General features: G+C 38.9%; 4 protein-coding genes, 1 long non-coding RNA gene and 1 other non-coding gene across 15 annotated transcripts in view; 2 read left to right on the top strand and 4 right to left on the bottom strand.

The window, feature by feature from the left end:
- Positions 1–121, bottom strand: part of LOC141617951 (trehalose-phosphate phosphatase A-like) — a 5,901-nt gene extending 5,780 nt beyond the window's left edge. Inside the window, exon 1 of the mRNA XM_074435078.1 lies at positions 1–121. This exon is cut by the window's left edge and continues 271 nt beyond it. The gene's annotated coding sequence lies outside the window, so the exon portion shown is untranslated.
- Positions 122–3,538: 3,417 nt separating this feature from the next.
- Positions 3,539–5,471, top strand: LOC141622015 (uncharacterized). 2 transcript variants are annotated; one of them, XR_012532832.1, is made up of 3 exons: positions 3,539–3,836; positions 4,530–4,707; positions 5,422–5,471. It is a non-coding gene; the product is annotated as an uncharacterized LOC141622015 (long non-coding RNA). The 2 variants fall into 2 exon arrangements; XR_012532831.1 differs by lacking the exon at positions 5,422–5,471 and adding an exon at positions 5,313–5,359 and having other exon boundaries at positions 3,540–3,836.
- A 29,491-nt stretch (positions 5,472–34,962) lies between these two features.
- LOC141617948 (uncharacterized) lies at positions 34,963–37,299 on the bottom strand. 8 transcript variants are annotated; one of them, XR_012531254.1, is made up of 5 exons: positions 36,878–37,291; positions 36,466–36,574; positions 36,258–36,382; positions 35,472–35,524; positions 34,963–35,319 (listed from the first exon to the last, which is right to left on the bottom strand). XR_012531254.1 is itself a non-coding variant. In XM_074435076.1 (3 exons), the coding sequence occupies exons 1-3, from the start codon at positions 37,059–37,061 to the stop codon at positions 35,213–35,215; spliced, it is 303 nt and encodes a 100-aa protein (XP_074291177.1). In that variant the 5' UTR covers positions 37,062–37,275; the 3' UTR covers positions 34,963–35,212. The 8 variants fall into 8 exon arrangements, 2 of the variants coding, with proteins under 2 accessions (XP_074291177.1, XP_074291176.1); XR_012531252.1 differs by having other exon boundaries at positions 36,484–36,646; positions 36,878–37,276; XR_012531253.1 differs by having other exon boundaries at positions 36,484–36,635; positions 36,878–37,273.
- Positions 37,300–41,052: 3,753 nt separating this feature from the next.
- On the top strand, positions 41,053–41,123 carry TRNAG-GCC (transfer RNA glycine (anticodon GCC)). The gene has a single exon. It is a non-coding gene; the product is annotated as a tRNA-Gly (tRNA).
- A 419-nt stretch (positions 41,124–41,542) lies between these two features.
- On the bottom strand, positions 41,543–44,443 carry LOC141617956 (uncharacterized). Its single transcript, XM_074435087.1, is given in 4 exon segments — positions 41,543–41,988; positions 42,298–42,524; positions 42,527–42,578; positions 43,662–44,443. Coding segments are annotated over 4 exon segments (1,194 nt in total). The 5' UTR covers positions 44,355–44,443; the 3' UTR covers positions 41,543–41,766.
- Positions 44,444–56,667: 12,224 nt separating this feature from the next.
- LOC141617947 (uncharacterized) lies at positions 56,668–68,730 on the bottom strand. 2 transcript variants are annotated; one of them, XM_074435073.1, is made up of 19 exons: positions 68,351–68,730; positions 67,617–67,727; positions 66,758–66,814; positions 66,590–66,660; positions 65,722–65,821; positions 64,003–64,073; positions 63,756–63,856; positions 63,562–63,665; positions 63,414–63,467; positions 63,221–63,276; positions 63,074–63,112; positions 62,834–62,978; positions 61,392–61,573; positions 61,229–61,296; positions 61,021–61,093; positions 60,443–60,504; positions 59,435–60,365; positions 58,655–58,945; positions 56,668–57,249 (listed from the first exon to the last, which is right to left on the bottom strand). In XM_074435073.1, exons 2-19 carry the CDS (start codon positions 67,722–67,724, stop codon positions 56,973–56,975), a joined length of 2,790 nt encoding a protein of 929 aa, XP_074291174.1. In that variant the 5' UTR covers positions 67,725–67,727; positions 68,351–68,730; the 3' UTR covers positions 56,668–56,972. The 2 variants fall into 2 exon arrangements, with proteins under 2 accessions (XP_074291174.1, XP_074291175.1); XM_074435074.1 differs by having other exon boundaries at positions 56,862–57,249; positions 68,342–68,683.
- Between the last annotated feature and the right edge of the window lie 3,359 nt (positions 68,731–72,089).

The following is a 72,089-nucleotide window of genomic DNA, read 5'->3' as shown; positions in this document are numbered from 1 at the left end:
TTATTTTTACATTATTTTATTAGTTAATGAGGAAGAAGAAGCCGTGAGCACCAAGTCAATAGGTTGGAAGTCTTCTTTGTGTTGTAGTACTAGCTGCAAATACGGTATTAAATTTGTTGGTTGACGACTTGAAAACGAGTACGTATTATTTTATTAAGCTTGAACCTACCTAATTAAACAGGACCCTTTAATATCAATTAGTCTTTCTGAAGATGGGTCGGAGCAAGTGACGGATAATGACACTCATAAAACGGATAGGGGGATAAGGTGGGGGCACCCCATGTGCTTCCCTCTCTCCTCTATTTGGGTTATTTATGAGAGGAAATTGTATCCGTCACTACAAAGTGACGAATACGTGTCATTTTCAATGAGATTTTGTGCCTTAATACAATACGGAGTATGAAGCACAAGCTAATGCAAAAAGTCGTAACTTGCATTTTATGAATGTATTTTATGGCTTACCCGTCATCGGACGCGTAAGCTAAATTTTTTCGAAATTGTTGTATTTGAACCATCTAAACTTCAATTAGTCTTGCTGAAGACGGGTCAGAGCAAGTGACGGATAATGACACTCACAAAACGAATAGGGGGGACAAGGTGGAGGCACCCTCATGTGTTTCCCTCTCTCCTCTATTTGAGTCATTTGTAAGGGAAAATGGTATCCGTCACTCCAAAGTGACGGATACGTGCTATCCCAAATGAGATTTTGTATCTAAACTTTCAAAGAAATATAACTATACCCAATTATCTAGTTATATTTTACGAGACTTTAAAAGATATTGAGGTATATGTATGCTATCACAATCTTTTACACGAGGTCACTTCGGGCTAATAAAATTATTACGGGGGTGTTTGTTTGACGGAAATGAATGATTCATACCAATACCTCAAAGTCTCAAACCCATGAGATATGAGTTTCTGAGGTGGATATGAAATTGACACCCATGTATCAAATTAGAAATGGTAGAAAGTGATAAAAATTATGTCATATTGTAGAAAAATCTTTTTATATATTTATTTGATTAAATTTTATCTTCAAAATTATTATTAAAAAAATATTGTATTTTGAACATTTCTTTAGCTTTGATTGATTTTCTAACTCCATACCACCCAAAATTGAAACAAACATAAGGTATGAGGTATCAAGTTCCAACTCGATACCACTCAGGTATGATTCCTGATGAAACAAACACCCCCGTCATGCATAACTTCGTATTTAATCATGGAGTATATTAATAGGTTGTTAAGTGTTGACCAGATTTGGCAAACGGTTAACCAGATCGAGTAGAGGTTAAGTTAGTTTGGATCGTGTTATTTCTGATTTGTTAGGTTTCGGGCTAACTCAAGTTTGGATTATTTTTGGTTATTTTATTGTCAAGTATTTTACTTATTAATATCGGTAAATTGTGCAACAATAAAATTCCGGTTCGGACACATTAGGTTTGACGGTTTGTCACCAAATTATGGATTAAGTTGAGGTTCTGGAGTCGAGTTAATTGTGTTTAACGTCAACCAACATACTCCCTCCATTCAACTCCACAAGACCCTTTTCTTTTTACACGTTTACCAATGCATGTTTTACGCGGTAAATATCGTTAGTTACGTATTTGCAAAAATTATAAAAGTTAGATATTTTTGATGTACTCGTAAAGACGAATCAAACAAGATCTCACATGAATATATTTTCACTTACGTCTTGAGAGAAAATTAATAGTGAATGCTCACTTGTAAATAGTGTGTAAAATAGAAAAATGCTTTATGGAGTTGAATGGATGGAATATAATACGAAGAATTTGTGTTGTGTTGTTTTTATACACGAACCAATAACAACGGTTAGCGCGGACCCGGACCGGGACCCATATATAAAAATAAAGCGCAAATAGCACACGTGGGACCACGTCAATATGACATGGCAGTGTCCTAAGCAGGGTCCCAGCGTCGCTTTCGCTGACAGCTGTTTCTTGTAAGTCATCGTCGGTGACATGTCAGCAGAATCCAACGAACGACTAAGATGCGTCCACGTAAGCAACGTCAAAATAAAACGTGAGTAATTGTGTGGGGGCCTGCACTCCTAGCTGGCGACACGCCTTCTTTTTTACATAGTCAAACTTTCTATGCTTGAAATATGACATTTTTGACCGTGACCAAATTGTACTCTACTCAATTTAATTTACACAAGCAAATTTCTTCATCAATCCTCCGTTTAAAAGTAATATATGCAAATTATGAATTTTTGATTTGAAAACTATAATGTTGGTAAATTTTCTTGGGATAACTGAATATCCAAACCTTTATTGAAATAATTTAAGAGCTTAAGTCAAAGGGTGAAAATGTGAGATTATACATTGTGCCAATTATAACATGTTTTATAATCTTTGTAAGAGAGTTCGTTAACTTGACTTGTCGATCACTCCGAAGTATGCTTGTATATCTCTTTGTACGAATTGAAAATAGTGCAAAGTGAATGGAAGTGTATTTTAGCATATGAGTAAGTGTAACACCCCTCATACCAAGGTACCTTATCAAGGACTACCCTAGTATGAAAGGTTGTTACCATCTCGGTTGCCCGAGGTTGGTATATCAAAAGCAACAATCCAAAACAACTTTATTAAAGTATAAAGAGTTTAACGATTACATTATCTCAGACCAACTCAAAATAAAAGGGTAAGGACCTCAATACAATCAAAATCAAAGACAAAATAAACTCGTAACGTGGAAACTAGACTCGAAGTGATGACTCCCCATGACTGTCCCATAGCTAAACATTTGTATTACCTGTCATAATCTGCTTACCATCCCCGAATGGATCACCGCAGGTTTTACAAAACAACAACACGGGGTCAGTTACTGCATAATTAAAATAAGACAAGTGCATAAAGCAACCAGCTGATCATCCTTCATCCCCGGTCTCCCAATCTCACACAGTAACCGACTACACACCGAAGTGTGTTGCCCTGCCAGATTACCCATCGCAATAAGTAATCCTCGCCGCCAGTGAGGGACCGCGGCCAATCCCCATCTAAATCCCGCTCATCAACGAGCGATATCCCTGTCCCTTAATGTGCACATCCTCTCCCGTGACGGGTTCCACGGAGGGCGAACTATGGTGTGAAGCCACTCCCGCAAGTGACTCCACCACAATCATCACAACACCGCAACATCCACAATCGTCACAACACCAAAACATCACAATCGTCACAACACCACAACATCACAACCACCACCACAACACCACCACTCCGATGATCAGCAGATAACAACATTTACAATACAAACACATCTTAAATCAACCAACAGAGACTGAGTAGGGAAACCCTACCTTTTCGCAATCCGCTACGCTGTAATCAATCATACAATTGCATAACAAATACCACATCGTCACCTACAACAACTATAATCGACAATCAACACACATATAATGACCAAACCCTAAACCCCCAAATTAACCCACACTACTACAAAAATCATCAAAGGAACCAATGATAAGAAACTTGTTAGATTTTAGAACCGGTTTCTTAACAAAAGAAACCATTGATTTGCTGAAACCGGTTTCTTAAAAAAGATAACAAATGTGTTGAACTTAAAACCGGTTTCTTATCTTTTCCCATTTTTAACCATAAAGGTCAAAGGATGCCATTTCTTCTTTTAATCATTTTTAATTAAACTAAGGTCCCTACTGCCCTTACTAACACATCAAACCTTGCGATTGTTCCCCTTGGTCTTGCCCAGTTCGTCCACCGCGGGACCTTGCCATTCACCAAGCCGCACGCCGATCATTGTCGTCTCGTGTCGTGTGCTCCTCCATTCATCCGATTCCACCATAATACTCTTAATAGGTACTCATCTTTTTTCACTTGATTTCAATTTAATTAGTTAGGGTTTTATCGGTAATTTGATTTGTTCTTATTTAGTTGCATTACAATGTTAATATAACGTAAGTGTTGTTGTGATTGAAGCATTTGGCTTCAATTCATCAGTTTATGCAATCTTATTTTTAGTTTCATCGATCGGTATCATAATTCATAAGTTACACCTAGATTTTAGTGAATTTACAAAATGCTCTTCTTCATCTTGCTAACATTACGGAGGAATCTCTTTCATACTCATTCTAGCTGTTATGTTAAAATAGTTGTCGTATTTCTAGAATCATATCGATATGACGGAGGTCTTCTTTGATTTTCTTTTGATAATTGAGGCGGTTCCATACCCTGACTCGTACATGAACAAGGAATGTACTATCCTGTCATTTTTATATACTTGGTAAATTTTTTTAACCTTTTTATTTGGAGTGCGATCTAATGTTGTTGTCCATCTGTTAGTTATAAGTAATCATAGTAGCACTACAACTATGCGACACCTGATGTTCATTGCTCATTACTCATTAGTATGAGTATAACTTTAAGCATCTAACAAGCTAGGTAGAATACCGAGTATTTTTGGATAAATATTTAGTTTCCTGGGTTCACTGGAGAACCTTATTCAAGCTCAGATTCTATTTTTCACTTTTTTGTTTAAATGTTGGCGTGTAGATATGAATCAGAGAAAGAGTGAGTGTAAGAGCATATCCGTACTTTGTTCCGAGCTCTGATGATAAAGTCATTAGGACTGACCACCGAGCCGAGATCAATTTTCAGAATCCTAATTCGCATCCTTCGCAGGTTATTCATCTGGATTATATACGACACTTATATGCATGGGTTGCCTAAGGTATGAAAACGAACTATAAGTTTTTCTAATATTACTTTGAAAAGTATGATCTTAAACAATAGTATGTTAAGCTATCTGCACGGGTTTGCTTTATTTTGTTCACTAGGAAGTTACGCTAATTTTGGTTTGAATTAAGCTTTGAAACTAATGGATGCTAAATAGCTTTAGCAAGAATTGTTGGCAGTTCAACGAAATTGATTCAATGTTAGTGACCTTAACACCATTGTTAAAAAGTGGAATGAAGACCAAAAATCAAGCTCTACCTTTGCAAATTAATGTTCACTAGTAATGTCAGTGGTTTCATCTTTCGTTTCATACTAGTAATGTCAAGCATAATGACTCACCAAACTTTTTTCTTTTCTTTTTATTGTCAAATATCTAGTATAAATTATTCGTTGCATTTCTTTGCCTAATTTTCATCATGAATCACTCGAAAACAATATTTGTAATACACGGGCTAGGCACTCAAATAATGTCGATTGTTGTGTTTCTAGACTCTTTCGTGTCGAACAACTATAGCATTCACATTCTCCTTTTAGTTCTTTCAGATATCACGAAAGATGATTGCATTTCAAACATTTCGTTTTTTTTCGTCCGAGAGACAGAATGAGGCAAGAATGGGATTTGGCACTAATAAATGTTCTAAGCGTCATTTTCGAACTCACTGGTTGTTTGGTCCCTTGCTCCTTGTTGCTCATTTGCAAATACCTCCAGATTCAATTTGCATAAGCTCCCAAACAATATCTTTGAAGCAAGCTATCGTCACAAAGCGATTTGATGTTCGTTAAAGAATTCATTCATTTGTCTGCAAAGATGTACAACTCGGTATGGTGGGATTCATAGGAGGGGCTGTTCAATCTGCCTTGGCGAATCTTTGTGCCAGAAATAAGCAAGTAAGGTTAGTTTGGGTACGTTTTTAATAGGCGTAAGGCTTTGAAAAATTCTTGTGATTCTAGTGCTATTTTGTATGGATCTTGAAATTTTAGATTGAATGAACATGCTTTACTGCGCAAAATACCGCCTATAAACACGAATGCCCTTGGTTATGGAGCTTTCCTCGACCTTTACACAAACTAGTGATACTAGATGGTATACGGGATGGACAAAGTTTTTAGTAACATTTTGATGTGATCCGTGTGAACTGTTTTTTTCACTGCCGCTTTCGGTGTGTTTCAAAGATCTTGTGGACTAGAAATTTATGTTCTGGACTTGAAATTTATTCAATGTCAGTAGTCTCATCTTCTGTTTTATACTTAAAGCTAATTCACAGGTAGCAAGAATTTTTCATGTTATACTAATTTTCGTTTGAATGAAAGGTTAAGCAAATTGCACGTGCAATAATGTTAACTAATTATGGTCTCATCTCGTGAAGTTACTCTTTGAACATCGAGAGTACTAGAAACTCCTACCAGTCACTAAACTTTAAGATGAAGTACAGTATCATTTCATTTAATTAAGTTTTTTCATTTTGAAAATTAGCTCTACATGTTTAATATCATGTTGTAATAGGTATCTACAAGAATTTTGTTTTTGCTGCTTGTTTTTTTTCCCCTTCGTGCAGGAGCGAGGCTAGCGTGAGGCTAGTGTGATGACTTCGAGTTTGGGTGCAGTTAGGCGATTTCGACGACAAAGTTGACTTGATAGTTATTATTTTGCTAGATTTATTACTTTTATAATTGGGGATTAGTTTATACAAATCTAATTATAAATATTGTAAGATTGGTTGCTTTGGGAAGTTGATGGTGATTATGTAATCTAATAATTGTAACATTTTATTTAATAGTTATAATTTTTCATTAATATTTCGTACGTCTTGACTTTTTACAATTCTATTTTTTTTTTTTTTTGTTTTTAGATAAAATATAAGAGACTGGTTTTAGCCCAAAACTGGTTTCGAAGATAATATCAAAGAGACCGGTTTTAATCTAAAACTGGTTTCTAAGATAATATCAAAGAAACCGGTTTTCACCAATAACTGGTGTCCCACCCACTAATCAAAGAAACCAGTTTTTAGTGCCAACCGGTTTCTTTGGTATAACCAAAGAAACCAGTTCAAATAACCGGTCTCTTAGGCTAAGACACCTGTGAGATATAGACCGGTTATAAACCGGTTTCTTATGCCGTTTGTAACCGGTCTCTTATGCATTTTTTGTAGTAGTGCCAAAACAATAATTAGGGCAAAACCCTAAAAGACAACTTAATGAGACTCGTGAAATCAGAGACTTACCGACATAATCGACGCAAGGCAAGATTCGTTAGACTCACGAACAATCCACGCAAATGCGAGGGAGATTTGGAGAGGATTAGAGTTACGTTGTGTAGTTTAGGTTTTGTAAAATGATTAGAAACTGTAAAACGCGTCTTAATATAACTCTAATCCTTTCTAAATCAACCGCGGAAAATATTACCCGTCAAACCGGATACTCGTTCGAGTATAGAGTATACTCGGCCGAGTATCCTCTACTCGGTCGAGTATTACCCATACTCGGCCGAGTATTCCTGGGCAGTAGCCATTAGCCAAACAGAATACCCAACACACTTTACTCGACCGAGTAGGCCATACTCAGACGAGTACCAGCCTATAACATCCGTAGTATTACAGTCTTCCCCCCTTAAAAATAATTTCGTCCCCGAAGTTCCAACCCAACCTATAAAACATGGACACATAGCACTAACTCCACCAACCACGCCTCCTTCCACAACATGACTCACGATATCGTCTCAACTACAGCATAGTCTCCCAATACTAACTCCATAATACTATCGGATACCTACAACATAAGTGTTGCCCACTCTGTCTTACTTCATAACGCTCACTAGCATCCCCAATTACCAAGACAATCCACCGGACAAGATCAACCATCAAGACGGAATGTTGCATTCTACCACCCTTAAAACGAACTTTGTCCTCGAAGTTTACTCACACACATAAACATCCTCACACAATCCGTTAACACTATCGAGGCTTACTCACACTCCTAAACATCATACTACTACGAGCACCGCCATTACCTGTAATAAAATCAACCACAACACGAATCCATTCTTTACTCTACACCAACACTCAAACTTCCGATTGTACCATAACATGTACAACCATCAAACTCTCTTTGTCGCATCCTACTCCTCTTAAGATAAATGTTACGTCCTCGTAACTCACTAATACTAAGTCCATTGCCATACCTCCCATAATCCTTATTACCACTGCGTGTCAACGATTACCCACTATAACCTCAACACTTACAACCATTCCTATATCCCAGACTTTCTTTCTCTAACAGTTCTCGTGCCTCCAATTGTTTTGTACTAACATAACATATATCATTAAATCCTTGATGTAACCACTACTCCATCTCTTCCACATTACTGCAAAACGACACACTTCTATATACATATACACTCATCTCCATGATCTTAGCTCACAAACCACAATTGTTACACATACTCAAATTGGCATCTCAAGTTCATCTCTTTTATTACCACAAAACTCACTCTTGATTTGACATGATACTAAGTCCCAAAACTCCGTACTCACTGTCCCAACAAAAGGTGCTAAACCACATGTAATTCCAGATCAATACCACACATGCTCCACAATCTCTTGCCACAACTATGTCCACCAACGTCTCATCTAAAACAAGATCAAAAGTACTCCACAACCTCTCACAACCGTGTCCCATTAACAGCTTATTACTATACCATGACAACAACAGAACCATACCCAACTCTCTTTTATATCATACTCTATAAAAACCAACATAACCGTACCCATACCAACACTGGTAAGAAACATCGGGAAACAAAACAGCGATCTATATGCCATAACCGACACTGACAAGAAATAGCAGTAAACAAACAAAAATCTATGACACCACGAAAATACTCGTATCACCACACGAATTACCGTGCCCAGATCGCCACTCGAGACACAACAACCATATCGATAGCCATCACAACTTTTACAATCTCATAACACTGACTGATCACAACTTCCTTGACCACATGACTCTCTTAAAACTGCTCTACTAGATCACGACGCAGCATAGTACTCGGAAGCACAGACACCAACCTTATGAATATTATCCATGCCATGACTCGTGAGGTCATAACCTCACATAAACATCTACACATATCAAGGACCCATAATCAAATGTAACTATCCAATCCTGATTACGTAAGTTATCACTTGATAAAGAATATCTCTTATCCGGACTTAACTCAGGTGCCCTTCATAACATATCTTCTCTTACCCACAATTATCACCACCCGACGAACGTAGCCATATCATCAGTACCCAACTACCAGCGAATACCTCATATATCCACATTTTATACTCCCTCAAATCCACACATACCAATCAAGCCTCCACAAAAACAACCTTTTTAGAACGAATAACTTCCCTATATAACCTCATCCTTAACCACTAGACAACATTATGACACCACCATCTCCCATGCAACTACTCTCTTACTATCACTTCTTAATATAACAATCTGTTTCCTCTCTTTGGTTATCATCCCAAATAACGAACATCAAATCCATCAACAAAATTTTACCTCAACATTATTTCCAACTCTACCTTTTATTGTGTCGTCACCTAACTTTCCACCAAAATCTCATATCGTGTAAACACTCTGCCAGCTTCTTACTCCCTTAATACCTCGAAATCGACGGCTGACACGTCGTCCTGAACTCCTATGTAACTATTAACTCACATCCTCTCATAGTGCTATCGTGCATTTCCATGATTCCTTACTTTCATGTCGCATAACTTTGGTCAACGTTCTCTCACTTACTTCCGTTCAATAATACCGATTAATAATTCATCTCTTTCCTTCTTCTACCTAACCCTTTAGTAATCCGATTACCTTCGTGTTACTCCACTACTCAAATTCCATTAATTCATATCAATATCTTCTCATTCTTTCTTATCTCTTATCCCCTCCCATCTCGCTTCTCACACATCCTTGTCACCATCAAGTCCACACACTAACGGTTACTCTTCAATTAGTCGTATCTCCCTTTCGTATCTCTAGAAACCAAAATTCACCTTATACCGTTAATTTTCCAAAGAATTACACACTAGGCTCACCTCTAGATATTCCGAATTCCCAAACTTGACCACTATCTACCCATCGCAGTATAACTCGATCTCATTATGCACCATTCGTTTTCATCCCTCTATAACGACCTTTCATCACATATACCCCTAACCAACAAAATCCTAACCGTCTCCCTCCATAAATCATTACACATCCCAATATGCCACTATTCGTATCCGTCATCTCAATATTTAATTCTCATGTTTCTTTATACTTACATTACCCTGCCCATATACCCTTACTTTTATATTACTTAACACACGACTATAACACTCATCATATTTCACAAAACATGTTCCTATCCTCATTTAGCTCATCAATCTACTCTTTTCTTGTTCCACTATCCCTGACAACCACATATAACTCATGTCCTTCATATCCAACACATATCCCTCATAAGCCGGCATTCTCCCTATCATAGTATTTGGTAACTTACATATCAAGACCGTCACATATATAAAAGAGTGCTTTAAGACCCAAAACATACATGTGTACCAACCCTATGACTCAAAACAAATGTAAGAACATAGTCATCGACTCAAAGTGACCGCCCAAAGAGGTACTCGATCGATTACATGGCGCACTCGGTCGAGTATAGGATGCTCGGTCGAGTAATGAGATTATTCGGCCGAGTCACGACTCCAGAAGCTAAACAGACTTATAACAGAGATATTACTCGGCCGAATATGGAATACTCGGTCGAGTATGAAAGATACTCGGCCGAGTAGGGCCTACTCGATCGAGTATCGACACAGTTCTCAGCACCGTCCAGTTTTTGTAAAACAGTCATATCTCACTCGTTACTTGGTCAATCTGGGCGTATGACCTCTCGTTAGAATCGTAAGAAGACAAGCTATCACCTATAATTGGAATTACAGCAATATCATTTCTAGAACTCGACTTATGACAGTTTTAAGACAGCCCTTCCATAATCGGTCTTCATACAAATCAAATTTTCTAAACCAAAACAATTTGAACATGCATAAGGCAACAACAACAACTCAATACTTCAAGAAACCAGTACATAATTGAACACTTATCATACCCACATGAAAATTTAAACACAACATTCATATATATATATAGACGCATGCCCTTAATCACATGCTACTACCAACAAACCAAACATTAACATCATCATGCTCATTTATACATGTACCACTATCATTCATTATGCTCAATATCGTATTAAATAGGTAACATGCTCAACGTACTTCATGTTCAAGATCTATCATATGCGAATTCACAATCCACCTTTCATATACTACCATGTTCCAACACTTTCACCATTTCATCCGACCACTTCACAAAGCTCAAGTTACAAGTATTACCCACACATGACTCGACATACAACAGTTTTCAAGACTCCCCCCATGTGACCGATTAAAGATCGTAAGGACCTCAATGCGGCTTTGGGACGTCTCCCAAGTCTTTGCGGTAGCTCCAAACAACTCTCCATGGGTTCATTTTATTTAGACTCCCTAAGTTCATTGGGTTCATTAGTTTTAGGTGCCAGAAACGTCGGCTCTGATACCACTTTGTAACACCCCCTCATACCAAGGTACCTTATCAAGGACTACCCTAGCATGAAAGGCTGTTACCATCTCGGTTGCCCGAGGTTGGTATATCAAAAGCAACAATCCAAAACAACTTTATTAAAGTATAAAGAGTTTAACGATTACATTATCTCAGACCAACTCAAAATAAAAGGGTAAGGACCTCAATACAACTGAAATCAAAGACAGCTAAACTCGTAACAGCGGAAGCTAGACTCGAAGCGATGACTCTCCATGACTGTCCTATAGCTAAACATCTGCATTATCTGTCATAATCTGCTCACCATCCCCAAATGGATCACCGCAGGTTTTACAAAACAACAACACGGGGTCAGTTACTGCATAATTAAAATAAGACAAGTGCATAAAGCAACCAGCTGATCATCCTCCATCCCCGGTCTCCCAATCTCACACAGTAACTGACTACACACCGAAGTGTGTTATCCTGCCAGATTACCCATCGCAATAAGTAATCCTCGCCGCCAGTGGGGGACCGCGGCCAATCCCCACCTAAATCCTGCTCATCAACGAGCGATATCCCTGTCCCTTAATGTGAACATCCTCTCCCGTAATGTGAACATCCTCTCCCGTGACGGGTTCCACGGAGGGCGAATTAGGGTGTGAAGCCACTCTCGCAAGTGACTCCACCACAATCATCACAACACCACAACATCCGCAATCGTCACAACACCACAACATCACAATCGTCACAACACCACAACATCACAACCACCACCACAATACCACCACTCCGATGATCAGCAGATAACAACAATTACAATACAAACACATCTTAAATCAACCAACAAAGACTGAGTAGGGAAACCCTACCTTTTCGCAATCCGCTACGCTGTAATCAATCATACAATTGCATAATAAATACCACATCGTCACCTACAACTATTATAATCGACATTCGACACACATATAATGACCAAACCCTAAACCCCCAAATTAACCCAAAACAATAATTAGGGCAAAACCCTAAAAGACAACTTAATGAGACTCATGAAATCAGAGACTTACCGACATAATCGACGCAAGGCAAGATTCACTAGACTCACGAACAATCCACGCAAATGAGAGGGAGATTTGGAGAGGATTAGAGTTACGTTGTGTAGTTTAGATTTTGTAAAATGATTAGAAACTTTAAAACACGTCTTAATATAACTCTAATCCTTTCTAAATCAACCGCGTAAAATATTACCCGTCAGACCGGATACTCGGTCGAGTATAGAGTATACTCGGCCGAGTATCCTCTACTCGGTCGAGTATAGAGTATACTCGGCCGAGTATCCTCTACTCGGTCGAGTATTATCCATACTCGGCCGAGTATTCCTAGGCAGTAACCAAACAGAATACCCAACACACTTTACTCGACCGAGTAGGCCATACTCGGTCGAGTACCAGCCTATAACATCCGTAGTATTATAGTAAGACTTTAATAGTCTGTTTTAAGTTCAATGTCTACAACTCACGACATCCTTTTTGGAAAGTCATTATCAAACTAAAATCCATTGCTTTGGCTTGAATTGGGAAATTTTCAAGATCGATTGATGCTTCACTGCTTCAGTTGCCTACAAACCATTGTCGTAGAGACATTCTCATACTTTATTTACTTCACCCTTCTTAATTGTGCTTCTTAATCGAGTGATTACTTGTCTTTTTTCTGGTGTAATATTTGCGGTTTCCCTGGTGTATATATTGTTTATGGCTTTATGCTACTACTCTGCATTATAATAATCTTGATAGCAAAATAAAATAAAAGTTATTGGTTTGTTAGACAAAAGAATATATAAACTATTAGATGCAAAATACATGTTGAGTGAAGATTGAGGAGTCTATTGATCGAATACGAAAAAGGGGGGTTGGGGGGGGGGGGGTTGAATTGAGTATTAAAAACGATGCCCACTTTTTCGAAATATATGATGTAAAATTAATTATTTGATTTTATTGATTAAAATCAACTAATTAATTATACTAATTAGCGCAAAATTGAAATAACAAAAATAAAGAAAGAGAGAAAGAGAGACACACGGGATTTTTGAAGTGGTTCAGTTTCACAAGTCGAAACCTACGTCCACTATTCTCGATTAATAATTTTTAGTACCTTTCTACGGATTACAAAAATTATCAATCCACTCGTATAATCAACTATATGATTATAACTCAGATTGAGTATCGCTAAATACTCTAGATTGCTTTTACGTTAATAAGAAAAGTACAACGATAAATACTAATTTCACGTTATGCGAGTGAGTATAATATCTTTGTGTACTTAGTATCCTATAACGATTTCTCTTTGAGTGATTGACAAATAAGAATGGATTTTTATCGTGAGAAAAGGAATTAAAAAGATAAGGCTAAATTTGGAAATTTGGATGGGCTAGGGCGAGATGTTCACGGGTAGTGGGGGCTCGGTGGTCGTGACCTAGGACAGGTCCGAAATTCCAAGTCCTCAAGTCGTGCGTGACAATGGTCTAGGAGTGCAGCTTGAGCAGTCAATCGAGTGTCGAAATTACCAATCCTCAAAGTCATAGCTTTAACTGCTTCATATATCGTATGCATCTCAGACCTCATCTCCTTTCCAGATTGTAATAGCTCATCACCAAACTTAACCAAACTATCCAAACCTTCCCTCATAAGAGTAGACTCGGAGTGTGTTCGCACGGCGGCCTTAAGAGCATTGTCGACTTTCATGTCAAACCGTGACAACACGGTGTTTAGACGAGCCGGGCTAATACTACTTGGTCCACTAGTATCAACTCTCTTTTCCTTTGTAATAAGATCAAACAACTCACATAATTTCTTGTCTTGCTCATTAATCCTTCCAAGAATAGAAGTAAAATTTGATTCTATCTTAGAATCCAACATCTCAAGACTCACATTGCTTTTTCCTCCTTTTTCTCCTTTTGTTTCAAAACACAATTCCGGGTTATTAATAACGAGCTTCATATAAGATAAGTAAAGATCGCTCATCTCGTCATTTGTTATAACTCCATAACTATGCATCCCAATAACTCCTTTCTTCTCTAAAATTCGAGAGATCCAATTTCCATAAGGCAAACTTAATGTAGAAGCTAAATCATCCATCTTAGCCGTTACACTAGCTTGTATAATTTTATTTGTTCCGGGTGTAATTCCGGAGCAGGATTGTGACCACTTGAGCTTATAGAATGATGTCGTTGCTCGTCTCTTCCTTTCACTCTTTCCTGTAAAGATGAACAAACTAAGGGCTCGGCTTGGTACCGAGCGTACTCACTCCGACGCTCAAGTCAGTAAACTTAGAGAGATAAGTTGTGTGTTGAACTTGGCAAAGTATATTGTAGAGAGATAAGGGAGTTTATACCAGATATTCCAGTTAGTTTCTCAATGAGAGATGATGAGTATTTATAGACTTTCACCTTTTGTCACGTAGTGGCCAAGTGGCATAGCAGGTGGAAAGACTGTCTTACCCTCGGCCGAGGGACCCATGACAGGCCGGCAAGCCTGGTTGACTCCATGCCGAGGGGACTGGATGTGAGTATACGGATATGCCTCTCGGCCGGCTAGTTGCCGAGCCGAGACCCAAGTGACAGGCCGACAGGCTTGGTCGGTTAGGCTGTTAATATATTGACTTGCTATCTTTTAGCTTTGACCTTGCTCAATATTTTGACTCGGTCAGCGGGTGCAGAATATGCCCCATCAATTTTCCCCCAGCGTAGTCTATGCTGTGGTATGGACCTTCGATGCGTGTTGAGCGTATTCTGCGCATGTCGAATTTCTTCCTCGGCTTGGTCCTGTTCAGGCCGTACCATATCCCCCCTCCACATTGTTGTGTAATGGACATCGAATGTGGAAAAGTAAATGGCGCTGGCCGAGACCAAGGTTGGGAGTGTCGTGTGCTTTTGATTGCCCCCGGCCGGTGCTGCCAAGCTTGGTTGATCAGCTGGTCGTTAGCAAGTAGATACCAAGGAGCGTGTCGAAGAAGATTTGTCACTGTATGTCGATTGACATTCCGTGGCTGCATGCTTGACACGTGGCCTGGTGTTGATTGGTGGACGCTTCATGGGCTTTGCTCTGATTGGTCCATTGAATGGGCTTTGCTCTATAAATAGAGCAGTGTGCCCCTCATTTTGATGTGCAAATTTCATTTTCAAGAAAAATTTCCTCTCTCTAGTTTTGGAAGAATTTTCTCTCTCTAATTTTCGAAGCGTTACTCGGCGTAACACTTTCTTTCAAGGTAAAAACAAATTCTTCCCCAACTTTTATTTGTTAAGTATTCGTTTGCCACCATGTCTGCTGCTGACGCTCCGGCTAGTACCTCCACCCCGAGAACGAACGCCGCATCCCGATGAGCGAGGAGCCACTTTGTTGTCACCCCGGTAGGGTTCGGGGGTCGCAAGTCGCCTTCTCCCGAAATCGACGAGAAATTTCTCGAGGATTTTGATGATGATGAGGAGGAAAAGACCCAGTCTGATTCAGAGAGGCCGCATTACTTGTGGCACGGCGAAGCTTGCTCGATTAAACCCGATCGCGTTTGGACGAACAAGTTCGCTAGTGTCTCCGGGCCTGAACTTTTTGAAGACCATTACTCCTTCGGCAGGGGGTATAGAATTATTGTCCCTGAGGGTGATCAGGCAGTCTGTTGCCCTTCCGAAGGCTGTATAAGCGTGTATATTAGGCATCTGGAGTATGGGCTCCGTTTTCCTCTTCATGAACGTGTCTCGGCCATAATCAAAGCCATGAATGTCGCCGTGGCACAACTGCACCCGTTGGCCATTAGGACGATTATTGGCTTTGTATGGTTTTGTCTCTTTAAGGGGGTGGCCCCAACGGTGAACCTTTTCCGCCGGCTCCACCATCTTCGGCTGTCTACCCAAGGCGTCATGGGGTGGTACAGCGTGCAGACCGAGTTGGGTTATGTGACCGTCTCCAAGCTGACATCCTGCAAAGACTGGAAGGGGCGGTGGGTATATGTCGAGGTTCCGGAGGACTATCCACTGCCCCGGTCCTTCCAGCGCCGCATCAATTTGCGGTGTGAGAGTCAGGGGGAGTATGAAAGATATGTCTCCCGTAATAAGATTAAGATGGACGCCAAGAAGGTTTATCTTAAAGACGACGAAGTGCGGGCAATGAGCATGTTCGAGGCTGAGAAGGATGGCACGCCGAAGGGATGGATGCCCCCGACGCAGATCGTTCTTCAAGACGAGCCGTTTTGCCACGTCGGCCTCATACCGGCCCTCAGCTAGGGTGAGTGGGGTCGGTATGAGGCCCTCTTTTGCTTTTATGCTTCGATATTTGAGCCTCGGTTTACTTCTTTCGCTTAACTGTTGACTTTGTTTCTTGCAGATCGATTTGGCCGGGATCTCTCTGTCTCCATCCTAAGGAAGTTGGGACTTGACCAGGACGGGAGAGTTGTTGAGCTGCACCCTAAGGCCGCGCCGCGTGATCGCAGACAGGCCCCGCACGAACTCATGGAACAGGCGTTGAAGGCAATGGATGTGGGGGCGACTCAAGCAGAGATTGGCGGTAACGTGCCGCGCCGGAGACCAAAAGCAACGTCTGCGGCGGCTACGACGTCAACTCCAACTCGATCTCCAATCCCCGTAGTCCAAAAGGATAAGGTGGTCGTCAATGTTGACGAGGACGTCACCGTTCTGGAGGGTCCTCCTCCTTCAAATAAGAGGAAAGAAACAACGCCTGCTGCAGCTGCTGTTACCGAGGCAGGGAAAGAGGAGGGGTCAGCCGACCCTCAATCCAAGAAGGCCAGGACTGGTACGGATCTAACCCATGGTTCGGATTTAGCAGGTTCCTTATGCATTCCTGATGACAGGCTTTCTGATATGTTGATGAATGTTGACATGGACGCTTTGTCCGGTTTTTATAGATCGGCCGTCGCCACCGTTGTTCTCACCGAACGGCAATTGGAGAAGCGATGCAGTGCGAGACGGGCGACAAAAATGTCGCCGCCGACTCCTCGTCCGAGAAGGCTTCCTTCGTTCAGCTCAGGGCGGACGGCATAAGGTTGGCAAAAAGGCTGGTGAAGTGGGCTGAAGTTGCCGGAACTCATCTTATAGAGCAAGAAAAGCTCGTGGCCCAAACTGCCCCTACGCTTGAACGACTTAGGCTTGAGCTTGCCGCTTCTAGGGAGGAGGCCGAGAAGACGAAGCGGGACTTCCTGGCCACCATGAAGGACTTCCTCGCTGAGCGAAAGCTTAAGGAGGACGCTGAGAAGGTGGTCCTGGCCGAGAGAGCCAAGGTTGAGTCTGCGTTGGCCGATGCCGCTAAGCTGCGGGAGGAGAGGAACAAGCTTGAGGGTGGTTACAAAGCCATGGTTGAGCAGAGGGAAAGATGGAAGGCCCTGCATTTGGCCGAGGCGAAGGAGCATAAGGGCACAAAGGCTATCCTTGCTCAGAGGGAGAAGGATATTGAGATGCTGAAAACCGTTATCATCCCTGAAATGTGTGCCCGGTACCGGGACCAAGCTGAAGATGCTACAAGGGATGCGATTAAGGTGCTCCTTCCTGAGGGCACTTTTCCGTGGCAATATTTTGACAAACTTCTTGATGAGAAGGCGGCTGCGGAAGAGGCCAAGGCCACGGCAGAGGTGACGGCGGCGAAGGCTGCTCGGGAAGCAGCGGCCAAGGCAGCCCATGATGCTAAGGTGAAGGAGGCTAAAGAGGAGGCTGAGAGGGCAAGGGCACGTGAAGCTGCCAAGTCGTCCTCTGGGCCGCCCACCGACGGTGATGCTGCTGCTGCTGCCGGTGGCGAGCAGCAACAAGCATAGGGAGACGGGCGGTCGCCACCAGACTCACCTGGCCTTTCGGACAGCTTCAGCTGTTCGGGGGCCAACTTTTGAGCCTTTCCTCCCTGCCATCCTTTTGGCGCTTCAAGTCTGAATGTTGTAATTTTTGTTGTTCCTTCTCTTTTCTTTTGTTAAACTTTGGTAGGTTGAGCTTAGGCTACCCCTATGGGGACGGCCGTCGACTTTATTTTGTCTCACTTGTAATCATTTTTAATGAAGTTTGTTTATCTGCCTTCGGCTTGGCCGAGGCTTTGATCTCATCCTCCCTTCAGTTGTCTTCTTACGTTTTTAAACATATTGAGCGCTTTTTCGTTTTACCTTCGGCTTGGCCGAGGCAATTAGATCGCGTATCTCAACTGTACTTAAACATTTTTTAGCATATTGGTCGTGTCCTTTACTGCACCTGAACAGGCCGAGGTAGTAAGATTCACGTTTCCCAATTTGCTCAGCAACATGTTGGCATGTCGGTCGCTTCCTCCTCCACTCCCGGCTTTGGCCGAGGCGGTCAGATTTGCGCTTCCCAACTGCTGTTGTAAACATGTTAGCATATCGGTCGTTTCCCCGTCACTCCCGGCCTTGGCCGAGGCAATCGAGGTTACGGCTCGACTGCATTCGTATCTATAGACATATTGATCGCTTCCTCTGCCACTCCCGGATTGGCCGAGGCAGTCAGATTTGCGTTTCTCAACTGTACTTATACGTTCTTAAGCATGTTGGTCGCTTTCGCGAGTATCAACTGCATTTGTAGTGACTGCCCGGCTTTGGCCGTGGCGTCTACTTTGGTACGACTACGGAGGGGACAAGCATTTCGACGGAAAACTTGGATCACTCTTCATTAGATATAATCACGCGTTGGGGTGCCCACAACGGTCTCGGACACCTCCGCCGCTATATGAAATATTTCCTAAGGTTGTCCGTGTTCCAGTGGCTCATTAGAGGCACACCCTCCATGTCTGTCGTAGGTATGTCCCCGCCTCATTTCTTCAACCACCCCGTAGGGTCCCTCCCGCTTGGCCGTCATCTTACCATGGATGTTTCCTGTGTTGGTTGCGGCCGACTTTCTCGATACTAGATCTCCTACTCTTAAGTCCCTTTTGTGGACCCTACGGTTGTATGCTCTTCTCATTCGGTTTTGATATCTTTTGCCAAGTTGAGCCGTGCCGTATCTCGACTTTCTTCGACCAGTCTAGGAGGCTCTCGGCCTTCTTCATTATCAATCTGGGTTAAAGGTTTGCGTTCGAATGTCGGCACCGCCGCTTCAATTGCGGGGACGGCCTCAGACCCATAGACAAGGTGGAATGGACTGTACCCTGTTTCTTCTTTCTCCGTGGTTCGAAGGGACCACATGACGCCGGGTAGTTCATCAGCCCATCTTCTTTTTAGATCTTCAACCTTCTTCTTCAACCCGTTCAGTATTGTTTTATTAGTCCGTTGCTCTGAGGGTGGCAGACGGAAGAGTATGCAAATTTGATACCGAGCTCTTCCAACCAATTCATCACCATGTCGCTCCAAAACTCTCGGCCGTGGTCAAATACAATGACTTGGGGTAACCCAAAACGAGTTATGATGTTCTCCCAAATCACCTTTCTTACGGCCGCCGTGGTCTTGGCAGGTACCGCGACAGCCTCGACCCATTTGGTGAAGTACTCAACGGCGACGATCAGGTACTTCCTTCCTCCGGAGGCCGTCGGAAATGGTCCTAATAAATTCATCCCCCACTGTGCAAATGGTAGGGGACTAAGTACCGGTTTCAGGTCTCGGGAAGGTGCATATATTACCGGAGCATGCATCTGACAATTCTTGCACTTCTTGGTTCTGGTCCTGGAATCTTTCAGCATGGTAGGCCAGAAGTAGCCGACTCGGAGAGCTTTGTGGGCTAGCGTTCTCGCCCCCATGTGATGTCCGCAGATGCCTTCGTGAATCTCTGTCAGTATAAGCTCCGCGTCGGCTGGGCCGACACATTTCAAGAGTGGTCTTATTACGGACCTTCTGTATAATTCTCCTTCGAACACTAAGTACCTTGCAGCGATCCTTCTTATCTTCTGAGACAGACTGCGATCCTCCGGCAACTCTTTTGTCAGCTTGTATTTCATTATCGGAGTCATCCACGTCGTCTCGGCTTCGATGTCGCCCACCATGCCGACGGTCTCAGTGATGCTTTTAGCATTCCTGATGTCCACCAGCACGGTTCGACTGACATTTGTGATGCTTGAACTGGCAAGTTTTGAGAGAGCGTCGGCTCGGTTGTTCTCAGACCTGGGGATGCACTGTATTTGGAAAGATTTTAATTTTGAGGTGTCAGCTTTTACCCTCTCTAGGTACCTTACCATCCCATCGTCTCGAGTCTCATACTCTCCTCGGATTTGATTAGTCACTAAGAGCGAGTCTGTCTTCAACACAATATGCTCCGCCCCGACAGCTCTAGCTAACTCGACTCCAGTTATCACCGCCTCATATTCGGATTCGTTATTTGAGGCCGAGAAGGTAAACTTCATGGCGTACTCAAACTCGTTTCCGTTAGGGCTGATGATAAGGATGCCGGCTCCTAAGCTGTTTGCCGTGGAGGACCCGTCGGTATACACTTCCCACATGCCGGGATGTGATTCTTCTTGATACGTGCACTCGGCCAGGAAGTCTGCAAGCGCTTGCCCCTTTATCGAAGGCCTCGGCTTGTATTGAATGCCAAAGCCGGAGAGCTTCACTGCCCATTTGATAAGTCTGCCGGATTTTTCGAATTTTTCTAATGCTTTCTCCAATGGCTAGTCGGTTAAGACCGTCACGGGATGTGCGTCGAAGTAGGGTTTAAGCTTCCTTGCGGCAACGACGACGGCGAGGGCTGCCTTTTCGATTAGTGGGTAATTTCTTTCGGCGGCCAGCAGTGTATGGCTGATAAAGTAGATTGGGTATTGCTGCTTATTTTCTTCCCTGACGATTACGGACGACGACGTGGCGAGGTAATCGCTAAGTATAGATATAGCGTCTCCCCCAGCGTCGGCACGGACAGGGTCGGTAGTGTCAGAAGGTGGGCTTTCAGTTGCCTGAAAGCCGTGCTCTGTTCCTCCCCCCAGCTAAAGTTTTTATTCCCTTTCAGCACTTTAAAGAACGGAGTGTTCTTGTCGGCCGACCGAGAGATGAAGCGGGCGAGAGCCGCCATCCTTCCGGTCAGCGTCATAACCTCTTTTCGATTTCTCGGCTCCGGTAGGTCTAGTATTGCTTGGACTTTCTCCGGATTGGCATCAATTCCCCACAGGCGACAAGCACGCCGAGGAACTTGCCGGCCGACACCGGTTACATTTCTTTGGGTTAAGCTTCATCTTATATTTCCTTAGTGAACAAAATGTCTCGCTCAAATCGGCTAAGTGCTCGCTGTCAGACTTGCTTTTTACAATAGCATCGTCGACGTAAGCCTCGATGTTTCGCCCATTTTTTATCTTGGAACACTTTGTCCACCAACCTAGTGTAAGTTGCGCCAACGTTCTTCAAACCGAACGGCATCATTTTATACATGAATGTGCCGTGTATGGTGATGAATGCGCATTTAGGCATATCTTCCTCGGCCATAAATACCTGATGATACCCTAAGAAGGCGTCTAGCAGTCTTAGCAAGGTGTAGCCTACCGTGGCGTCAATTAAACTATATATTCGAGGCAAGGGATAACAATCTTTAGGACACGCTTTATTAAGATTGGTAAAATCAACACACATCCTCCACGCCCCTCGCGATTTCCTCACCATTACAACATTTGCTAGCCACTCAGGGTAAGTACAAGGCATGATAAAGTCCGCCGCTAATAATTTGTCTACTTCAGCTTTGATGGCCTCATCCTTCTCGGCCGAGGAGTTCCTCATCTTCTGCTTGACCGGCCGAGCGGTGGAGAGTACGTTCAGCTTGTGAACGATCACCTCCCGGCTCACGCCTGGCATCTCGGCAGCTGAGTATGCGAAAACATCTTTGTTCTTCCTCGGTAGGTCTAGGAGATCGGCTACGAATTTTGGCTCCAGGTTGACACCGAAACGATTACGGTGCGCCCTGGGTCAATTTCCACTTCCTCGGTCTCGGCTCCTTCGACCATGCCGACATTAGTATTCATCGGGTCGCCCTCCTGCTGCAAGGATGGGCTCTTCCCTTTCTCCGACTTCTTCGCCACTTTGAGGGATTGCATGTTGCACCCCCTGGCAGACACTGGATATTGACTATTTCATCTCTATCGTCCTTTGAGACGAGCTTTTGTGCTTCCCCCCTGTCTGAGACGTACATCAATGTCAGGGCCCGGATGGACATCACTGCATCGGCCTCGCTCAAAGTGACTCGGCCTATGAGAACATTGTAGGCAGACGAACTGTCGATAACCACGAACTCAGATAAAACATTTTTAGCCGCATCCGCTTGGCCGAACATCACCGGCATCGATTGACCCCGGGGGGTACCAGGGCCCCCCAGAAAGTCAGTATAGTGGGTTAATGCGGGGGCTCGGTCTCCAATCTTCGAGACCGAGATTAAGAAAGCATTCCCTGAACATGATGTTCGTGTAGGCGCCTGTGTCAATCAGGCACATTTTGACCAAGTGGTTGGCTATATCCAGGTGGACTATAAGCGGGTCGCTGTGCGGGGCGACGACTCCTTCGTAGTCCTTCTTTCCAATGGTTATATCGGGGATGGTGGAAGCGGGGATCGCTGTTTTGGGCACAAAGTTGATGGCTTGGTATAACTCATTTAGGTGCCGTTTGTGCCCATTAGCTGACCCACCGTTCTCGTTTCCCCCGATGACAACCTGGATTACTCCTATCCGTTGGAAAACGATTTTCTATTCGCCCGTCGGCTCTTGTTCTGGGCCTCCGGCTACATACTTGCTGAGGCTCCCCTTCCGGATTAGCTCTTCGATGGCGTTCCTTAGATGTCGACGGTTGTCGGTTTGTGGCCGGTGTGGCCGTGGTACTCGCAAAATCGGCTTGCGTCACCGTCCCCCTCGCCTTGGGGGCCTTGCCCACTTCATCCATCATTCTTGCTTAGGGTAAAGACCTCGGCTGGAGATGCGACCGGGGGGTGATACTCTTGTACCGCTTCGTTGTATGGTCCCGAACTCCCCGGCGCCCGCCGAGTGTCATTTCCTATTAAATCTCTCGAGCGGTGACCTATTCTCGTCACGGCGACCTTCATCTATGTTGTCCCGGCGGCTCTTCCTCTCTGGGTGCCCAGCTTCACTGTGGCCTACCCAGGTTTTGTGATAGTCTTCCACCTTTACGGCTCGGTCGGCCATCTTTCTGGCGGAGTCTAAGTTGAGGTCTTCACACTTGATCAGCTCGTTTTTGAACTCGCCTTTCGGGAGGCCTTTCATCAGTGCGAAGGCCGCCAGTTCGGTGTTCAGCTCACGGATCTGCTGAACCTTAGCATCGAATCTCTTCACGTAGCTTCGGAGGGACTCGTCCTCCCCCTGTCGGATAGTTAGGAGATCTGATGTTTCCACGGCCCTTCTCTTGTTGCAAGCATCTTTGGGCTATGAAATTGTCTCTCGGTCGGCATAACGATATCCGAGCCATTAGGTAGCCCTTGTACCAACTACGAGCCATCCCATGCGGGGTCGTTGGGAAGACTCGGCACCACACCTCATCGTTTGCTCCCATACCGACATGTACGACTCGAAAGCCTCGGCATGGTCGGTTGGGTCGCTATCCCCTTTGTATGATAAGGGCGGCAACTTCAGCTTAGTCGGCACAGGGATCTCGAGGACATAGGTACTGAGGGGCTGTCTGACCACGTGTCGAATGACACGCGGCGATCGGCTCCTCGCAACCTTAGTCCTGCTTCTCTCCCTCTGGCGGGAAGGGCTTGTTGTCCGACTTTGGTGAGTCGGACTTCTTTCATTCCTTCGGGGTTGGCCTCGTTGTTGCCGCGGCGACGCTGTCCTCCCACGAGTGGGGGAAGGACTCAGGTCTGCCACTGGCACCACGGGCTCTGCTGGCATTCTAGCATGCCCAGCTCCTTGTATCGCTCCGGACAAGTTGTTCGGGGTCACTTTATGGGCCCTGGTCACCTGTGGATGCGCTGCCGTCACCGTCGTCGTGACAGGGGTAATCGGCGTGCTACCCATCAGGTGCAGGAATAGCTTTAATTTGGCCGCATCGACCACATGTCCCATGACAGTGATTTGGTCGGTAGGCAGCGGTGTTTCTGGCTCTTTTGGCATCCCATACGCCGTGTCAGTGACTCGGCCGGTGGGGATCGCCCCCGATCTCGGTGCGGAACGTGTCATCCTGGAAGAATGCAGTTCCTTCACTCGCAGTTTCTTGTTGCTTTGACATCTTCTTAGCTCGCTGAATGGTTTTTTTTTTTTTTTTTTTTTTTTTTTTTGTAATGTAGGTGACTAGCTTTTAGTATCTATCCCCACAGACGGCGCCAATTGTTCCGGGTGTAATTCCGGAGCAGGATTGTGACCACTTGAGCTTGTAGAATGATGTCGTTGCTCGTCTCTTCCTTTCACTCTTTCCTATAAAGATGAACAAACTGAGGGCTCGGCTTGGTACCGAGCGTACTCACTCCGACGCTCAAGTCAGTAAACTTAGAGAGATAAGTTGTGTGTTGAACTTGACAAAGTATATTGTAGAGAGATAAGGGAGTTTATACCAGATATTCCAGTTAGTTTCTCAATGAGAGATGATGAGTATTTATAGACTTTCACCTTTTGTCACGTAGTGGCCAAGTGGCGTAGCAGGTGGAAAGACTGTCTTACCCTCAGCCGAGGGACCCATGACAGGCCGGCAGGCCTGGTTGACTCCATGCCGAGGGGACTGGATGTGAGTATACGGATATGCCTCTCGGCCAGCTAGTTGCCGAGCCGAGACCCAAGTGACAGGCCGACAGGCTTGGTCGGTTAGGCTGTTAATATGTTGACTTGTTGTCTTTTAGCTTTGACCTTGCTCAATATGTTGACTCGGTCAGCGGGTGCAGAATATGCCCCATCATTATGAAACACAAGCATAGGTAGACTAACCTTTTCTCCTTCAAGCCAAGCCTTCATAATAATCATCTCATGAACCCCGAATTTATCTCTACCTTCTTTTCGAGGAACAATGGTAGTCCAAAGAAAGTTCAAAAAGAACCTCAAAGATGGCGACAATTTAGTTGTTAAAATAGTCTCAGACGAAGTCGCATCTTGTTTGAAATACCGTTTCACTACTAACCTGTCATCAGGTGACATACTTCCCCATTCTACGCTTGGATTAATTTCGATTACTCCTCTAGGAACTCGAGCCAAGTCGCAGAAATCACCAGTGGAGACACGTATAGATGTCTCATTAACCACAGCAAGTAAATTTCCTTCCTTAAATCGAACAGTAGCATAAATTGATATACCTCAATAGGAAAGACTGGACCACTTACATCAACAATATTTTCCCATCCTTGATCTTTGAGAAAATTCCTAAAAAACCCAAGTGCTTTATATTGCTTTAACCAATCAACCGAATATACTCGTCCTGCGTGAATGCGGTATTGAGCAACTTGATTGATATTCCTTCGTTATACTTGAGTTAATCGAAGATTATTCAGTCCATTGTTAGTGTAATCATCCATATGTTGTGCGTAAAGAACACGTGAAGAACCATCTTGAAGTATATAGTTCTTAGTTTTCGAACTTACCTCAATTTCCGAAACCAATTTTCCCTTACCCTTAACCAATTTTCGTCTCTTCTTGTTGTTGTCGGGTAGGTCGGCGGACCGGGGGACTAAAGGGTCTCGGGTGGCGTGACGGAGCGGGTGGTTCTCGGGGGTGATTGGGTTACCTTCTTTCTAATAACGACGGGTTTCTTGGATTGAAAACGGGTTGTAGGTTGATTTGCCATTATTAATCTTGAAGGTTTTGAAAGAGTATTAGGGAAGAAGATGATTAAATTGATGAGAATTATGGAGAGATTAAAAGGGTTTAAATAGCATAAGGAGTTTGTATTTTGGTAACTATAGAATTCTTAAGGAAAGAAAATAATACCAATTTCCTTATTATTTTTTTTTCGGTGCCTTCCTTTTTTTTCCGCACTTTCCTTTTTTTTCGTGCTTTTCTTTTTGTTTTTCGTGCTTTTACTTTTTTTTTCGCACTTTCCTTTTTTTTTCGTGCTTTTTTTTTCGGCACTTTCCTTTTTTTTTCCGGTATTATCTTCTATTTCATATATGATAAGAATAAGAAAAGAATCCTCTAGTTTGTGTTTAGGTAGGATTGTGAAGGAATATAATAAGATAGAAATATCTTTATTATATTTAGGCATTTTATTGTAGATTTTGTCGAATTTTTGTAAGTATGTGTGATTATACCGAATATTAAATATTACCATACACATAAGCAAGATATAACACGTAAAATAAACATTATTTAACATAATTAAACTTGCAACAAAAATATACGGACACAATCGTACAATCTCATCTTCCTAGCCAGTCATTCAGGTTCCCAGACATAATTATGACGGATTTAATTATCGCTAATTAAACCAATCTCTAGTCTGAATAACTCAAAGCGTTTTCTAGCTAACGGCTTAGTCAAGATATCAGCCCATTGCCTTTCGGTACTACAAAATTCAAGTGAAATGTTGCCTTTCTCTACAAGATCTCGTAGAAAATGGTGTCTAATATCTATATGTTTGGTCCTCGAGTGCTGAGCAGGGTTCTTAGAAATTACTATAGCACTCGTATTGTCACACATAATAGACATATGACCTACATTTATACCATAATCACATAGTTGTTGCTTTAACCAAAGTAATTGAGAACATACCAGTCCAGCATATACATACTCGGCTTCAAAGAGAGACATTGCAAATGAATTTTGTTTCTTTGATCCCCATGTGATAATACAAGGTCCAACAAACGTTGCATACCCAGAAGTGCTTTTCCTATCTAAAGAGCATCCTGCATAATCTGCATCTGAATACCCTACTAGATCGAAATTACACTCAAGTGGATACCATAAGTACAAATTAGATGTACCAATTAAATATCTCAAGATACGTTTAACTGCAATCATATGTGACTCTTTAGGACACGATTGATATCGCGCACGGAACACATACACTATACATTATATCAGGACGACTTGCGTTAAATATAAAAGTGAACCAATCATACCTCGATATGTAGTCTCATCGACACACTTACCATGTTCATCTATAGTTATCTTCTTTTCAGGTACCATAGGTGTATCGTAAGATTTTGCATTTTCCATACCGAATTTTCGAATCAGTTACTTGATATATTTCTGTTGGTGAATCTTTATACCATCATTTGTTTGTTGAATTTGTAAGCCTAGAAAGTACTTCAATTCTCCCATCATGCTCATTTCAAACTCAGAAGTCATTAGCTCTGAAAAATACTTGCACAATTTTTCATTAGTAGAACCGAATATAATATCGTCTACATAAATTTGCACAACAAGTAAATTAGAACCCTCGGATTTTAGGAACAAGGTTTTATCGACAGATCCTCTTATAAAATTATTTTGTAATAAAAACTTGGATAATCTGTCATACCATGCCCTTGGAGCTTGTTTCAAACCATATAAAGCCTTGTCTAATTTATAAACGTGGTTTTGAAACTTGCTATCTAAAAATCCGGGAGGTTGTTCTACATAAACTTCTTCTTCCAAATAACCATTAAGAAATGCAGTCTTAACGTCCATTTGGAATAACTTCATTCCTTTATGAGCAGCAAAGGCAATAATGAGACGAATAACCTCAAGTCTTGCTACGGGTGCAAAGGTCTCATCATAATCGATCCCTTCTTGTTGATTGTAGCCTTGGACAACTAGTCGTGCCTTGTTTCTTGTAATAAGTCCTGCATCGTCCAGTTTATTTCTGAACACCCATCTTGTACCAATAACAGTTCAATCACTAGGTCGTGGCACTAAGTGTCATACCTTATTGCGTTCGAATTGTTGAAGCTCATCTTGCATAGCAGTTATGTAACGCCCCCTAAAAGCAGACAGGCATCTCAAAATATCTCTTTTAATTAATAAAGAACAGCAGCGGAATTACAAGGGCGTCACCGCCGTATTTCCCATTCGGAAAATACAAGGCTTAAACAAAGTAAAGATAAATACCAAGTTAAAGTTAAAAACTAATAACTTGATTACATTATTCATCCTATTAGGTCATTCATCCTATCTGAAATTCCTCACACTTGTCCTTCTCCGACACTTGTACCTGAAAAGGAATGAAAGTAACGGAATCAGCCAACCACAGGCTGAGTATGACTCCGGTCACCTCCACCGAACCTACTTACCTCCATTTTAATAATTTACTCAATTCACATCTCACAAGTATAGAAAATAGGTCATATGAATACAGTCAAATAATTATTAAAAATAGACATGCACAACCTGTCATTTTAGAATGCAATAACTCACTTTACAATTATACCGGTCTACCATTACTGAATAGAGAGACATTACGGAGTAGAAACTCCCCTGGGCTAAGCCCTCCTCCATGTACACAGGATCCCGAGTCTAAGACCCGTGTAAACCCCCTGGCACTTTCACCAGTAATAATCAGAACTGTAGTTCACATGAGGCAGTGCCCCCTTCTATGTACACAGGATAAATTTATAATGTCATCTATTTCCCGTAATCGTATCCCGAATGTTCAATTGGCCAATAGTACATTATAACAGAAGTATTAACATGACCGTCATATGTTCATACAAAGACAATTAAGATAACATGTGAGTAACATAATGATAATATAACATTATGCGGTCGATAATATTATACAATAATCACTACATTATTACTTATTTCTACGACGAAGGGTCCCGAAATCATACCTTATTTTATCGAGGGAACCTAGTTATTAGAAATAATAGTGAATTTGTATGTGTGAAATAATTAGAATGAAATGAAGGGTGATGGGCTATTTATAGCCAACATATGTCGGTGGCAATGCTACGTGATCATGGAGGTTTACAAACTCAAGTTGATCTTTACTTCTTCTTTCTTAATTACGAAGAAAGGTAAACTTGTACAAATCCTATTATTGGATAAATATGACAATAATTAGCCTTATGTAACAATATAAATATCTTAACTAAATATCATTATTATAATACTCTAAATTATTTAGTAAAATATATATTTTTCCGGGTATTACAAGTTATCCAATCAGGTTCAGCAAGAGCTTCTTTGATATTGGTAGGTTCAATGGTTGATAGAAAAGAAAAGAATGAGCAGAAATTATTCAAGGACCTTCTAGTTTTAATGCCTTGTTCTAGATCCCCTAGGATTTTGTCCAAAGGGTGGGAGCTTTGATGTTTCCACTTTATGAGAACTCTAGGCTCATTATCATTTGATGGACTAGCATCATCTGCAGACGAAGAATCATGACTTGTTCCCCCTGAGTTGGACTCGGGATTTTCTTCAGAAGTATCACTAACTTCATTAGAAATATCATGATTTGGATCGGAAGTTACAACATCATTAGGTATAACTTCAAGATCTTTTTCCTTATCTAAGGAAGGGTCAATAGTATCATTAACTACGGACTCATCACTTCTCTTAGGATCGTTTGCAGAATTATCTAGTTCATCACTGATACCTTGAATATCTTCATCTTCATTTAAGGGCTCATTTCTTGCTAAGAAGAAATCGGGCTCATCTGGATCCTCTTCTTCATGTTCAACTTTATCAAACACATTATCTTCGTCAAAGCGAACATGAACACTTTCTTCTATGCGCAAGGTTCTTTTATTGAACACTTTGTAAGCTTTACTATGATCCGAATATCCCAGAAAAACAGCTTCGTCACTTCGGAGGTCAAATTTTCCTAAATTGTCTTTTCCATTATTGTGAACAAAGCATTTGCTCTCGAAGCAACGGAGATGTGATATATTGGGTTTTCTCCCTCTTAAAAGTTCATAGGGAGTCTTTTTCAAAATAGGTCGGATCATAACTCTAATATGCACATAGCATGCGGTACTGACAGCTTCTGCCCAAAAACTTCTAGGGAGGCCACTACACAAAAGCATAGTACGAGTCATATCCTCTAGGGTTCGATTCATACGTTCCACGACACCATTTTGTTGTGGGGTACATGATGCGGAGAAGTTATGCCCCACACCATTTTCCCTACAAAATTTTATAAACAATTGATTATCAAATTCCGTGCCGTGATCCGTCCGAATCGAAATAAGCTTTTTGTCATATTTATTTTGGGCAAGCTTCATTAACACCACAAATTCATCGAAAGTTTCATCTTTAGAGGAAAGAAAGATTGGCCAGACATACCTTGAGTAATCGTCGACTAGAACAAATATATACTTTGATCCACCACGGCTTCTAACTTTCATAGGTCCACATAAATCCATGTGTACCATCTCAAGTGGTCGTTTAGTGCTAACTACTCTTTTAGGTTTAAATGAGGATCTAACATGTTGGCAGCGGGCACATGAGTCACACATTGTCTCTTGCTCGAATTTAATTGAGGGCAAGCCTTCAACTAAATCCATGGACTTAAGTTTATTTAAAATAGTTGGACTTATGTGTGCAAACCTCTTGTGCCACATGCTAGAATCATCTGAGGTTGCTTTCATACACGAGAAAGAATTTGTATTGACAACATTTAAGTCAATCATATACACATTCCTCATACGGTGACCCTCAAGTAAAACATTACTATTACCTTCAATTATGATACGACAAACATTGGCATGAAAAACAACTTTGTTACCTTTGTCACATAATTGAGAAATACTGAGGAAGTTATGTTTAAGACCACTTACCAGATATACTTTATCGATTGAATGGGAGGTTGAAATTCCAATTTTTTCTACTCCAATAATCCTACCCTTCTTGTTATCTCCAAAAGTAACCTTGCCACCAAAGAAGGGCTCTAGTGAAAGAAAAATATTTCTGTCTCCTGTCATGTGTCGCGAGCATCCACTGTCGAGATACCATAGATTATTTTATTTCACTAATACCTGCAAATGAATCAAATACAACTTTTAGGCACCCAAGCTAAGTTGGGTCCTTTATGGTTAGTGACTCTATATATTTGATCCTTTCTAACCCATACTTGTCTTATTATTCTTTTGGCTTTAACATTGGGTTGTCTTGGTCTTTGTCTAACAATCGGAACATAAGGTACTCTAGGTTTTGTTCTAACAAAAGTAGCTCTGGGTCTAGTACCTTCATGAGACGCTCTAGGTTTAGTGTTATGAACTATAGGCTTGAATGTATGTTTGCGATTCTCATTTATTTTGTTTGATTTTGAAGGAACAGATGAGTAATCAAAAGTCATATAAGTCCATTTAAACTCATTATTACGTTCTTCGTTGTCGTTAGATTCATCTATAGTTGAGACATCATCTTCCACTATGAAATCACAAGTCTTAACAGTTTCGACATTCTTTTGCTTATCCGAAGCAAGTTTGACACACTTGACTTGAATATGTCCAGTAGAGCCACAATAATTGCAAATCAAGTATTCTGGAAGATTAACATATTTTCTTTTTCTGAAATCGTGATCAGAAGGATTAGATTTGCTTTTATCATGGTCTCTACGGCTATAGCATTCATGACCAAGTCCTATCTTCATGTTATTATCAGATTGTTCAGTAAGGAAGTTTAAAACTTTTGTGCTTCCTTCCCATTTATCATGAAATTTTCGTGCATGTAAGAGTAATTATTTCAAGGACTCAATTTCTTTTTCGCATTTCGAATGATCTACACTTGCATCCTTGGAAGAGTTACCTTTCTCAAAGTCTTCACGAAATTTATCAAAACGTTCATTCAAGACACGTTTCTCATTTTCATGTTGTTCCTTAAGTTCAGACATACTATCACTAGCTTCTTTCAATTGCTTAGAGAGAAATATAATTTCTCTCTTGTGTTCGGAAACCACACTATCTTTGCCATTAAGTTCATCTTTTAAAATCTCATTGACTTTCTTCAACTCAGAAGTTATAGCATCACTAGCTGTAACTCTAGCTTGAAGATGCTTAATGTTGAGTTTGAGCTCTGAAGTTATGGCATCACTAGCCTTAACTTTTGATTCAAGAGCGTTTTTCTTAGCATTTGTCATGTCTGAAGTTATAGCTGGGGTAGCCATAACTTTAGATTTGAGCTTTTTGGCTTTGGCTTTTAGAAGTTGGTTTTCCTCAGCAATGTCTAGAATTTGTTCCTTAAGGTCTTTTAACTCTAGACTTTGTTCATGACAATGATCAAGAGATTGTTCAAAATACTTAATTAAATTATTCTTAGAAAGTTTCTTAATTTGCTTTTTGAGTTCAAGAAAACTTACCTCTTCATCCTCTGAATCTGAATCTGAATTTCTAACAAGACACATCTCAGCATTTAAAGCATTACTTTCATTGTCGCTGTCGAAGAATAGGTCAAGACTGACACTGCTTAGGCAAAGATTGGCAGTTTCTTCTTCATCTTCGGATTCGCCATCTTCAGAGTCCAAGTCTCCCCAACAATATGCCATCATAACTTGCTTGAATTCCCTCTTTGTTTTGTCACGTTGATTTTTGTCTTTAATTTTCTTCCATGTAGGGCAATCTTTGATCATGTGATCATTATCACCACACTTGAAGCATCCACGGTTAGAGAAAGACCCTTTTGACTCAGAAGTTTTCTTGGAAGTTTGCTTTATTTTGTTATTTGTCTTATTTTGATTTTGAAAGAAAGACCTTTTCCTAAGACGTTTAATAAGCAATGCAGTTTCATCTTCAATATCTGAAGAATCATCAGTCTTGCTAGACTCAGCTTGTAAGGCCATCTTCTTGCTTGTACCAGCTTCCTCCTCATCCTGATTCAGAGTAATCTCGTGAGCCATTAAGGTTCCGAGTAGCTTCTGATAGGATAACGAAGTTAGGTCCTTACATTTTTCTATGACAGACACTTTATGTCTCCATCTGCGAGACATACTTCTAAGAATTTTTCTAGCAACTTCTAGAAAAGCGAGAGGATATGCTGTGAACTGACTCGTTTTGCTCCATGGCAAACAACTCGTATTTTCGCATTAGTAATGCCATACGTTGCTTTTTGACAACATCGGTTCCCTCATAAGCTAATTCTAGACCATCCCATATTTCCTTGGCAGATGAACTGGTTGAGAAACGATCGAATTCAGTTGCAATCATACCGTTTTGAAATAAGCTTATTGCTTTTGAATTCTTCTCAGCCTTTTTATAATCTGCCTCAATATAATCCTCTTCATTCTTTTCGACGGTAGTGCCATTAGTGGTTGCAAGTAAGATCTTATTCGGACCATTCTTGATAATCAACCAGCACTCCCAATCGTTACCTTTAATGAAATGGGTCATCATATTTTTCCATAAACCATAGTTCTTCCCATTGAATATAGGACACTTAAGGTGTTTGGAATCCATTTGATAAAAAATAAATGCAATGAAAAACGATAAATAGACTCAAAAAAGATCGGACTCTAGTTGTTAGGCTATCAAGAGCACGAGGTTCTGATACCAATTGAGGAGTCTATTGATGGAATACGAAAGAGGGGGGGGGGGTGAATTGAGTATTAAAAACGATGCCCACTTTTTCGAAATATATGATGTAAAATTAGTTATTTGATTTTATTGATTAAAATCAATTAATTAATTATACTAATAAGCGCAAAATCGAAATAACAAAAATAAAGAAAGAGAGAAAGAGAGACACACGGGATTTTTGAAGTGGTTCAGTTTCACAAGTCGAAACCTACGCCCACTATTCTCGATTAATAATTTTTAGTACCTTTCTACGGATTACAAAAATTATCAATCCACTCGTATAATCAACTATATGATTATAACTCAGATTGAGTATCAATAAATACTCTAGATTGCTCTTACGTTAAGAAAAGTACAACGATAAATACTAATCTCACGTTATGCGAGTGAGTATAATATATTTGTGTACTTAGTATCCTATAACGATTTCTCTTTGAGTGATTGACAAATATGATGCGCAACTTTTGTATAAGCAATTTGTAAAATAAGAATTAAAGCTCAAATAATTTTTGCTTAAATATTTTTCTCTTGAAAAGTGTAGATGTGTGTCACTTTTAATTGTTGAATGAAGAGAGGTATTTATAGTTGTAGGGAATTAGGGTTTTAGAATATTCTGGAGGTGCAAAAACCCTAAATGACTTGACGAACAAGTAGGAGGCTAGGGTTTGGGATTGGATCAACCACTAGGGTTTCGACCTCTAGGGTTTAGGCCCCTAGGGATTCCATTCGGTCCATTCGGCCTCCATAGCCTATAACAAATCGAGATAGAATTTAGTTGAAACCTTAGGTTGCATGACGACATAAATATCGTGTTACAAACCAATAGTTTATTCAACTTAAATTCTCATTAAATAATTCCAATTAAATAAATACTCTCTCATTCCACTACAAGAAACACGCGTTTTTGAGACCGCCTATATCGGTCTCAAACATATGAAAAACGGTCTCAAAACCGATTTTGAGACCGCTTTTTCAAATTTGAGACCGCCTACTGTCGGTCCGAAAAACTGGTAACAAATTCCAAAATTAGGATCTGCTTTGTAACGGTCGCAAATTTGAGACCGCTATGTTGCAGTCCCAAACTCTAGAGACAGTCCCTAATTTGAGACCGTGTTCGGTCTCAAGATCCCCTATTAAAATTAATATTATAGTCTGGTTGAGACTGGGCAGTCGGTCTCAAATTTTGCAAAGCAGACTCAAATTTTGCAAAGCCGTCTCAAATTAAAATTATAATATATAACCCACTGTTTCAATATTTCTCTTACTCACCTATTAAATGAAATCCTCCACATAAGCTAAAAACAGAAAATCGAGAGGACCAAATAAATTTCAAATCTCAATTTATAAGAAATACCATCATCCATACAATCCAACACTTAGCTATTAAATTCAAACAATTTTACCTATTCAACACTTGAAAGTTTACAAACTAATTAATCCAAGGTTCAACACAACCAAACACTTAGGTTCTTGTTGCATTAGTTGAAAACGTTGTTCCATTGTCTTCATTACTTCTTCCTTTTGTAACACCAAACATTGCTCATTTATTCACTTCAGCCTCTTTCCATTCTTCTCAATCTTTTACAGCATGACTAAAAATTCCTTTGCGACGCTTTTGGGCATGCTCATTATAAACATCCTGTACACCGCCATTAAATTTTTATCCCATTTGAAAAACTCCTGCAAATAAGAATATGAGTATAAGTTATTTAATAAATTGCATAAGAGCTTATGTGGTATCGACTGCACAAATTACAATTCTTACAAATTAAGAAAAGGAAACTACGAGCAAAAAGAAATGTTTAACATGAATTCAGAATAGACAGTCTTACCAGTAATGAAGTTAAAGGCAAACTTGACTCCAACAGCATCTTGAGAAGAGCATCTGTCAAAGGCGAATCAAACAGACTTTACATCATTTGACCATCCATAAAATTATAAGGGAAAGGAAAGAAAATATGATGTCTGAAAGCCTCAAGGATGCAGAAATGAAGAGAATACAAGGCGAACATAATTTGTGACAGGAAATAAGGATCAACAGACATGTTATGAACTAACGGCCTAACGGCCCTAACCTACAAACAGCTGTTAAGACTTAAGACTAACTGTGTATTCTAGACAATAAATAACCGTACTCTGCTTCAACTCAATGTCATTGTTATGTGATTTTCACCCTCTAAGACAGTTCAATATCTCATTATTCGTCACCCATCAACCTCAGTAAATACATTAGAAAATAGGCCATTCACAACAAATGCCCAAACAAATGATTCATAGAATTAATCTTTGAACTTTGAAGCAAAAATTATCTATACAAAGCAACTGGATAACTTCTTTTCAAGCAACAAGATAATACTACCTATATAACAGATATCCCCACCATCCAAGCCATAAATCTCATGGGAGTTCAAGTAACAGAATCTAGCTCAATGACTATCACGGCTAAACAAATAGTTGACATCCAATGACTGCACATGATTTTAAGCATAAACTCGTCGGTCACTTTTGAAAAGAAGGAAGACCAAATTTTATACAACATTCTTTCATAAATAACTTGTTTGAGTTGATGTATAATATCATTAAATCAAAAAATTAGCAGCATACAAAGTAATACATACGCTGAAGTTGTCGAACCAATTATCTTGTACACGTTCTAGAGTCTCGGTCCAGTTCATTTATGGTGGAGTGGTAATAGTGTCTAATCGACTCACTAATCGAATTTGATACACATCATCTCCCAAACCTGGTATGAAAAGACATATTGGAACGATTGTAAATAAACTCAAATAACGTATTAACGAGTATGGACTAATTATATACATGTACCTCTTAATAATGACTCACCAAAATTGATCAGCACAAGGGCAAGCCTGTGTAATGAGTGTGTGGTGGATAAACCACATTAAAATCGTAATCTGGGCAGAACAAATCCCTCCTACATCAATGGAAATCATCTGAATTTGCATAAAACCTTATAATAGACATCTTACTTGAACCTGAAATAAATCTAACCCTAAATAATCAAAACATTAATATTCAATGCACATAAGTTAATATTAATCCAAGAAACAACTTCACCATGGGGAATCAACCTTCAAACCTAATCTAATCAAAATTTTCCAAACCTAACCCTAAACAATCAACATCTTTCAAAACATTAATTAATTAGTCAAAATAATAATTCATTTTGTAATTGATTGAAAGATTGAAAGATTTGTAGTTTAATTAGTCAAAATACCTGCGTTTAGAGACACGGGATAACAACGAGTTAAGATGCCGGACGAAAAAGAGTTGAGCGAGAAAGAAGAGAGAAGGTCGTCGACGTTGGGAGTGCAGGTCGAAGATTCCTCGCCATTGGGAAGCAGATCGACGGCGTTGAGAGAGTCGTTCGTCAGCGTTCGGAGAGCACTGTAGCAGGCCATCGGCGTTGGGAGGTTAAGTGAAATGAATATGGGATGTGAATGAATTAAGAAAATTGGAAGTAACTTTGTTTTTTAAGCTAAAATATTGAATTGCAACCAATAAATCAGTCTCAAACGTATAAAAGCGGTCACAGATAATAAAACAAAGGTTCCCGGTCTCAATAATATATTGGCGCGTCCAAGTTGAGACTGTCCATAGTCTCAAAGTTTCAAAACGGTCTCAACTTTGAGACTGCTAATGACATTTTGCGACTGATATGATTTCGGTTCCAATTTTGAGACCGACAAATTTTTTTTGAGACTACCAGCGGTCTTAAAGACGAATTTGCAACCACTTTTTGCAGCGGTCTCAAAAAAACGGTCTCAAAAACGTGTATTTCTTGTAGTGTTCTTATAAAACATTAAAAATATATTTTCCAAAAATTAACGCATCATTTTTGTTTAACAATGAAGTTATGGCTATGAGGTCATAACTTCACTAACCTTTAAATCAAACAAAGTAAAACCATTACCGGATGACGACTTATACTATCTAATTTTCAGTAGATTTTCAGTAAACGAATCGTCTCTTCACAAGTCTCTCATCTTGAGTCTCGTGGTTGATTTCTGATCTTGATCTTGCTTGAATACAACGATCAAGTGTCCTTGAAGTCGTACCTCCTTGGTCCAAACTTCAAGCTTGCGTCATCGTAATTGTTCCTTTCTAAATTAAGACTTAAGCACACAACTACACGCATATATTTATAATATTAAGTCCACTACATACAAATCATTACTGTCATTATCAAAACAACTAATTAGGACTAAAGGTCCAACAAAGATGAAAGACAAGAAATGGAATATTTGACCAAAACCACAACAAATTACCTTCTAACTAGGTAAATCAGCCAATTTTTCCAATAGTACAAAGCACTATTCACGCTATATTGTAAAAGTAATTTAGGAAGTCAATCAAAACAAAAACAACAAATTAATGTTGTAAATCTTTTTTTGATAAATTACACAAATGTAAATTATACAAGTGTAATTATTATTAATGAATTGCATTATGTTTGATTTACAACAATGTCTATTTATACATAATATAAGGAGTAGTTATTGATAATGATACAATGTTTCACCAAGGGACACATTGGTTCACCAAAGGGGCTTTGTTGGTTGTCGTTCCGTGTATGTCTTATCTCTGTTGGTACTCTCCAATACCGTCAATATACTCCAATACCCTCCCTCAAACTCATGCCAATTTGCAAAAAATTTCATGAGTTTGTAAAGTAACCTATATAAAAAAAAATCCTCACTTTTACGCGATTAGTCAGTGCATTATTATCGGTACAATATTGACACTTTTTTTTTTTTTTTTTTATCATGAACGAGAAACGCCATTCTTTTCAGACCTTGTCATATTTGCTTAACGTCATTCTTTTCGAACCCTCTAAATTTAAGTTGATCGTGAACGCCTTGCTTTTCGGACCCGTCATTTTAAATCAAATGGGAAGCGCAATTCTTCTCGAACCCGCTAATTTTCCGCTTATAAGAGACATGTTCTTGTAGAACCTCTCGACCACATACATTAAATCCTGAAGATCATGAATGTGGTTACTACACCATCTCGGTGCAATCTTGATCAATTGCTACCATTTGTCTTGCTATCTAAGAGATTGAAGTACACCCGTTATCAGGGCTTTTGTAATCTCCGTGACAATTAGGTGGAGACTAGGCAGAATCGCTGATAAATTTTCCATCAAACGTTTTTCTTTTTGAACCGTAAAATCTTCAATGTAACGAGAACGCCATTCTTTTCGAACTCGTTTGATTTTAGTGTGACGAAAATGTCATTCTTTTCGAACTCGTCGAATTTAATTTAACGGGAATACCATCCGTTAAATTTTAATTGTGGGAGAACGTTATCCTTTTCGAACCCTGACACGCCTAAAACGTCGCTATTTAAGACGGTCAAATTAACAATTTATTATACCACAATACGTACTAATTAATACTAATTCTAAACTAGTAAAGTAGTAAGCAATGTGATCGAACCCAAGAGAAGGGGGTTTGCAATGGTGAATTCAAAAGAGTAATTAGAACAATTGTGACAAGTTCAACAACAACAAGTATGTAAAAAAGGGGGGGTTTTGGTTGGGGTTCAATTGTAACAAGAGCAAGGCAAAAAATCAAACAAGAGTAAGCAACAAGCAATCAAACAAGTGAGTTTTAAGATGGAAATTTATCAAATTTGAGAGAGATTTAATCCGACTCAATAAAGTGAGACACTTTAGTTAGTAAAACCACAAAATCAATCATTTAATTATATATTATCACCCTATTGTGAAGATTAATCTTTAAAATCTCCTTAATAATGGCCAAATAACAAGGAAATCACACTTAATCAAATAACCCAACTTATCAATCCTACCAAGTAGAAATCACATACATTGGTCAAATTAATAAGAAGATAAGAGCACTAGAGATTCAATAAGGGTAATTAGACACAATGAAATCACAATTAATGCCTAATTATAAGTTAATCATTTACTTGATTATTAAGCCAAGAAGAAATCACATTCATTAGCATAATAACAAGGTGTTGCAAAGATGAGATTACAAGGAAATCACACTTAATAATCCCAACAACAATAAATTAAGGAACTTGGTTAAGTAACAAGGAAATCACACTTAATTACTCAATGTAAACAAGGTTTCCAAAATTCAAACAATAAACACAAAGGATTAACAATGATAATGAAAATTAAGGAAAGATTAAGTAGTCTTACAACCAAAGATTACACCTTTGAGCCGGATTAAGAATAGGAGACTAAACCCAAATAAAAAAGATGAATAATTCCCAAATTACAACTCGATTAATTAAAAGTAAGCATAAGATATCTTAACCTAGAGAAAAACATCCTATATATAGTCTAACGTAACCTAATAATCACGGGGTTAACACAGGAAAAGCCCGTAACACAAAACGGAACAAACCCAGAAAACTCGCACCGTGCGAGTTCTGGGGTCTGGAAACTTGCATCGTGCGAGTTCTGGCCTGGAATGCGCTTTTCTTTCGTGCTTTGCTTGATCCTTGGAAGGCTTTCTCATGGTATTTCTTCAATGCTTGTTCTTCACCCTTCCTTGGACGTTTCTTTTGGTCTCTTGGCTCCTCATTCTTCACTAGAAATCGTGCTCCGGAATTGGTTAAATAACGTGAAAATCGTCAAAAACCGTCACCAAATGTTACTAAATGAGCTCCAAATGATGCCAAAACAATATAAAAATAGGAGCTCATCAAACCCCGAATTCATAATTTCAACCAAGCGAATAGTAAATAATCAACCATTGAATTTGAAAGCCAGTTTACCAAATAGATAATGTTTCCATGAACCATCGGTTGTTAATTCAAATACAATGAGACCAAATTTGGTTTTGATGCAATTGTTTGAATGAATATGTCATTTGAGGGGTAAAAGTGTGCACAAATGCACAATAACATTTTGTGGCAATTCCTTCAATACAAGCCGTGGGGCTATATTAAGAGGGTTTTATGTCGTTTAGGTTTTATGCAATTTTAGTATGCAGCGGAATTTGTCCGGGTATCAAGAGCCGTGATGGTTCTGATGTCATGATAAATTACACAAATGTAAATTATACAAGTTTTAATATTATTAATGAATTGCATTATGTTTGGTTTACAACAATGTCTATTTATTTATACATAATATAAGGGGTGGTTATTGATAATGATAACACTGTTTCACCAAGGGACACATTGGTTCACCAAAGGGGCTTTGTTGATTGTCGTGTTCCGTGTAGGTGTTGTCTCTGTCGGTACACTCCAATACCGTCAATATACTCCAATATTTTTAATGGCATTATTACAAATGCTAGATTTTTATTCTTTTAAAACATCAAATTATCATGATGTATAATCTGTTTTATTTTCCCGCTACGCTCACATTGTACAGGTCTTATAAGTTTTCAGTAACTTAACATTCAACAGGCACCAGTGGTCTAGTGGTAGAATAGTACCCTGCCACGGTACAGACCCGGGTTCGATTCCCGGCTGGTGCATTTACAAGCGAGGGTTCGCCATGTCTGTCTGATTAAAGATGACTTGTATGCGCAGCTGAGCTTTATTTTTTTGGCATCTTTTCTATCACATCATACATACACAAATACTTTTGCAAGACGGTGGACAAGCGCATATTATAACGGTTTTTTTACTTTTACACTTATACGAGGCCTAATGTTCTAGTGATTCGGATCTGTTTTACATGATGTTCATGTTAAACCGTCTTGCAATCAGCAAAAAGTTTACAGTACTATTGGCAAATCTCAAAAATTTTACGACTGGAGTGTTTCAAGTGGTACCGAAATCAGCGACACTTGCTGACATTGAGGGATTTCGAAACAGAGATTATCATCCGCTTTCCAATTAAGCTAATCAAATATCGAAAAACAACCATGTAGAAGATCAAAAGAAAAAACGATTTGAAAAGTTCAACAAGCGATATTAGATTAACACGATCAAAGCAACAGATGGCAAACGTAGCAGGAAACTCCTCTCAAGAAGCCATAGCTTCTAAAACATAGACACGGACTAAGTACCAAAGCGATCAGGCTGGAAATTCAACTGTTCTAAGTTATAAAGATACAACAACAACAACAAACTAAATGAAATGGACTTTATCATGCAGCAAAGTCTGGTTTATTCTTAGACACAGGCCTCGAAGGTTGCGTGTTCTTCATCTAGCATTTGGACAACCTGGGCAACACCTTCTGCTATTTCTTTTTGGATGGCACCGCTAGGCATGTCGAAAGTCCTCCTCCTCATTGAGAGAGATTTGCCAGGTTGCTGTGGGTCTACAACATCGAGCATTGCCTCTAGCTCATCTACCATTGACCTCTTTGCAGCTCTCACCATCATATCCACTCCCTGTCATCCAAAAATCAACAAGATAGGATTATGCACAACAGCACAAGCGGCGATAACAGATTTAAGCGGAGATTGTTCATAGAGATACAGAAATGGTAACAAATGGAGCTATTAGACTCTTCAGACAGGAAGGGTACTCGACTACTCGCTAAACTTGCTGCAATTCCTTTTATTCCGAGACAACAGTCATTATATGCGATTTTTGACACAATTCTCATTAAGGATCACCTAAAGACCATCTCGCAGTTTTGTTAAAACAGGAGGTACTATGACTACCATGCTAATTAAAACAGGCATGTGAGATCTCACCTGGATAGCATCCACAGTGAGAAGCAGGACAATGATCTTCTCCGAAAATTTCTGACGTTGCTCAGCATCACGGGATATACAACTACGGAAAGAGAAGTTGTGGAACGATGCCCTCAGCTCTTTCAACTTAGTCTTTGCAACTGCCAGTTCTCGTAGAGCACGAAGGACCTGTGACCTACGAATAAGATAAGCCCTGAAGGTCCTCTGGATCAAAACAGCAGCGTCAAGGGTGATAGCTCCTTCTTCTTCCCCTTGTTCTTGGCAGGTCTTTTTGCAAAAGCCTTGAACAAAATAAAACAAATCAATGAAGTCAATATTCAGAAACGCCCAACTCTCACAAAATTCAATAGCGGGATCAAAGGACACAAAATTGAGCTAAAATAATCAGAAATTTAGAACAGCAATTGGCAACATTTCAAGTCCAAGATCTTTACCAACATTAAAACCTAATAATTCATTAAAGTACCGGTTTTTATAATCAAATGTTATCCAACACAAAAGACTATAAATGTGACCCTCTACATATAACATAGGATACTAATAGGCGATATCTCACTCATATAAGAGACATCAACCAGAAATCCTTCAACAAACGTTCTCTCGATTTCCATCTTCTTTATCAAGCTGTGGTCACAGAATGCCAAATTAACAGAATCAAACACCGGCCTATACCTAACCAAAGTTATCAACATGACCCGATCACAAGTTCACAAAACCTAAAATCTCAAGATTCAATTCACCACTAATCTTCGCAATCAACAAAGGTGCCATAAAGTTTAGATCTTCACTCGTCTAGCATCACATATCATACATCACACGATCAGAGACTCTCAGATACGCCAACGAGGAGTGCTACATTATCCACATTGCAGATCACAACTAAATAAACAACGACACTTCTTGTATGAGGCGCTTAAAAGCACACAACCACGTCATTATCTCTATTATTAAATGAGTATATCAAATTAACAAATAAATCTACTTGATTTACCACCATACATTAATCAAAGCTGTATACTTAATTAGCACCAAACCCTACAACATCAGACCTCAATAACACCAACAAATCTTGACTTTTGACCGTCTTATAACATACTCCCTCCGTCCCAATCATTTGTGTAACTCAGATTAAAATACCTGTCACATTCATCATCACTGTCTATCGTTAAATGAACCTTAATAACATAAAAAAAAGCTCATTTTCAAGCAAAAGATAACACTTTCATCATAACTATCGTTAAATGAACCTCATAGCATGAAAAAAACTCGTCTTAAACAAAAGACAACATATTCATTATAACTGTATAACATAAAAAGAACTCGACTTTAAACTTAAGACGGTCTTAAACAACAATGTGCATTACCTGACGCAAAACAAGAGACCTATGATGATCAAAAACAGGCTCATCCTCATCCTCATCCTCAATCTCAACAATGCGGGCCCCACTCCCACTTCCACATTCACTCTTCTTCTTCTTCTCCTTCTTACCCTTACCATTCTCTTTCTTCTTCTCTCCACCAATAGTAGCCTTCCACGTGTACTTCTTAACATCATCATCACCACCCTTTCCTTTAATCTCACTGCTCCACTCATACTTTCTCTCACCTTTCTTTCCTTCAATCTCAGCCTTCCACGTGTACTTCCTCTCCTCACCTCCTTTAATCTCAGCTGTCCACGTGTACTTCCTATCCACATCCTTCAACTTCTTCTTCTTCTCCTTCTCCTTCTCCTTTTGCTCTTTTTCCTTCAACGCCAGAAGCCGGTCGAACCGAGACTCGAGCGAACTGACCCGGTCTGATATGGTCCGGAGGTATAACTCTGTTGGGCTAGGTTTCCGGGTTTGGGTTGTCTTGGTGACCCGTTTGTAGAACGGCGTGGTTTCTTCGATCTGGATCAGATCCGTGAGAAACGGGTCGAATAACGGCGGGGTGATGACGTCAAGAGGGGTGATGGTGAGGTCATCGGAAGGGAAGAAGGACGGAAATGGAGGAGAGAGAAAGAATGGGTTTGATGACCAAGCAGTTTGCTGGATTATTTCGTACTTTTTGTAACTCATTGTTTTTTAGGGTTTATTTGAGTAATTAATGTGTTAATATTTTTGAGGGATGAAGATGAAGTTGTGAGAATGAGAGTGAGAGTGATGGAATGCAGCTTTTGAAAGGGTAATCGATTGGATAAAAGGGTAAAATGGGAAATTTACGTTTGGAAAACAATGATTTAATGGTTTTGTCAAAAAGTTCATTTGACATGAGACGGGTTATTTTGTGTTCGAGTTGTAGGCCAATCCCATGAAATTTAGGGACACTTTTATACGGTTTAAATTTAATAAAATATATATTCTATAGTTATATATGTGTGATTTTATTTTTGAAAAAGTATTGAATATTAAATTTAAATAAGTGAAATTAAAACTTACGTTAATTATAACTCATTCTCATTTCCAAAACCAAAACCAACTTATAATCAATCTATTTCGACATCTCATTACTAGTCTAAATAACATCATTTGTCTCCAATTCAACTTATTTCAAAATTTAACCATATAACAATTCTCGCCATTTAACTTAAATTCAACTTGATTCCGTTTGGAGGCGGTGTTACCATGGACACGGCTCAAAATACCATGGACACGTGTCGACACGTGCCGTAAAAGATGAAAGTTAGACACGGGTTTTTTGGGTTCAAGTGTCCGAAATTTTGACGTGTGTCCGACGAGTTCGTGGTCCGATGTCGTCAAAGGTTGTAGGTTGAGATTTATGAGTTCGGTATGTCGGTTAAATTAGAATTTGATACGTCTATTCTCTGTGTATCGACATTTTTTTCATTTTTTCTATTTTAGTGTTTTTGTGTAATTGAAGTTGGCAATCGTTGATATGTACATGTCGTTTTTTCTCTTTTTATACCATATAGGAATTTCATTTTTTGGTTTTCATGTTACGAAGTAAAACTTCACATAAAGAAATGATTAGGACGGATATTATAATTTGCGAAAGTCAAATACATTTATATAAACTTTTTCTAAAATTTCGAATTTTTAGGAAAATGTCTTGAAAATTTAATGCCAAGAGTTGATTTGGAAAAAAAAAGGGGGGTTTGAATAGTCTTTCCCTCTTATAACAAATGTAAATCTTTGAGGAAAATAAAATAAAAGAATTCTATTGGAAAGGTAATTTTTTATTGTAGGTAGAATGTATTCATATTTTGTAGGACCAAAAAGCCCTTTTCGCCGCCTGTGATTGAAAGCTGGAAAACAGCTTTGGATCAAAGTCTAATTTTTCAACAAAAAGGGGGAATTCTTTACGAAAGAGGAACAAAGATGCTGTGTGAATTTGGATGATGCGCTAATACAAAGTGTGGATCATGTGGGTATATCTGACAAGTCACAACCAATCTTTGTTTATTATCAACGGCCCCAATCTCATTGCTTAATGTCTCAATCTCACTATCATTAAGCACATTAATTTGTAGGGATGTCTAGATTGTGTATCATCTACATCTTGAAATTCTTTTGACTAAGTCATGGCTGCTTTAAAATTAGATAGTTCTCCTTTGTCAAACAAATAATTGAGGTGAACAAAGAGCATCCGCAAAGGTGAGACTCCCCATATTTTCTCTTTTCTTATCTTATTCGTCCACCTTATTTTCTACTAACTTTTTCATTTACCCTCCCCAATTTATATTATTTACATCTACTAGTTGGTTGCACCGCGCGCGTTGTGCGCGGTACCCAAGATATTTTTAACGGGTGACGTTTAATGCGTATCCTAGCATATTTCTTTTTCACATTGATTGTTGCTAAACTTAAACTATTTTTATGGTACTTTATTGATAGTTAAATCGTTTATAAACCAAATTACTAAAGATATCTTGATTGTTGACGTTTCATGAGTGAGCTAATATTGGATTTTTATGGCAAAGTCAGTTTTTTCTATGGCAATCAGACTTAAAGAACTTGATAACAATACGAGAAGGTAAAATGAACGTTGACTAACGAAAACACAACACGCCTAGTAATGCTTAGTCTCGCGCTACGCTGGCACACCTCTGAAACAGTTCATGGATAAATTCTTTTTTTGTTCGAGATTGTTCTATAATATTTTTATTTTTCATTATAATTACTCTTCCTCCTCTTCCCTTTTCTCATAATAGTAGCTCTTCTCCTCTTAAACCTTCTTACTCCTCCTCCTTCTTTTTCTCCACTTTCTTCACCATCTACCTCGTCCTCCTGTTTCTCTCCCTCTATTCTCTCTAACGCCGCCGCATCCTAAACCACCTCCCCCTCTTCAAAACTCGTGGTCCTCCTTCTTCCTCCCCTCTAACTTTTGTGTTCCCCTATTTTCTTCTTATATATTCTCTATTTTCCCCCCTTTTCCACTTGCTCTCATACTACTTCTCCCATTTCCCTCGTACTCCTCCTCCATATCTTCACTTCTCCTCTCTATTTCGATATCCTCTTATCGTTCGCATCCTTTCATTTCCTGTTCTCTTACCTTCTCTTCTTTCCCATTACCCTCTTTCTGGATCTCCACCCCTTTCTCCATCCCCACATCCGCATTATCCTCTTTCCTTTTCTCCTACTACTACTTGTCATCCTCCATTTACCTCTTTCCTCATTTTATCCCCTATTCTTCTCCATCTCACCCTCATTCGCCTTTGCCCCCCCTCTCTCTCTCAATAACGTTGTCGTCTCCTTATGTTCCTCCATCTTATCATCCTCCTTCTCCCATTTCTTATTCATCTTCTCCCTTATATTTTTATGGCTCCTTACCTTCTACTGTGACTTCTCCATCAATTACCCTATACTTCTTCCAAGAAAATGACATTTTTATTAAGATTGTCTATATTAACAGATACATTAATGCAAAAATAAACATGATAGGGTTAATAATTTTTTTTTAGTCGAGTTTCTTTAATTTCTATTTATTTTAATTTTTCATTTTAATCGTTTCTCTTCCTATTACTACTCCAACCTCTTTCTCTAAATTCTCTTTCTCCTTATACTACTCGCCCTTCCCTCCTTACCCCTTCCTACTCCCCTCTTTCCCTAATTCCTTCCCCTCTCATCGTTCATACTTTTTCTCTTCACCACTTTATCTTCAACGTTCTCGCGTCCTCATACACCTACGCTTCTCCTCCCTTTTTTACTCATACTATTCGGCAATCTCCCCTTACTCTTTATATTTCTATTTCTCCTCTTTCCCCGCCTTCATCTCCCTCGCCCTGTTCCTCTTCCCCGCGCTTCTATTTCTCTCTCCCTTTCTCTTTAACGTTGTCGCATCCTAAACCACCTCTCTCCTTTCATCCTCGTGTTCTCCTCCTTAACTTTCCCCTTCCTCCTCCCATATTCCTTCCATGTCCCTCATCATCCTCTTATATATCTTTCGTTTCCCCTCTTCTTCCACTTGCTCTTATATTTCACCCCGTGCCATTTTTTTTCGTACTAATCCTCCATATCTTCCCATTTATCCTCTCCACCTTCCTCATCCCCCTTCATCTTATTGTTCGCATCTTTCCATTTAGGGAACAATCTTTTTACAAATCTCCATCAAGTAACATAAATGTGTCTTGCTCGACATCAATCAACATAGGATTCCTTAGGATTCACTAAAAGTGATAAGTTGGTGGCATTTTTTTTTGTATTCTAAAATTTCATTAGGATACAATAGCAATGTCGACCATTAAATATTTATTTTATATCTTTGTATTTTTAATTCTTGAGCGTAACTCACGAAAGTCAATATAAGAACCACACACAATTAAGACCGTTTGTATCATTGGATCGGCTCTCAATAAGGGGATAAAAGTTAAAAACGAAATTATGTGGCTACAAGTAGTCCCAAAATATTCATTCGGGCAATAGAGTACTAATTGTAGCCTATGAAAGGTTGGATCCACATTTATCTATGTAACCAATTCATTACATTTTTTTTATTGATGTAATTCGGGTAAAAACAAAAGTTTAAAATTTGACATTCAAGATCAATAACCTTAGGTGGACCTGGAGATGTCCTAATACCAGATGTTCTTTTAGAGTGACGTACAATCAATCCAAGATTAAAAATTAATGTCAATCATATAGATATTAAAGGAGAAAGTATTTGTAGGTATCATACACCCAACTTCCTTATCCTCCATATATTTGTGGTAGTTTCTTTTCCAGTGTCTAACACCGCCACAATAGAAATATGGTTGGTCGGGGTTGACACCTCGTATGGGCTGGCTTTGTTATTTACAATAGCTTTGCTTTTGCTTTTGCCTTGTATCAACACCATACCCTTACCAACCTCCTTCTTGAATTTCATCCTATCCTAAAAATCAATAGGATAAGGGGAATCGACAATGTAAAATACAGATTGAATAGAGAATTAGTAGTAGTAAGGAATGGGGAAATGATAAAGGGAAATGGGTGTTGGAGAGGGAAAGAAGGAACCTCCTCCTCCTCCTTTTTCCCAGCTTCCTCAACCTCTACCCCATCTTTTTCTGTTTCTCCCTCTTTTCTCTCCAAACGCCGTCGTATCTTAAACCACCTCCTCCTCGTCAACCTTGTGGACCTCCTTCTTCTCTTTCCCTTTCTCCATCTCATATACATTTTATGTTCCCTTATCCTCCTCTTATATATCCTCCATTTTCCCTTCTCCTCCACTTGCTTTCGTATTACTCCTCTCAGTTTTACTCCTCCATATCTTCCCATTTCTCCTCCCCCTTCCTTCATCTTTCCCTTTCTTCTTATCGTTCACTTTCTTCCACTTCTCTCTTATTGTTTAATTCTACATTTTAATCATCTATCTTCCTATTACAACTCTTACTCCTCTTTCTCATTCTACTCGTTCTTCCCTTCCTACTCCTCTTTCTCCAATTCTTTTCCCTCTCAGTATTCATTATTTCTCTCTCTCCATTTTCTCTTCAACTTTTTTACGCCCCCAAACACCTCATTTCCTCCTCCATTTTCTACTCATACTATTCGACCTTCTCCTCTTAGCCTTCTTAATTCTCCTCCTCCTCTTTCGTCCATTTTATCTCCCTCTCCCTCTCCCTTTTCTCTCCAACGTCGTCGCATCCTAAACCACCTCCCTCTTTTATCCTCGTGGTCCTTCTCCGTAACTTCCTCCTTCCTTTTCCTAGATACCTTCCATTTACCCCCCATCAACCTCTTATATATCCTTTGTCCCCTCCCCCCTCTTCCACCTGCTTTTATATTACGCCTCCGCCCATTTTTCCCCGTACTACTCCTCTATATTTTCCTATTTCTCCTCCACACCTTCCTCATTCCCCTTCTTTTTATCGTTCGCATCCTTTTATTTCCCTCTCTCTACCTCTTCTTTCCCCTTACTCTGTTTCTCGACCACCATCCCTTTTCCCTTCCTACTCCCGTATACCTTCCATGCCCCCCATCCTCCTCTTATATATCCCCCGTTTCCCCTGATTCTCCACTTGCTCTCATATTATCACTCCTCTCATTTTTTCTCGTACCACTCCTTCATATTTTCCCCCTTTTCCTCCCAATCTTGCCTATTTTTCCTTCGTTTTATGGTTCACGTCCTTCCATTTCCCTCTCCCTACCTCCTATTTTCCCCTTATTCTCTTTCTCGACCTTCATTCTTTTCCCCATCAGTATTCTCCCCCTTTCCTCTGGTTATCTTCCTTTCCCCTATTTTTTTTCTCTTTAACGTTGCCGCCTCCTTATTCTCATCATCCTCCCTCTTTTCATCCCCATTGTCCCTTTTTTTATTCCTCCCCCCTTTCTATTTTCATGTCTTCATGCCTTCTCATATGTCTAGTCTCTCTATACTTATTCGAAGAAAATTATATCATGATTACGATTGCCTTTATTGAGTTGAAACACTAATAAAAACAAAATTCAAAACATTTAATAAATTTTATTTTTTAAGTGGAGTTTTGTTATAATTTTTTATAATTTCTCATTATAATCATTTCTCTTCCTAGTATTACTACTCCTCCTCATCCCTTTTCTCCTCTTACTTCTCGCCCTTTCCCTCTTACCCCCTTCTATTCCTCTTCCTATTTCCCCTACCTTTCCCCTCTCTCTTGTCGTCTTTTTCTCTCCATTTTTTCTCCGACGTCCTCGCGACTTCAACCACCTCCTTCGCCCCCCTCTATCTCCTTCACTCTCTCTCATAACATTTCTCCTCTTCTATGCAAGCTAACATTAATTTATGACCTACAAGTACAATAGTATTACCCATCAAATACAACCCACCATGCCCTATTAAAATCATACAATGATACAATGATTAATAATAATAATAATAATAATAATAATAATAATAATAATAATAATAATAATAATAATAATAATAATATACTAATAACATCTGCGAATTGAAGTGTGTTGATAAGTTTACACAGCATGGAAAAACCAAATTGTGAAAATTTAATAATAATAATAATAATATACTAATATACTATTAATATACTAATAATATTTTATTAGTATAGTGAAGTCTAGTGGTTAAAACTTGGGTGAAAGTCCCAGGAGACCCAGGTTCAAGCCTCCCCAAGAGCAAAATTTTGTGGAGTATTCTTGGCCTGAGTCCATGCCTAATAGACTTCGAGCTTGTCACCCTCGGGTGGTTTACCTGGTATACGTGGTTTGCAGGCTATCACGTACACCCGCGGGTTTATCCAGTGCGCACCGAAGGTAGCGGCTGCGGGTTCCCTCGTTACCAAAAAAAAAAAAAAAAAAAACAAAAAAAAAAAAATATTTTATGCGTTTCACAAATACTTTTTAAAATGCAGAAATTGTACGATTTATTGAGGATAAATGATATACTGCGTAAATTGTAAGGATTACATATGATGCAGGTGGTCTAAGACTTTAAATGGGACAATTTTGTGGATGATATGAAAAATGCAGTTGGAATACTGAAAGCCTGCAAAGTATTGATGAAATAACCAAATTGTGAATGTTTATGGACTGTACAATTTGGAAGGCCATTGTAAAACAATATGGAACTTGACCCAATTACACCTCCAAAACCACAAAAAGACAAGACCACAAAATGCCAAGAAAAGTTGAACTATTCATCCCACCAATTTTTGCCAAAAAATGCACACCCTTAAAACACCTCTGCACACTTTTATATAAGGGGGGATGCAATAATGAGGTTCCCAACAATATTAATTTACACCCAAAAATTTGAAAGCCTCGCCAAAAGCAACTCAAACACCTTACTTTTTCTTTGGGGACCTTCCCTACAAATAGAGGAGCTCCATTTGTTGGGAGGGTGTGTGCAATAATGGGGTTCCCCATTTGAGGAGAGAGAGGGCATATGGGGAAGTTAGCTTCTCACTTTTGCGGATGCTCTAAAATATTACTCCCTCCATTCAACTCTACTTTGCATGTTTCTCTTTTCCACATTATTCATAAGCGGACATTCAACTTCAATTTTCTCTCGATATATAAGTTAAAATATATTCATGTGGGATCTTATTTGATTCGTCTTTAAGAGTACATTAAAAATATCTAACTTTTATAATTTTTGCAAATACGTAGTTAAAAATATTTACCGCGTAAAAGTCACGTTGACAAACGTGATAAAGCAAACATGTAAAGTGGAGTTGAATGGAAGGAGTACATGTTTATGTGCGAGTTTTTCTTCTGTCCTTTTAATTTAGCGGTTGATTTGATGTAAGTTAGATGGCTGATTTCTATCGACACGTTTTAGTAACTATCGACGACGTTTTTATTCCAAAAGACGATAATGCTCTTTGCACATTTACACTCATTTCTCCCTCTAAAAAAATTTCTCTCAAATTATAGTAAAAATCAACTAAATTAAAAAAAAAAAACCAACAACAACAATTAACAAGATTAATTAACATAACGGAACTCGAATCACCGGTACGTAAACAACTTAATCGTTTCATTATTTGGTTAATTTTCATTTTTTAGCGCATCGTTAAATCTATTCATTGGTTGATTTACGTCACGTATTGACTTAGTAGTAGCAAACATTGCGGTTTTTTGTGTAAATCTGAAATTTGTGCAACCTAAGGTTCATCTATGGACCAAACGTTGAGCTCCAACGTTTAGCCATGGACCAAACGTTGAGATCCAACGTTCAGCCATGGACCAAACTTTGAGATCCAACGTTTGACCATGGTGTCACGTTGATTCCCAACGTTTGCCATGGTTCAAACGTTAAGGCTCAACGTTTGGCCATGGTTGAACGTTGAGTCTCAATGTTTGGCCATGGTCGATTGTTGAGTCTCGTGGTTTAGCCGTTGATTAATTGTGAAGTGTCAACTTTCAGTCCGTGGTCGGACAATAAACTCGTTTTATCCTGTTTTGCTTTCGTTTAACGTAATTTATTTAGGTTATGTATCGTTTTTATTGTCTAACTATTGTCCGTATTGCTTGAAACAGGTTTCGTGAGAGGGTTTTGGCGAGAATTCAATTGATTACAACCCATTGTTCGTGACGACTTTAGATTTCGAAATTCGTGATAATGCTTTCAATTGGGTTAATAGTGTTGCGTTCGAGAATGGGTTTGCTTTGGTTAAAGCAAATAACGGAGTAAAAAACAGAAAAGAAAACGGGTTGTTGGCAAGTTATTTTCGATGTAAAAGACATGGGTTACCCCCACTAACGGATGATCTCGAAAAGCCAAGGAGGTCGAAGAAGTGTTCATGCCTGTTCCGTATTTGTGCCGTGCAAAATTACGTGGTTAAACATGATCAAGTGACGATAGTTTGGAACATTGTAACCTCTGAGGATGGTGGACTACACAACCACCATGTAGCAGTTTATAAGGACGGGGATCGGCACTTCGCGGGATTTGATGCGGAGGAGAAGACATATGTTAGGCAACAAAATATGGCCGGGGTTCTACCGAGGGATATTAAAAATGGTTTTCATTTGAAAACCCCCGAAAAACCTCAACCGTCAAGCACCCAAATATATAACAAGACAAGGAAAATTAGGCAAGAAGTTAGGGGTGAAAGAAACACCGCTCAACATATGTTGGCTCTAGCGGTAGAAGCGAAATAAGTGAATTGGCATGAGAGTAATTCCGAGACAAAAGAGATCACACATGTTTTCATGGCACATCTTGATTCCATGAAGTTATTCCGGGCTTATCCTTACGTGGTAACCATGGATTCGATGTATAATACCAACATATACAAGAATCCAGTAATTGAGATGGTTGGTGTCACACCTACTGGATCGTCGTTCTTAATTGCATGTTCGATGCTTCCTACCAAGTTCGAGGAGTGTTAGAAGTGGCTGTTGAAGAAATTAGGTGACATTTTAGATTCCACGGGAGCGCCCTCTTCTGTTTTTGTCACCAATCGGGAATTAGGTTTGATCAACGCTCTTAATGCAGTATATCCCGGGGTTGATCATTTGTTGTGTCGATGGCAAGTGAACAAAGCCATCAATGCTAAAGCTATCACTACTTATCAAACCGAGAGTTACAATAAACATGTCATGATAAATCCAGAATCGGGTTGGATTAATGTGATCGATGCACCTACCGAGCAAGAGTTCCAGCGTTGGTGGCGGATCTTTTGTATCAAGTCGCCTGTTTTGGCCACTTATATCGGGAACACTTGGGGTGAGCACACGCGCGAAATTTGTATTATGTTATACAAACGAGTGCTTCCATCTTGGTAACATGAAAACTTCCCGTGTTGAGTCAGCCCATTCTCTATTGAAGGCTTGGTTGAAAATTTGTCATCTTACACTTGATACCATGTGGTCCCGTATCCACGACATGCTAGAAGGTCAACACTCCAAGATTAGAAAAGAGCTCGAAGATTCAATGACTAGACCAAGGATAACATCCCGTATTTTCTTCTTATTGCAAGGGAACGTGTTTACTATGGCCATAGAGATAATGGATAAAGAATACGGTAAAGCATGGCGGAGTTGTAGGTGAACCATATGTTGTTCTGAGAAATGCAATAAAATATTGGAACAATTATTGGAACTGGTGTATAGTGCAGGCACTGAACTACTGAAGTAACTCATATAATGACCAGGGATGTGGCATGGGGGGTTGTGGTGCGGGATCACTTTGAATATGTAGGGCGCGCAACAGTTGAGCAGGAAAGACATCAGTGGTGCACTAAAATTACGGAGGTAAAAGCTGCGGTGTTGGGTCTGTTAGTGGCGGGGCAGATGGAGGTTCGTTCAGTAATTCTAGAATCCGACTTCGAGCAATTGATCCGAATGCTTGAAGCACGAGGTACCCTTCTCAACTACACGGAAAATGCTAGTGAAGGAAATTCTTGAATTAGGAGCGCATTTTTGAATCAATAAGTTTCAGTTTAACGTTGTATAGTGTTAACCGGACACTACTACGCATGCTTTGCGTTACTAATTTCATCTTACTCCAACCAACCTTATTTATATAGTTTCAGTATGGAGTACTGATTTTGGAAAAGCACAAATTAGACAAATAAAATTATTCGAGCATACATGTATAAGTATGTATTGTACATTTGTACGTGTATTAGTTTCAAAAGACAAAAAGTCAATGAAATAAAACAAAACTTGGTGAAAGTTAACAGAAACGGTTGTGGAGGTCCTTAAAGCTACACTATTCAATTTGGGGTCCTTAAAGCAACACTATTGCAAACTTTATGTCCTTATTGTTGTGTTTACTCTACGTTATATGTCTGGTTGTTGAGTCAGGTTCGTTCATATAACAATGCCGCTGATGTGTTTTGTTAAACTATGTTGTATTGTAGGTACTTTACAATACCATGCATTCTTTCATCTGCACCATTGTATTGTTAGTAGTATAGTACTTGCCGTCTTCAATACGGATTTTGGGGAATGTGAATCGCAATATCTATTTCCGTAATTATGCTTACTAATGAGGTCGCCTACACGATTAACCAAATTAGGGCACCGCGCTGGGAGGGCGCGGAGCAACAACTAGTAACAAAAAAACCGAAATAGTGATGGAATTGAAATAGGATTCATAAGCAAATTTGGAATAGGATTTTGGTGTAAACCATCCGGAAGACGATGAATTCGATAGTGTCTTAAACTCAATTTTCAAGTAAATTTAAAAGTATGGATATTCGGTAGATATCCGATCCGATTATTTTGGATACCCGAAACATTGAATATCCGAAAGATTTGGATCGGATATGGATATCTGCCTTCAGGATTTTCCAATATGGATATCCGATCCGAACTAACACTTTGGATCAGATATCTGATCCGTGCTCAGCCCTATACACAATTCAAATTATTATTAGTCACCTTTTTAATATGAAAATACAGTGAATGCACGGCTTTGGAAGGAACCCGATTTAATATATATGCAGCCGTCTTTAGTGCTCAACCCACAAAAATGAAGGGAGTTTAATATTACTTCTCATACTACGCACCATTTCAATTAATGTCCGATTCTTTCTTTCTGCTACACCATTCTGATCCGGAGAACCGGACATAGTGTATTGGGCAACAATCCCATGCTCTAGAAGGAAGTTAGCAAAAGGACCAGGAGCTTGTTCATCCTCAATATATCTACCATAGTAGTGAGGGTAAAAAAGCCCTTCACCTCCATGGAAAATGAAGATTCTCAAGCTCTTTTCTTTAGCTTTACAGAAAAGTGAAAGTTACTCCCAATTACCCTCTCTACTTTAACCTTCCCAAGTTGAATCATATAGAACCGCACACCGCAGTATAGTAAAAATACGAGTTAAGATTCTCTCCATTTCCTTAAATAACATCAATTTTATATATAACTCATTCTCCAAGTCAGCAAATTTGGAATAGGATTAACAAGCTACATATATAGATAAATAAATCTGCAAAGTAAAAAAGTTGTCAATGGAGAGATTAACTGCAGTAGCTAAAAGGAGGAGATCATCACAATTTAATGATCTTACAGATGATCTCTTGGTTGAGTGAGATACTGCTCAGGCTTCCAGCCAAAATCGTTTACCGCTGAAAGTCCGTCTCCAAGTGTTGGCTCTCTCTTATTTCTTCCTCTTCTTTCGCCCACTCCTATATCCTTAACTGTCGTCTTTCTGATGTTCCTGTTAACAAGATGCTACTCTTCAAAATTGAATGTATCTTACCGCGTGTTGGAGAAGTTTACACCCTTCCCCTCGTCCAAGTGTCTACTGAACGTCAGCTAAATAATCTAATGTCATACACGCTGTTAAAGAGCGTTGATATATCTGAAGAAAATGCACCTGATAACGGCATCAGGAGCTTACCATCTCGCATCAAATTTCCAGAACTCAGGAGTACCAACCGGAACTACAAACAACTCTCAATTTAGACGAAACTGTAATCTGAAAGTACAAATTATGTAATTTAAAATGAGGCAAGTTGCACTCTTTCCAGCAAACAAGATGATCCAAGAATTCACTTCAAATCATTGGAAAGGTCAACAAACATTAAAAATCTTCCTATATATAGCCAAAGATGGAGAAAACATACGAAAAATGAAACAAGAGATAAATTTACTCCCTCCGTTCACTCCAATTCCATACATTTGGCTAATATATGCGAGCATTTTAATCCAGTGTATGGAATTGGAGTGAACAAGAGAGTATAGTAAACAAAATTAAGTACAGTAAATAAAGAAAGTGAATTTGGCAATTGTTGTGTAGCAAACTTGTCATGCAACAATGAATAATAATAATGAGTCAAGGATTGTTTATCCTTGAAAACAATTTGAAATCATCTCCACAGCCTCCTGCAAGTTTTATCATAAAGACCTTGTACAAGACCTGTCGATGGCTCCTCCTCTGGTAACTTGAGAAGACTAGCAACTTTAGAAAAACCCATGTGATCCCTCGCTACTGAATCTTCATTCACTTCTGATCTCGTTTCTAGCTTGGAGGGTTTTGGCCGAGATAACGCCCACTGCATTGCCCATATAGCCAATGGACGCATATAGCATAGTGACCTGTATTGGTCATTGGCGTTCCAGGCTTCTGGAGTTTGAAATGCGTACCTATGAAATAGATCGTAAGCATAGTAAGGATCAAGATGGAGCATAACCATCACCTAGACTGTGTAAGCAACTTGTAGTCGCAAAGCCCTAGGAGAGAATCATCAAATCAATCTCATTCTCCTGGCCTCATTTGTAACTCTAAGCCTGCTAAACTGTCCACTTAAACAAGCTCAACAGCCAACCCAACCTGCGTAACTTGGACTCCTACGCACACACATCCTATACATCCATACTGACATGGTTGCTAATTCGATATGAATACGTAACATCCGATTCACGAAATGCTCTGATAGAATGTATGACGCATATAAATTATTTATGTCAGCATCAAGATAGAACATGCTTGAACTGATTCACGATTCCTTAGGGGCTGAGCAGATTTGGTAAGCCAGGATACGCGTACATATCAAAGTGTCAAACTCGTCTTGACCCAATGTGTTTTATGTGGGGACTCTATCAACAAAGAGGATGCGAGCACGAGGACAATTCTACAAAACACAATTTATACCTGAGTGAAATGGAGATATGTTCAAGAAATAAAGCTTCAAAGTCCTCAAAAAAACACTTGAAATGTTTCATACACTAATCTATTCCTCCACTTTCTCATGCGGACCTCCCTTTTTATCTTTACTTGAAGAAGTGTAAGGTGAAGTATCGGATTTGTGAGGGTCGGGTATGGATGCCATATTGCCATACCACAATATCCTTTAGTATTGTGTCGGACATGGGGTGACCGTGACACCCACAAGTCAGAATAACTTTGACCCTATTGATTGAGTACGGACTACTATGGAGTACTGACATTTTATCCCGGATATTCTATCCTCATTTGCTTTTAGTCAAAGGGTAATGATTGTATTTCATCACTTTTTCATAAATATAACCTGTACTCAGATAAGAAAACACACATGAACCCATGGTGGATTTGCATACCATGTTGCCTACCATATTAATATACTTCATATTCTGAAAAATTAGCGCATCAAGCTCTGCCACAACCCCCAATTGGAAAACCTTTTTCAAAAGAGAGAACAAAATTTGCCATTTCTAACTAGTGTGACAACTGATCTAATTAATTCTCATCACATTCAAAGAACATAATTCAAGTGATAATATTACTTCGTAACTTGGTAACTTATTAACCTCACCCAAACACTTGACACAAATTTCATCATTATTATGAAAATACTGAATGCCAACTGGACAACAATTCAGCAAGCCCCACTCAACTTGAAAGACTGTAAAATAAGCAATAAGAAACCCAAGTCATCGAAGGTTGGACAAGTTACATAGCGAGTTGATAAGTTGATACTCGTGGATGGATTAGCAGTGGCATGAGTGACATAAACCCAAAACATTTAAACCATGCATCGAGAAAAGACATACAATAGAAAAGGAGACTCACCCGAGTCCTCTTTCTGACCAGACAGCTTCATAAACTCCATATGCAGTCTGAAAACCCATGTCTGTCAACCCTTCTTGGATCATGGAAGCTGCAAGAGCATAAGTGACACCAGACCATATCTCTCTTGACTGCATTGATGACATGTCAATGTTCCCATCAGGAAGCATCCCATTCACAGCTCCTCTCCGCCCCTCCTTTACTTTCATTACATTGAACTCAAAAATACTGGCAAAGGCACATTTTGTCTTCTCCTCATCAACGATTGGTGCTAGTCCACAGGCCTGAGCATACCTACAAACAAGAGATACATTATAGTGTAAATTCACACCGAGAATAATAACATAAAGAAGAAAATAAATTTTGATGAACAATCTTAAAACTCCAGGAATTTGGTCAAAGCATGCACAGTAGAGATTTAATCTAGAGAGCAAAAGCAGCAACATCAGATGCTTCTTGACCAAAGCATGAATGTATAGTCTTCGAATACTAAAATCTACCTGAGCAAAAAAAAAAAATTACACAGGAAACGGCACTCCAGTTTTACATAAAACTCACAAATAATCTACCTGGGTGAGGGTCTTAGCCATTAAGGACGCTTTGCATTCCATATTTAATCTAAGAACCCACGAATAATTATTTTACAAGGCACATTGCTTCTATAAGAGAAAAAGGCGACCAAGTAAAAAATCCACTTTTATCGAATATTCACTTCCTTTTTTTCCACAGTTGCTTCGTTTTATTTTTAAGTTCATTAATTTAAAACCAAATGCAGCAGCGTACCATTGCCCGGCCAATTGATCAGCTTGGATAGATGCACTATTAACACCACAGCTGCTATCATAGTTGAAGTATGAGCCATTCCATAACTCCTTCTGATAAACAGACTTGGCTTTCTGAAATTTGAACCAAAAATAATCTTCTGAACCCTTGTCACCAACTTCTCGTGCTAGGGCTGAAGCCGCTTCAAGTGCAGCAACCCACAGTCCTCCACAATACGCACTCACACCAGAGACTGCCCATGTGTCATACGTCTGATCAGGAAAACCCTCATTCTCAATCATGCCATCCCTATCCTTGTCAAACTGATCCATAAAGGCCATGGCTGCATACACTGATGGCCAAACCGCGTGAGCAAATTTTTTGTCACCTGTGGCTACTACATCCCTGTAAACCTGGAGCACAAATTTTGGATTTAAATCTTTCCACCTATCAGTGTTATAGATGTTGTAAGCATTTACTTCAAACCATGGGTCATTGAGGCCAATATCATGAGGAACAGCCCCCAGAGCTTTTCTTGATGCCCATTTTCCATCATTTAGAAGTTTCATTCTTCTAGTGTCATGCATTAGAACAGCTGCTGCAAAGTCTCTCTGAATGCTAAGTTCAAGCTCTGGAAATAGCATTGCCAAAGAAAAAGATGCATAAAAATGAACATCATATGTGTTCCACATAAGATACTCGATCCCTTCATAATATAGAAATTGACCAACATTTTCTTCCCCTTCTTGAAGTAAATTTGGCCCAAAAGCAGAATTAAATTTAACTGCCGTATGAACATGCTCAAGCACTGAAGTCATCTTCTCAAGGATGTCCACTGCAGTATCATTTTGCTCTGAGATACTTGTACCATTTGATAAGTCAGAATCTGACCGATCAATAGACAGTTTCTGCTCTACTATTGTTGCAAGACTCTGTAATGCAGGAGAACCATCTGCACAAAATACCTCATCTTAGATTCACCTAAAACTCAAAGCTACGAGCTTATAACACAAGAAACTTCGGCCACACCTGTCCAGACAGTTCCCCCAGCATTGAGATAATAGAGCTCATTGAAAAGAGTTACTGAATACCTGCAATGGAGAACTTTAAGGTCTTAAAAACATCTTGCTATTAATGGACTTCAAATAGACCTGTCGAAATTTAACATGACCTGCAAACTCGCACAACGTTTTTTAGGGCCATGAAACTTTAAGCCTTGACCCATGACCCAAAACCGGTGTCAAGGTCAAATCTGACGAAATAGATGAAATCATACAAATGTTTATTTGAAGGATATAAAATTAAACCAGAATTTAAAAAAAAAAAAAAAAAAAAAAAATAATTGTATCATACTTGCTATTTATTAAATTTAAGTCAAGTCATAACTATTGTTAAAGTATCATTCCTTATAATACTAAACCGATTTAAAATAAATAATATTAATATTTAAATAATAAAACAAAAAATGGGACAGGAAAGAGGTGTGAAGATGTATTTTTGACCCATATTTCAACACTAACCCTAGCCGATCCCATATGGACCCGCCAAGACCCAAACTGCTCAACTTATTTGAGAGGGCATATCAGATTGCAAAACTTCGGACTCACCATTCTGGAAATCGTTTGTCTTCGAGAATAGGCCTCTGCCATGCTTCAATTTCAGACTCCCACTGCGTATGAGCTACAATAAAATTTGTAAGCACAAGATCAGCCACTAGCAACGAAGGATTTCAACTTTTGACTGATCATTCTTCATTGATGGGCTTGACGCACTCAAGGGCCATTGATTGGAGGAGAGAAAAATGAAATTACGTACCAACTATAGCATCATGGGATATATCTGCAGCTGTATTCCCGGTTGTGCCATAGAACTTTGTGTAGCGCCTACAGCAATCATAAACAAATAGTTAGGCAAGAGTGCAACGTAGCACTTTAACGAAGTAAATAAAGAACACATCCCTAAACGTTTTTCCACTGACCTGTGATATGTTCTTCCTTTTGAGAATGTCACCTGAGGACAGTCCCATGATAGAGAAAAGGTGATGGTACGTGTGGCGCCTGATGGCACTGAAATTGAAGCGGCAATTGCAGCCCCAATGGATGACCCAGGCTTTGACGGGGCCGATTTCTCAGAACAGTCAAGATTGTCAAACGATCCATGCTGAAAAGAATAGGACTAAGTAGTCAGAACTAAACTACAATAGTTGTAAAATGCACTCCAGCTATACTTCCGTTGAACGAATGTGCTTTTTTTTTTTTCATTACAATTTTTTTTTTCATAATAAAGGATACCCTGGGGTATCACAAATTGGAAAAGAAGCGTCCACGCACAGCCTAGTCAACTGTTTGATGATTAAAAAAGCGACTAGAAGGCTGAATTGATGAGCAGAGATAAGGAAAGCAAATATCTGTTTTTTTGCTGAAACTAATGACAATGTGAAGCACATACAATCTAGGCTCACGGCTCGACCAACAACACATATTTTTATAACATGGAGACCTTTTCATTATATCTCTAGTCTCACAGCTCGACCAATGACACAATTTTTTGTAATTTCGAGACCTTTTATTAGATCTCTCACTCCAGAATACGAGTAGAGCCTTCTGATTGTCAAATTAGAGAACAAATTGAGATGTTTGACGTCAGTCTTCAATAATAATCGACGCAGTCACTCTGACAGACGTTCGTGACTACTTGCTTATCAATTACAAATCTGCAACTGACCCAAAATACTCGATGCAGAATTGATGACACAATGGAAACACATACTCCATCTTTGCTAGATGTAATGTCACAGAATTGCATAGCAAAGTTATCATAGTTATATTCATATGATGGATATGGAGTGTATATGTCTATCTTAAAAGTACAGGTACTAAATGATACACCCCTCATCCTAACAAGTTCTTCAAATGTTCCTTTTTGGACCATTCTAACTCCCAAGTACCTTTATTAATTCCACCACAAACTACATGTGAAACATGGGTTCCACTACTTCACTTCAAGGATCAAAACAGTTGCACCACTTCTCCCTCACCCAAACCTCTCTTGAACGGTTGCCATAGGCCCATAGCCAATAATGAACACCATCTGGGGTTTGTTTCGTTGAGAAGAGGAAGAGGATGGGAGGGGGAAAACCAATAGGATTGGGCATTAAATAAAGATTGGGCCAAGAGGAAAAAGGTAGCGAAGGTAAGGGGATGGGGAATGGGTGGCAAAGGTGAGGGAGGCGGCTGTGGTGGTAAGGACTAGGGAGTGAGGGAGGATGGTGGTTGAGAGGGGTGAAAGTGCAAAAAATTTCAAGTTTTAACACCTCCAAGCCCACATCTTTTCTCTTGCCTAATACGGACTTACGGAGTAGCTTGGTCCTTCAAAAAGAATGTACTCTAGAAGGAAACGCGAGAAAACCAAGTCACTAACCTTCTTAATCTCTTGCCACATATCCTCAGCAGTAATACCTTCCGCATCACCAGAGATGACAAAACATGGGCACTCTGACACATGGACGCCCTCTTTTTTCTCAGCTGCAATACAAAAAGACACCGGGGGGAATCCATTTGCAGTCCTGCTTGTCAATGGAAATTTGAAGAAGGCGAAACTACAGCAAACTATTGTTTTACAGTGTGGAAAAGGAACATCTGCGTAATCAAGTTCACTCACTTGTGATTTAGAAGCACACCATGCATGCCATCCTTCATCCTGATATTATAATTTGACCTTGTATGTCAGTATACATGTTGGCAGTGTCAATGGAATACACAAGAAACTTTGAAGAAGTAAAAATTGAAGGACGAGATGTGCTCTTACGTGATCTTTGAGTTATAGTGATTCCCGCTACATCCTGAATCTCCGCCCACTGAATTCTAAAAATAGATCATAAATCTCACTTAAAAATTGCTAATTTTTAAGATCGGTTACCCAAACGATTGCTCTGAGTCTATGACACAAAACAACTTCAGTCAGCAAAAATAAACGTAGAAGGGATGGATGTCTAACATACCGCCCATGTGAAAAGAAGGGTCACTTCAGCAGCTGTATTGCCAGAGTTTGACAGCTGAAAGCAAATATCAAAACTACTAAATAAGAAAGCTTCCAGGTAGACTGGTAATGCAATAATAAATCTAAGTCACAGGGACCTCGAATCTTACTGTGTACGTAAATACTGATACAGGGAAGCTACTTTCTTTATAGTTGTGAGGAATAATAGGTGAAATCTGACGACAAACTATCCCGAGTGATGGGTCAGGTTCACCTGAAATTTGAAGGAAAAAAAACAAGTCAAGGTGTAACCGTGCGGATAGAAAAAGAATAGGAAGTATTAAAATTTCACCACACATTTTACCATCATATACAGTCCATGCTCTTGGGTAGAGGGCGTAATATGTAGAACTATGCCCTTTTAACTTCCAATCCCAACTTCCAATCCCTGAAGCAGTAGTTTCCCTATTTAAGCCCAGAAGAACAATGTTATCTCCATGTTGAGACATAAATACTATTAATCATCAACTGCACTTCAGATCTAAAACATTTCTTAATAGGCACAAAGGGACAAAAACTAGAAACAGGTTAATGTACTAATGTATGCATACTTGGCCATCTCGGGATTTGGCGGGCATAGCACTGAAGAGTATTTTTCACCATTCGACCGTGAGACAAATACCTGTAGATAAATAACAATAAGTCCGATACCATTTTGAGGTTGAAGCCGATGGTTAGAGAAAATACCAGAATCACAAAACATAATTTTGTAGGGTTAAATTGATTATTACTCCCTTATATAATTCACTTTTTGAAACTTACTCCCTTATATAATTTTTTTTGAAACTTACTCCCATCAAATGTAACTTTTATCAAATATTGCTCCCATTTAATGGTCCTGACAAAAAAAATGAGAAATATTCCGTCCAAAATTGAAACTTTGATACTAACTATTGTTGCTTATGACTATATTGCACTTGGCCTTATTATATGCTCAATTTAAATCACTTCTTCCTCCCATATCTGTTAAATTCATCTTCTTCCTCCCAAATTTGTTAAATCCTTTTCTAATTTTCTCCCTCTATGTGCGGTTAAAGTCTTCTACATAATAAAGCTAAGGACAATATAGTCATAAGCAACAAAAGTTAGAACCAAATTTCAAGTTTTGAACGGAATATTTTCTCTTTTTTTTTTGCCGGAATCAAATGGGAGCGATATTTGCTAAAAGTTGTATTTGATTGGAGCAAGTTTTAAAAAATATTATATAAGGGAGTAAATTTCAAAAAGTGAATTATATAAGTGAGTAATAATCAATTTACCAAATTTTGTAAGATAAAGCAGCTATGTTACACACTAACAAGTAACAAGGGTGTTGGGATACTCTAGAGTTCTTTTTTGGTAGAGTTGCTGGAGTGTACCATAAATGATTAAAGAATAATCGAGGGTGATATTTGTAATTAAATATGAAAAATGGCTCTACTATCATATTTAGAAAACTCTACTCTGTATAGTTAATTTTACAACTCCAGAGGATTCTAGCTCCTAACAAGGAATTAGTTGTAAGGAATATAAAGTAACAAATTTCCTCGACTTTCAGTGCAATCTTGAAAACAGAATCTCCCTTACTGTCATCATAAAGTCGTTGATTTGTTAATATAGAAAACTGAGCATTATACGCATTTTCCCATTTCTAAAGCTTGACTGTAGCAACATTAATTAAAACGATAAGAGTGGCAACTGAGGACACAAATCCTCAGGAAACAATTGCAATGCGAGACAGAAAGGCAACTTCCAAACAATTTATTGACCAAGTTTGGAAGAGAGAAAATAAAACCGTGAAGTAATTTCAGCACATCAGACATAGGTTTAATCAATTGTTAGACAGTAGATAAAGATGCAGGAAGCGTTTCCCAAATCAATTTCAATTTTCATGACAAAGACCAACAAGAGAGGAGCCGAACTTAATGACTAATTAGTACAGGCTGACAGCTGACAGAGGGTTACTGTAATTGAATTTATTTTCTTCATCGGACAAAGACTTAGTTTTTTCCCTGAAGAGTTTGAAACCGCTTTTTATTGCTGATCCAAAATATAAAAGAAAACAAAATCGTGAGATTAGGCTCTAAGCCTCCAACAATGCTACATAGCACCTCTTCCCCACACAATGTTTGCTTTTGGATCACAGTATCAGGATAAAAATTATGTGAAGATCAGGGATGACACTCACATGGAAGTGTTTAGTGCTCACTTAGAGTGGAAACGTAGCTAATTGATTTGAACAGAAAGAATACAGCGATGAAGAATTTTGTAAGAATGAAAAACAAACTTACAGAAAATTGGTTTGCCAGAACTGGTTTATCTTCACATGTTCTTGCAAAAAGTTGCCATCGCTGGAACTCGCCTTTATAACTTCGACCAATGCTTCCAGCCCTGTACAATGATTTGACGGGAGTAGAAAGATAAGCTAATGGGGGATAATTTGTCTCACATACACTTTCTTGATGATTGGCATTACAAGAGTCAGCATAAGAGAATAAAACCATAAGCGCATATCACATACTCCCTTCTTTCCAATCAATTATGTACATATTCCTTTTTGGTTGTTTCATTCAAATCTAAACACTTCCTTATTGAGTAAGCTGCAAGCCATAAAATTACTCTTAGCTATACTCCTGTCATAAACCAAGCGAAGCAGGTCCTAAGAATGCATAACCACATGACCCGAAACCTGGATTGATCCCATCTGATGTAAACCCTATCTGAATTATCTAGATCAGAGATTGACCGGACTCGGAATGATCTGAAACAAAACCACTTGACTTGAAATGACCCAAAGCCACTTGACCTGGAATTGGCCGATCCGAAATAACTCCGAAAAGACTAGTGGTAAGTCACACTTAAAATTAACTACATTAAAATAAAAAACCAGTACACTCTTATAAATATGTAATGTTGCAAAAGAGCACTATTTTTTTGTCAAATTATTATTAATTAACTCGATTTAACCACCGTCACAAAAGGCAAAAAGACTCTAATTGAATTGCCCTATAGTCCAATAACCGAAAATGACCTATTGGAGTGACTCATACCAGAAATGACCCTACAACAATGAAATGAGAACGAAACTCACATACTACCTTATTACAAGCCAAGACAAACAATGAACTGACCGGAGAGCTTGTAAGCAGAAGGACTTACCCAATCCCTCCAATAGGAACCCCATGGTCAGATGTTACTGTGCGCTTGAAGAATGGATTAATAATTGCACCCTGCAAATTGGAAGGTGCGTCAAAAATAGTTGCATTATATTCCATACAATATCAAAGCTCAATATAAAACCACATTTAACAAGGTACATGAATTTACCCTTCCCTTGCCAGCTTCTTCTCGGACATGACGCCACAGCCGATAGCCAATAGGAGCCTGACACGATTTAAAGTAAGGGAAACATACAAAATTAGAGACTTGGAAATTATGTCTTGCATTATCCTACTATCAGAGTTGGCAGCGTTAGTGTTTTTACTATACATAGTAGAAAATGAACGTGGAAGGTGGAAGGTGAAAGGAGTAATATATCTTACATCAACTAATTTTACTTAATAGAAACTCGATTTGAGAAGTTCTTTTTAACTTAATTGACCAACCAATATGGTAAGGAAAGACACTTCCACCAGCTGACAAGCTCACCTGCCGGACATGGAAAATTTGTTCCCCCGCTTAGCTACAGTTTTTCGGATTTTCCTACCACTAGAGAGGCCTTCTTCACATCACTCGCATAACAAGGGTTCGCACTTTCACGCACTTGACTAAAAGTTGTCCTGCGTCAGGTGTTCTTGTCATATATCTCAGCTTGACTCTTCCTAAACGAGATACTCTCATTCAAAAAATTGCGAAAAACTCAAATAGGTCACCAGTCCACTAAATTGCAAGTTCTCGAACATGATAATTAGAGAACAAAACAATAGACTAAATGTGGAGACACAAAATAAGTGACCGCTGACAGAAGCTATATCTTCCATTGAAGCAAAACTCGTCACACACAATACATGAATCAACTCTCTTTAAGAAGGATCTAGCAAGATTTAAAGCCAAGCCTAAGCTATCAAACACAGTGGCATGCTCTCTCTAAGAGTCGTAAAATTGAGCAATAGTACTTCAAATTCAAACAATAGGCACAATACAATATCTGACAACTTAGGATCAACTTAGGATCAAGTTAGCATACCAAGTGAACACACTCTCGTATGCTTAAACTGAACTGGGAAAGAGCATTTTCTTCGTTATCAAGCTTACGTTGCCAGCTCGGTTTTACAGGTATTCCTGGATTAACCATAATCTACACGATACACAAACAAAATTAATCACACAACAATCCAACCATCACTACATTCATTTTTTCCGAAATGCGCCTTTGCTCCGTAATAAACTCAAAACTAAATAATTCAGTAATCCGAACACTTGTTCCAAGTCAAATGCAAAATCGCTCCGTCTCTTGAGTTTACTACAATCAATCCATCATACATACACCGCAATCAAACCAATTTCAGAAAACCTACTCTCTTAACTAAGAAGTAACAACTAACCAAAACAATACAGAAAAATATCATCTCACTTTCTTATGTAATCAAGCAATATTCATTATCATGCTCAATTTCAGCACAAAATCTCATATTAGACGGACACTATCCGTCTAAAGTGGTAGACGGTTAAAATATTTCACCACTTTTATAATAAGACAAACAACAAGTGGGACGGTGGGGTTGTCTTATTATGAAAGTGGTGACATATTTGACGCGTCTACATCTTTAGACGGATATACCCCCGTCTACAATGAGACTAATTGCAATTTCAGAGACTAATTTTTCAACACAACTAATCACTCAAACAACTACAAATTCCGGCGATTCCGATAATCTTTACTAAAATTGTAAAAATCGACGATTATCTTACCAAACGCACCTAATTTTTAATTCGACGCGTATCGAATTGAAGTTAAGTTGATTCTCCCGATCTGCAGATTTGATCGTTCAATTATTGCGTTGAATTTCTAGGGTTTCGGCGGTATAATGAGCCCCTTTATCGCTGGTTGGACGGATTCTGACTGCTGGGTGCCGGGAAACGTGAGGGACAAGCGAGGGAAGTTTAGTAACTGTAATTTAAAATGTTTGATCATTTGTCTGTCAATCACCACTCTAATTATGGGATCATCAATTAGAGTTGAGATCACATCTTGCATTTTTGTGTCTCATTTTTGTCCCTTGTCTTTATCGTGTGACATAACATGATTCATATGATAAGATAGATAGCAAATTCTCTTAAATTAATAATTAAAAATGTTTGATCATTTGTTTGTCAACTACCACTCTAATTATCGGATCATCAATTAAAGTTGAGATCACATGTCCCATTTTTTTGTCTCATCTTCTGTCTCTTGTCTTTATCTTGGGACGCATCATCGTTCATATGATAAAATAGATAGCAAATTCTCTTAAACTAATGATTAAAAATGTTTGATCATTTGTCTCTCAACCACCACTTTAATAATCGGATCATTATTTAGAGTTGAGATCACATGTCCCATTTTTTTTTGTCTCATCTTCTATCCTTTATCTTTATCTTGCGACACATCTATACTATATAATTAAAAGGCTAGACAAAAGCAATTAATTTTATTCCACATGTCACTAGCAATTAATTTAATTCCACATAAGATTAGCAATCAATTTACATTCTATACATTTTAATTATTTATTTAATTAATTTATTAATTACCAAGCAAAAAAAAGAGCATAAAAAGGAGTAGCAAAGAAATGGAAAAACAAAAAAAAATGACAAAAAAAAGAGTAGTTTATTATTCACATTGCACCCAGCCTCATCCAATTTCACTTCCAATTCCACCGACACCAAAATACCAACTTCACTCCCTTACTATTATCTATCTATGATCTATCTATCTATACAATTTACTTAAAAGACTACATAAACCATTTAATTTTATTTCACATGGAATTTCAACCCACATGACAGTTTTTTAATCGATTAATCTATAAAATATTATATTATTATTATTAATTATTATAATTAAAAGGGTAAAGTTAAACAAACGCTACCTAAAATATCTTTAAAATCTATTTAGAAGGGTATCTAAATTAATGTGACATGGCAAACTAAAAGTGACGTGACAAATTAAATGTGACATAACAAATTAAAATTAACTCAACTATTTCTAAGAATATTTAAATTATTCCCTTTAAAAACGAAACCATTCATTTACCAATTTATGTGTTAACTCTTGATGACATTAACTTGGAGTGATAAGTGCATGTTCATAAATTACACTAAATGTATATAATTGAAGAAGTTATTTGTTATCTTTTGGGTTTCTAATCCCAACAATTCATCGTTATATATATATACATACATCATCTAACACTCTACACAACCATCAACTATATTATGTGTATGGATTGTATAGATTTTCAATCACTTCTTTTAAATGGTAATATGTATCCACAAGTCATAAATCTTTGTATTGATCCAATAATTTTTCTTTTTAGCCACCATATTCGACGAGAAGCTCATAATAATCCCTCACCCATCTCTAAATTCTACGCTAACATTAGGTGAATGAACTTTAACCTTAATTTTTGTCTTTTGTCTCTTTTAATTGTAATTTTTATTATTAATACATTGTATTTGTAATGGTTATTACATTTTTCAAAGGTTATGTAATTGAAATTTTAGGAGACAATGGTATTTAAGTATGACAATCTAAAGAACATATCAATTACGTGGGGTTTGTGATGGGTGGCAAATACCCGAAGTACTTCATATTTTGAAGTATATGGCTAAAGGTGAAATTTTTTGGAGAGATGACATACAATTTTGTATAATATTGTTTTAATATATAAAGTATTATGCCTTAATGATCGATGTAATTGTTGTTCGAGTTTCTCCTTTGAAATTCTTAGTTTCGCAATTTATTATTTTATTAGCTACAATATTATGGGTGGTGTGAAATGTTAGTTTTGTCATAACAATCTAATCGTGTGTGTTATGTTATTTCCTGAATTGTTGATACAATTTTAATATCTAATAATTAGCGAGGGTTCTCATTGACAATATTATAGTTTTGTGTAACAATTAAACTGTTGTACAAAAGATTAACTCACTTTATACAACCCTAAGAAGTTTTAACTTAAAACATGAAAATTGTAAGTTGAGTTGATCGTAGTATGTTATGATATTAAATCACTAAAAACATTACGGTAGAAACAAAACATCCCGTGAATTTCACGGGCCACAAAACTAGTTATCACTCATATAATAAGATAGATAACAAATTCTTTAAACTAATGATGTGTCACAAGTTGAGGATAGTTACACAAGATGGGACATAAAATGGGACAGAAAATCCACTCTCAATCAATTATCGTATATTCTTTCTTCACACATTATTGTAACTTACAACCATTCTAAAATACTTAGGGCTCGTTTGTTTCATCAAGGAATTTAACTGACAGCGAAATATCCAATTCATATGAACTATTTTCCTGTATACAAATTCACATGAATTCGGAAAAATCGTTTGGTTGCGCATGTGGGAGTTGAATTCTACAGGGGTTGTAAACTACCTGGGGGGCCTAGGTCATTCAACTCCCTCATTATGTAGGCATTCAAAACTCCTTGAAATATTGAATGTCTACATTTTACCAACAAAAAATGACAACCAAACATCCTCATCTTTTTACAATTCATGGGATTTTAAATTTCTCATTAATTGAAAGGGCAACCAAACAAGGCCTTAGTGTTCTTCTTTAGCCAATTTTTTCCCCATTTTGTTTTGCATGGTCCTTTCCATTTTTATACGGTGCATGCCTACTTTATAAACAGGTAATAGGTAATATTAAACAAATCTTTATTTTAAGTGAAGAATCAATAGTAGAGTGTGAAGATAGTAGTGCATCTTGCAGCACTAAACTTTATGAGGGCTTTGTTATGATAGTTTATTCTCTCTTTTCGAGTTTAAGATGACAATTTTAGTAATAAGATTAGCATGGAAGATGCATTAGATGCCAATACCTATTAAAGAGTAAGTGTTAGATTTAGGGACGATGAGTTGCTAAGTGTCTCACATATGATAAAATGCTTTTCACTTATCACGTAAACATAATGAAAAACTTGTGTAAAAAGTGAGTGTTAGATTTAGGGACGATGAGTTGCTAAGTATCTCACATATGATAAAATGCTTTTCACTTATCACGTAAACATAATGAAAAACTTGTGTAAAAAGTGATATGAGTATGGTAAATGGTTTTCGTGTCAGCATAATGAAAAACTTATAAGTAGGATATGATAAGAGTTTAATATGTGAAAAATTATCAAGATTTGTATAGTTAAATTATGTATTTTTGTTTCAAACAAAGTTTCTGTAACTTATTATTGAACAATTCATAGCAAGTAAGCATCAAATCCTATAATTAGACACAAATTTTCATTTGTGACAGACTAAATCCGTCATAAGTTGGTGACGTGAGACAAACTTGCAAGTGGGAGAGCAAGTGAGAGGACAAGTAGGAGGGGGTTGTGAGAGGTCACAAGCTGTATATGAGTCCATCCATATAGAAAAGGCAAAAGGCCTTTGAGTTGTTGACTTTCAACGAGCGACACATATACTATGTGGTTGTTGCTTTAGTAA

The sequence above is a fragment of the Silene latifolia genome, chromosome X (assembly GCF_048544455.1).
Source record: "Silene latifolia isolate original U9 population chromosome X, ASM4854445v1, whole genome shotgun sequence".
In the NCBI taxonomy this organism is placed as follows: domain Eukaryota; kingdom Viridiplantae; phylum Streptophyta; class Magnoliopsida; order Caryophyllales; family Caryophyllaceae; genus Silene; species Silene latifolia.
Note: the sequence above shows the minus strand (reverse complement) of the source record. Positions and strands in the feature narration are given on the sequence as shown.

Coding starts and splice junctions, on each gene's coding strand:
- LOC141617948 (XM_074435075.1), bottom strand. CDS start 37,061: ATGGCCTGCTACAGTGCTCTCCGAACGCTGACGAACGACTCTCTCAAC. Junction 35,525..36,877: donor TCCCGTGTCTCTAAACGCAG/GTATTTTGACTA, acceptor CGCCTTTGACAG/ATGCTCTTCTCAAGATGCTG. Junction 35,320..35,471: donor TGCCTTTAACTTCATTACTG/GTAAGACTGTCT, acceptor TCTTATTTGCAG/GAGTTTTTCAAATGGGATAA.
- LOC141617947 (XM_074435073.1), bottom strand. CDS start 67,724: ATGGTTAATCCAGGAATACCTGTAAAACCGAGCTGGCAACGTAAGCTT. Junction 65,822..66,589: donor GTTCCTATTGGAGGGATTGG/GTAAGTCCTTCT, acceptor ATCATTGTACAG/GGCTGGAAGCATTGGTCGAA. Junction 63,277..63,413: donor CCCTTCTTTTCACATGGGCG/GTATGTTAGACA, acceptor ATCTATTTTTAG/AATTCAGTGGGCGGAGATTC.